This window comes from Nicotiana tabacum, chromosome 6 (assembly GCF_000715075.1).
Source record: "Nicotiana tabacum cultivar K326 chromosome 6, ASM71507v2, whole genome shotgun sequence".
NCBI classification, from domain to species: domain Eukaryota; kingdom Viridiplantae; phylum Streptophyta; class Magnoliopsida; order Solanales; family Solanaceae; genus Nicotiana; species Nicotiana tabacum.
This window is the reverse complement of record NC_134085.1, coordinates 209,336,495-209,408,583: the sequence shown is the minus strand read 5'-3', so window position 1 is coordinate 209,408,583 and position 72,089 is coordinate 209,336,495. Positions and strand designations below refer to the sequence as shown.

At 36.4% G+C, this 72,089-nt stretch overlaps 3 protein-coding genes and 2 long non-coding RNA genes across 5 annotated transcripts; 2 read left to right on the top strand and 3 right to left on the bottom strand.

Moving 5' to 3' along the window:
* Window positions 1-1,679: 1,679 nt before the first annotated feature.
* LOC107808807 (uncharacterized) lies at window positions 1,680-2,549 on the bottom strand. The gene has a single exon (XM_016633678.2). It carries the CDS (start codon window positions 2,494-2,496, stop codon window positions 1,927-1,929), a length of 570 nt encoding a protein of 189 aa, XP_016489164.1. The 5' UTR covers window positions 2,497-2,549; the 3' UTR covers window positions 1,680-1,926.
* Window positions 2,550-26,736: 24,187 nt separating this feature from the next.
* Window positions 26,737-28,340, top strand: LOC142181543 (uncharacterized). Its single transcript, XR_012710194.1, has 3 exons — window positions 26,737-26,787; window positions 27,118-27,185; window positions 28,138-28,340. It is a non-coding gene; the product is annotated as an uncharacterized LOC142181543 (long non-coding RNA).
* A 1,476-nt stretch (window positions 28,341-29,816) lies between these two features.
* LOC142182305 (uncharacterized) lies at window positions 29,817-30,356 on the top strand. The gene has a single exon (XM_075256531.1). The coding sequence runs from the start codon at window positions 29,817-29,819 to the stop codon at window positions 30,354-30,356; it is 540 nt and encodes a 179-aa protein (XP_075112632.1).
* A 3,056-nt stretch (window positions 30,357-33,412) lies between these two features.
* LOC107769332 (amino acid transporter AVT6E-like) lies at window positions 33,413-35,578 on the bottom strand. The gene has a single exon (XM_016588538.2). It carries the CDS (start codon window positions 35,233-35,235, stop codon window positions 33,817-33,819), a length of 1,419 nt encoding a protein of 472 aa, XP_016444024.2. The 5' UTR covers window positions 35,236-35,578; the 3' UTR covers window positions 33,413-33,816.
* Window positions 35,579-63,255: 27,677 nt separating this feature from the next.
* Window positions 63,256-65,128, bottom strand: LOC107763221 (uncharacterized). Its single transcript, XR_001642963.2, has 2 exons — window positions 64,824-65,128; window positions 63,256-63,524 (listed from the first exon to the last, which is right to left on the bottom strand). It is a non-coding gene; the product is annotated as an uncharacterized LOC107763221 (long non-coding RNA).
* Window positions 65,129-72,089: the final 6,961 nt, after the last annotated feature.

The following is a 72,089-nucleotide window of genomic DNA, read 5'->3' as shown; positions in this document are numbered from 1 at the left end:
TGACAGTACTCCATTTGATTAGGTGAATTTTCTTTTTATTGGAAGTGGTGCCCCAGAGGAAGTTGCGCTGGCAGCGCTCTAATTGGGACAGAATAGTGCGAGGAATTTTAATATATTGCATGACGTGATTCGGGAGACTATTTAGTGTAGAGTTAATAAGGGTTGTGCACCCCGTCATAGTAAGCAAATTTGTTTTCCAACCCGCAAGCCGTTGTTTAAAGTTATCAAGGATGAACTGGAAGTGTCGCTTGGTGGGTCGCTCAGTAAAGATCGGGAACCCCAAATATTTACCAAAAGATGTTCCTTCGGTCATATTAAAAGAAGATAGGACAAAAGTTTTATCCTGGGAGGTAACATTTTTTGAGATTTTTTTTTTTGATTTTTGGAAGTTTATTTTTTGATCCGAGACACGATTGAAGTCATTGAGGGTGTCGATGATAGTATGACAACTACGGGTTGACTGGTAGAAGTGAGTATAATGTCGTCCGCAAAAAAACACGTGAGAGATGGTGGGGCCGCGTGCAGAAAGACGAACGGGTTTCCAAAGTTGATAGTCAACAACCATTTCGATTTTACGAGTAAGTAATACTATGAAAAGGTAAGGGGACAAGGGGTTTTCCTGTCGAATGCCACGTGAAGGTGAAAAGAAAGGGGTGCGAGTACCATTGATAAGGATGGAAAGGGAGGAAGTAGTGACACATGACATAATTAATTGAATGATGGGAGAGGGAAAGTTGAAGTATTGGAGAGCTTGTCGAACAAAAGACCATTCTAGTCGGTCGAAAGCTTTTTCTAGATCCAACTTAAGAAGCATGAGACTAGTTTTATCTAATTTCTTCTGAAAGTGATGGAGAATTTTCTGTACAATGATAGCATTATCAACCGCTCGTCTGTGTTGTTGGAAGCTAGATTGGGTAGGGCTGATAAGTGTAGGCAATAGAGGTTTAATACTAAAAGCTTAGTAATAATTTTATAGATTGTGGAGCACAGGCCAATAGGGCTATATTGAGTAATCATGGACGCATTGCGAACTTTTGGAATGAGACACACATAAGTCTGGTTAATGGATTCAGGAATTTGAAAAGTTGAGAATATTTGTTGACAGAAAGCATTGACTTTCGATCCCACATCCGTCCAGTAATGTTGATAGAAGAAAAGGTGTAGTCCATCGGGCCTGGGTTCTTTGAAGGGTTTAAAAGAATTAACGGCTGAAAGGATTTCGCTTGTTGATAATGGGTGGAGTAGTTCCGCACCGACAACTGGAGTGATGGGTGAGGAACTGTGGGGGGTGGATTGTAGTTGAGTGTGTGGAGTCAGTGGTGTAAAGTGATGTGCTACAAGCTAAACTCTCTTAGATATATTATATATATCATATATAGGCCAGAAACATCTATTGTATCATAAATTTAATACGATTTTTCATTTAGACACCTAATCTTACCCAGTGAACACCTAAGATTATCCAAACTATGCCCCATTTATATATCTTCCTCGTGACAATTATAGAATAACACAATTTCACGATTATAGCTATTATGAATTTCATTAAATTATCCACAAACAAAAAAATTATAGTGTGCTATAATGGGTTCTGCATATGGAAATATAACAGTTAATATAACTAGGAATGTCCCATCGTCATAACTACCTTCGGATCTTTGCATAAAATAAAACAATAATGGTAATAAAACATGTAAAATCATGGAAATAATCTCATTGATACACACACACACTAATCATCCATGGGTGGCTTTCTCCTTCTGCACACCACAAAGATAAAATTACTAAGCAAACTTCCTAACTAAAATCACCCAAACTCCATATTACAGAAATCCCAATAAAGTAAAGGAAATTGGTGTAAGAAGTAAGAACCCAAAAAAATCCATCTTTCACCATTATAATTTTCATAAAAAAAATTAGAGAAATTTAAGTTGGTTTCATATTCTGAAACATTTCATCCCACCTGATCTCTTCAACTGCAGAGGATGTCCAATAATCTGCCCCCATCTTTTCATCAGCAGGGAAATCATCATACAACATCGGACTTAAAAAACCGTTCATTCTTGAATCAGACATGAAAACAGGACTCCCATTTGTTAGCAACAACGTTGTCTGCTTAGCTGCAGCCACTCTCTTGTTCCTCTTCAACATACCATTTTTCCATCTCGAACTGCAATTTCTTTTTGGGACTAAAGCAAGAGCTAATTCCTCTCTATAACCCAAATTCCTTATATACTTGGACAAACGCCTCTTTGTACGGTTAATCAGTTGGAGAAATCTTGACATGGAATTTGGTATGGCTCCTCTTTCTTTCTTGGCAAGTTTGAGAATTTCTAGCCTGTGTTTACCTATAGAAATTCCTATGCTTTGGAGAAATTCATGGTTGAAGTAAGTGATGTCTTCGTATTGGAGCTCATTATGAGCAAAAGCTAGGCCATATTCATAAACTAGAGAGGGCTCTAACCCTGTTTTGCATAGCCAAGAATACCAGTCCATGGCCTTTTTTGGCTCTGATTTTAGGTGTGTGCTTGAATTGAAAATGAAGGTTCTTGCAGTTATTTATAATATGGTTGGAGAGAGATTGATCCAACGGTAAGTGAAGTGAGCAGCCTCTTAGAGATTTAAAAAAATTATGTAATTTTTCTATTTGCCTAAATATGATGAATAGAATTATCCAATATATTCGTTCCGTTTTAATTTACGCGAACCTATTTAATTGGGCACATAATTTAAAAAAGAAAAAAAAGAAGGCTTTTAAATTTATGGTGTTATATTTTGTGTGACTATAAATTCTTGCGCAAAGGTAAATTTATTTCAAATATGAAAAGAGGCCTTTCTTTTTTTGCACGAATTAAAAAGAAAATAAGTTCACGTAACTTGAAATAGAGAGTATTTCTTAATTAAAAATAGTCAAGGTGCCACAAATTGATCCAAATACCTCCAAAATAAATAATAAAATAAAAAATGAAGTTGGATTTTAAGAAATTATATATAGGAAAGAAAAGTTTAAAGGAGTAAAGAATGGTGAATTTTGGTTGCTGAAATATTGGACTTAATTTTTATTCAATGTGTAGCTTTGCTTTACTAGGTGGTAGTTGAAACTTTAGAGTGACTAAAAGAAAAAGATAAGGGGGGTATGCATTTGTTTTCTGTGGGGACATTCACTCTTCTAGCCCATGTTCCATCCAAGAATTGGCCAAAAATGTTAATTAGGACTCTTCCAAAAGAGTGTGAAATAAGAAATCTTGGAATTTTATTGCCCATCAATCACGCCTTGGAAAATACTTTAGTCTATGGGGTCACTCTCACCCCCCCCCCAAACCACTAGGCATACCCTACTTTTGCTCAGAGTTATTGCAATTTGAAACATAAACATCTAAGTAACATTCTGTATAGTCAAACCTCTCTATAACAACCTCGTTTGTTCTGATATTATTTGGCTGTTATAGTGAAGTGTTGTTAGAGAAAGACATATATTATAACACAACATAATAATCGGCCTGAAATTTTTGTTGATTTTTATAATAAATGATTGTCATATGAAGATGCCGTTATAGAGAAGTCTGACTGCTGTTAGTTTTCATGCTTTAAACTACTTCTTTTTAAACATCTTAATTAGTCAATCTTTATTATAATTCGGGCAATTGCAAAAATTAAAAAGCTTTTAACCTTAAGATAGTACAATAGGATAGGCATTGGAAAATATTTTTAATAAGGTTTGACTTGATTTTAATTTGCAAATTACTAGTGTTTTCCGGCTTTTTTAAATATCCAATGTATATGACTAATAAACTCAGATAATACTCAACGATTAAGTTGATCTGTCACTATCTATGGTGTAGACCAGTTCTATATGTCTTTTTCATTTTTAATTTGGTTTACTTTTCAAAATCTGAAACGAAGAAAAACTTTTAGAAAGGAATTTGGATCTAATTACATTTTAAACTAAATTTCAACGAAGTGGAATGAGAAGATAGTCCTTGAGTTCTTGATACATTATTATCTAAGGTTGTAATAGGTATAAAGTTATTCCTTTATCATTAATCAAAGGTTTCAGATTCAAATCTTTAAAATAGAGCCGCTTTAACTCCAAATTGAAAATTTTTAACACTAATTCAGGTTCAGAGCCTCTAAAGCGAGTACGGGGCACTAAATTGGAAATAAAGAAAAAATATACACATAATATCCCTTTGAACTTAATCAAAGATTAACGACTTTACCTATGATGTGAATTCTTGAAAGATTCCAACAAACAAGTATGCTTTTCAAAATGTAAAAATGTTAATGATTTTGCAATGTGTTTGTGTGCATGCATGAATATCATTATCTTAGCTTGGAATTTTGAGAATAAAACTCACGGACCCGGCAAGAACTAGAATCAACTAGTGTTATCCATGTGAAAAAGCAATGGTGGGATTGTCCTTCAATTTGGAGTTTTTGTTACAAACAAAAGCTTGTGTCTCCTAATCTATTACATCTTGCCTTAATATCCTCAATGCCCCATGTCGGAATATTTTTCTATTTTATCTTTTTATACTTTAAAGTTGTTGTCATGTGATCAGAAGGTTACGGGTTCAAGCCATGAAAACTGCCTCTTGCAAAAATGCAGGGTAAAGCTGCGTACAATAGACCCTTGTGATCTGACCCTTCCCCCAATCCCGCACATAATGAGAGCTTAGTACATTGGACTTCCCTTTTATACTTCATAAATTTTGCGTGGATGTCGAATTTGAACCCGAAACGTAAAGTAATTTTCGAATTTTAGGACATGAAAATTAATGTATGGTTTACTTTTAAATCTTTCCTTAATTAATTGTGTAAAAAATCCTAATTTATATTTACATTATAGAATTTGTTTTCTTTTAGAGTATGTAACAAAATTATAAATATATGCAACAAGTTTCACGAATAAACGATCAAATGGTCTCAATTTAAAATACTTGAACATATGAATGTTAATCTGTCGAAGAATGCTTTCAATTTTAAGCCTAATACATTTCCATGTTATAGTTAAACTACTTTTCTACTAAAATAATATTTTTCCATTTGTCAACCTTTTAGTATAATATTTAAAAATTACACTCAATAAATACAATAATTAAATAAGAAAACATTTAAGAATATAAGAGAGAAAAGTAGTTGCTAAGAGTCAAAAACACTAATAATTCTGCAAACACAAATATCTAAAAGTAAATTATAATTTTTATCTTTTAAAAATATATAAAAAGCACGAAGTCCCTTAGCGAAATATCGTTCATCCGTTTTATCTTAAAAAATTACTGAAAAATAGTTATTTAGTTATTTTCATAATATATAGGAATTTGAAATCAACTAAAGTTTTCGTTATTAACTCTTTCCTTATTTAAACCAAGAAATATTAATATTTAAAATTTTAAAATCAATTAAAATTTACTTTAGATTGAATGGGTAAATAACTAAACACAAGAATTTGTCTTATTGTTGAACTAGTGAATTGATCCGCACTTCGCGCGGTAATTATAAAATACCTTATCGATTTATGAAGTAATTTTTTTAATGCTTTAATATTAAAGATATTTAGTTATTTTATAATCCAAATAGATTAGATTTTATTATGTATTTACTTTTATCTTTCTAACTTTTCATCACTTTGTGTACTTTTTGTTTGTCAGGGAATGATTTTATATAATTGCCATAAAGGTGAAACGATATTTGTATTTTTTAAGAAATATGAAAGAGAGAGATGAACTTCAAAAAAAATTATCTCTTTAAATATGCACATAAATTTTAATTATACCTTTTTCTTTGTTCATTTAATATATCAAAAAACTATGTAACTTTTCTTCACCAGCTTTCAAAAATTATATTTTAATGCTTTCACTCTAAATCTATATCTTTCCTTTCTCAAAATCATCAAGGCTATGCTAAAATTTCATAAAATCTAAAAAGAATTGTTCATTTCCTAAAAAGCTTATCCAATAAATTTAACACACAACATCATCAAAAAGGAGAAAGAATTCACAAGAGGACGAAATTTTGCAAGCTTCAGTTTCATTGACATACTACTTTGGACAATTGAAAGTTTATCATATACTAATTCCTTTTATTGAAATAGAAAATAATTGATATCAGAAACTCTAATACCGGGACAAACTTGTTTTCTCAATTCCGATTAGAGACAAAATAGGAATCAAAAATAAAAACTATCACAATCTGCTAAAAACATATCAATACATCACCTGAAAAACAAAATAGGTAAAATTACACTTCAATGTTGTGCATTCTAATTCATATGAAAATACAAAAATATGCATGTTTTAAGTTTTGAAGTGGGGAGCCCGCCCCTATAACAAGGGAATACATTTCAGTTTTTAAATTTTAAGTTTTGAAGTGGGGAGCCCGCCCCTATAACAAGGGAATACATTTCAGTTTTTAAATTTTAAGTTTCGAAGTGGGGAACACGCCCCTATAACAGAGGAATACATTTCAGTCTTTAAATTTTAAAGTTACACTTCATTCTTATCGCAATTCAAGTTTTAGTTTTCAATTCTTATTAGTATATGGTAACATGTACCCAGTTTTCCAAACTGGGGCAGAAAGTTTTCTTTGTTTGGTTCATTTTGTGAAATCAGGAGCCCGCCTGGATAACAGAGGAATACATACGGTTCAAGTTTCAGTAATCGGGAGCCCACCCGTACAATAAGGGAATACATTCAAGTTCAGCAATTTGAAGAAAGGAGCAACACCTCAGTTTGTAGTTTGCAATGGCAACAAGGGATTTTACCAAGAAAACACAAGACAACAAGGCAGCGAGGAAGTACAACAACAAGTTTGAAGAATTTAGATTGGATTTTGTAATTCATAGGTGATAGTTTAGTTTAGCTCCTTTTATTTTGCCATGGTGTAATAAGGAAGGTCAGCAAGCAGTAGCAACAGGAATCGCAGTAAAACCACAGTTCCTGGTAGTCCCAACTACCAGACACTCCTGAACTACACTGACCTGATTCCTGTTTAGCCCAAGATATGTAGGCAGCTTCCAAAGCAGGGTGCAGTCAACTCTTTCAAAAAATTCTTCACACGGAATATTCAAACGGGCAAAAATCGCCCATATTTGCTCACTTATCTTTGCCCGAAAACTTTTCATGTTTCCGAGCAAAGAGGGGCAGCTGTGAGCATGTGATTTTTGCCCAAAAGCAAATTATTCCCAGAAATTCAAACAAAACAATTTCTTTATTATTTTATAATTTTAGGGAATTTTGGTGACATTTTCTACTAATTGTCGCATTTATATGTGCATTCTAATTCATATGAAAATACAAAAATATGTATTTGCATTTAGGATTTAATTTCATATTTTTAGTATTTATTAGGGGTTAATTTGTTTTAGGACAAAATATGAAGAAAATAACAAAAATAGTTCACTTTTGCATTTTTAATCGTTTAATTGTGAATTCGTCCCGAAATAGTTTTTAAAATAATTTTAGAAATCAATTAGTGAGATATTAGGACTTTATTTTTAATTGTTGCAATTTTATAAAATCAGAAAAAAATACAAAAATATACAAAAAATATAGATAAAAGAAACAAATGAAAAGGAAAAGAAAACAAAAAGAAATAGAGAAAGGGCTGCCCACATTTGGGCCATGCCAATTCATTTCACTCAGGCCCAAATACCCAATATAGTTCGACCCAGTCCAAGTCCTTCCCACCGGTCCAATTCATTAATCCTCCAAACGACGTCGTTTGGAGGACAGTAAATCCTGGCTATTAAAGCTTCTGATCTGACGGGAACCCCCTTCCCCATTTTGATATAATTATCCGAAAATTTCCCAAACCCTAAAAAACATTGTTCATCTTCCTCGTACCCTCTGCTACTTCGCCGGAATCCCACCGCCGGCGAACACCACTTACGCCATCGACCACCAAAATAACACCACGAAACCTCCTTTTCTCCCTCGTCATGAATCCACCACCCGTTTCCTTCAAATTCAGCCCTAGCTCGTCGAATCTTCGATTAAAGGTTTCCGGCCAAAACACAAAGTAACCCAATCACCACCAAATTAACACCATGTGACCGCCTGGGCCTCCTCTACCCAACCCCATGGCCTTGTCTCTCGAATCTGTCTGGAAAAGCTCGAATATCAAATCGAAGGTTTCCGACCAAAACCCTAAGGCAAGATCTCCATGATTTCGGACCCTAACAACCCTAACCAGGTGTTTTCTTATGGAAACACATGGTTAGGGATGTTACAGGTCAGAAATTTCGGGGAATTTAGAGAAGCAACCACTGGCCGGATTTTAGTGAGTCCTTTTTTTGTGTTTTGTTATTTAGTTTTGCATGTCATTAAATAAGGTTTAGAAGTTAATTTCCGTTTCTTTCTTGGTTTTAATTGTTTCCGAATCCTTTCTGCTTTTTAGTTATCGACGGTGTTTAGTTAAAATCAGTTGATTCCTGTTCGATATTTGTTATTTGGGTTCATATATTCAGTGTTGGGATTGCTAGTTGTTAATTGCAAATGCTTGATTAGTTTTTATTAATTGCTTTCATTAGTTTATAACTTTGGTTCAGTTTAAGAATATCAGGCAGAGTTTAATGTTCAGGTCAAGTTTAGTTAAGTTGTAAAAATCAGTATAGTATATGGTTAGTTTAGGGATTTCAATAATATAGAATCCCCTAGGAACTTCTAGATGGGGGCTTCTAGGTAATTCGTAAAGAATAGTAGTGTTTACTTGCATGACAAGTTAATAAATGAGGGGGTAAAACTTAATTTGAGGGAGGGACTAAGAGGAAAGGAAATTTGATTAAGTGCCTATAAAAGGCAAGCATTTTGCCTTGTTGAGGGGTCTCTTTTTTGGAACTAAAATTTCCCCTCAATAGTTTTATTTCCGGATCTGATATAGGATTCGAATCTCAAAAAAAAAAATCAACAATGCTACTGTTCCATTGATTCTCACTCTGTTGTGGTTTGTTTGCTGAAGCTTCTGGAGTGTCACTGGATTGATTTCGAGCCTTTTTTGGGTCAGCCATAGGGTGCTAGGTTCTGGGTTGTGTTCTATGTTGAATCTCTTGGTTTTGAAGTGATTTTGGTCCAAAATTGTTCCTGATTGTTGCTACCCGTGACTGTTGGTTACCACTGGCTGTTACAATTGCTATTGCTGACCTTTTCTTCTTCTTACTTCACTTCAAAATACAGGTACATGTTCTGAACCTCAGCATCATGTAGAATTTCAGCTGAAATGAGAATGAAATTGAAGCTTTCTATAGATCTGCTGTTGAATAGCCTTATTGCGTTAAGTAGATGTGCTTTCTATGATTTGGTTGGTTATTCAGTGTAGTCAGAATTTGGACTGTAATTAGGACTGTTTCTTCGGAGTTGATTATTTGTTAGGTGTTGTAATATTTAAACCGTTGAGTTGAACCCTCAAATGTTGAAAGGTAGTTAGTTCAACAGGCTCGTGGAATTAGAGGGTTGAAGTGATTTGAAGGTTCATTGCCTTACATGAATTCAGTAGTGATCTTATAGTGAAATTTCAATTCATGAACTGGTTGGATCATTTTTCCTAATTACTAGTAACTTTGTCATTAGTCATACTAGTGTAATGAAAATCTGCGTTTGAATAAAGGCATTGAGTTCAATTAGTGTAAACTTGGCTTATTGTTAGAAAATTAACGTTGAAATCGGTTTAAAGGTTAAGAAACCAAGGTTCATCTACATTGAATCAACTCATTAAGATCGTTAGTTCATGTTAGCTGATTAACATAATAAACTGATTTAGAAAGTCTGGAGCTCAAGTCCATCGGTTAAAATAAGGGTGAGTTTTGTCATTTGTGTCCTGTTGTGGCTACTGCGTGATTTGTTGTAGTTAGAATCGTAGCAGCCCCTGGGATTCGATCCCTCATTTTTCTTGTGCGGTCGGCTGGCTTTGGACTTGGGCCAGTTTCAGGCCCAGTTTTGAGATTTTTCGGAAGTTTCTGCCTGCGACGTGTGATTGGGCTCCTTGGGACCATTTTTTTTTAAAAAAATAACCATTGGTCCATTAGTTTTTTTAATGACACGTTTTGGCTTCGAGTTAGATAGCGGGCTCAAACTAAAGGGTTCCAACCTTAGAATTTTCTTTATTTTAGAGACAAATAATATAGAAAATCATAGTTTACTTCAGGGTGGACTTTTAAATAAAAATATTGAGACGAGCCTTGCTGAATAAAATGCATAAAACTGCGGGACCCTCAGTAAAAGTTAAAAATACTTAGAATTCGGGATGAGCCGTTTAGTGAATTTCATGGCCCTCTCTAAAGATAATAACACGTTAGACTCTTTAGACGCGATTTAATTAAACTATTCTCTTAAACTCAGGTGTGCATTGATGCGACCCAAATCCAAATCTCAATGGAGTCAAAATGTGTTGACAATCATGGGTGCATTGATTGCGACGTGATTCGAGATGCACTTTCACGACGTTGCAATTCTTTTAAAATAATAATAAAAGTGGTTTACGAATAAAAGGTACATAAGCTATCATGTATTAAAAGTAGATAAAATCAAATACAATAGTTGACCGACCGTGCTAGAACCACAGAACCCGGGAATGCCTAACACCTTCTCCCGGGTTAACAGAATTCATTACTCGAATTTCTGGTTCGCGGACTGTTAATAGAGTCATAAATTTCCTCGGTTCGGGAGTCAACCGGTGACTTGGGACACCATTAATATCCCAAGTGGCGACTCTGAATAATTAATAATTAAATCCCGTTCCGATTGTCCTTTAATTGGAAAAACTCCTTTATGCCCTTACGGGGTGTAGGTGAAAAAGGAGGTGTGACACATATAACCTATTACACACCCATTTTTAATTTGCTAAAAGAATCACAACCATGTATCAAAAGTAACAATGTTCGAAAAGAAGTTGAACACGGAAGGAAATAGTTCAAAGATGATATGCAAGCCAATTTTTTTGAGTTTATAATTCAACTAATTTATGAGTGTATGTCTAACGGTCATAGCTAATGAATTTAAATAGGCGTACATGGGGAAAACAAAGGGTGTCGAAAAGTTACACATTAAACAATATTTGAAAGCTATAGACATAAATAACAGAGGATTTATAGGGGGAGAGGAAAAGTTTGAAAGAAGATAAATAGAGATCAAAATATCCAATAAAGAGACTGTTATAGAGACTTTTTTAACTAATAAAAATAAGATAATGTATAAATAAGGTGAAAAAAGCCCCCACAAAAGAAGAAAAAAGATAAGTGACTTTCTTAGCCAAAGTTTCTATTAATAAGCATATCGATTTTTTTATTTGTCCAAATCTAAATAGTAGCGAAAATCAACCATACCAAAAAATATGTAAGAACCGACTGCAGCTTAACATAATGAAGATATGTGCCTATCTACGACTATATTTTTATAGTCTAGTTGAGAAAAAAATAAAAATATTTTACAGTTCATCATAAGGATCTCCATCATCTTCTTCTGAATTTGCTCAACTGATTCTCTACGTTCTTCCTCTGCTTCGTTCTTCATCCCGATTCATAAGATGACTCTTAAATACCTGTAATTTTTATGTGACCCTAAAAAAAAGGGAGAAAAGGAGAAAATATTCTTATGGTTTAAGTAATCACTATGTACCACTTTTATGTGATCTAAAATTAAATAAGAAAAAAAAGAGAATAGTCTTAGAGTTTAATTAATCATACCTTGATAGAAAATGTGAATTATTGGTCTTCATTTGCTGTAAAATTGCGATGGAGTATGAGTGTTTCTTAGAATTAGTCTGCAAAAATAGACATTAAAGAAATATTTTTATGTAGAGTATGTCTGATCAAACACATCTAAAATTGAAAAAAATAAAGAAAAACATTCCTACCATGGGTTCTTAGCAGCTTGTCCACACGATGCAGTGATATTGCTCCATTTTTTGTCCCACTATTACCTACTCTGCAAAGGTAAAAACTTCACCGAATAAGGATTGTTATAAATGAGATTATTTAGGCATTAAGCAAAACACGTATATGTAATAATAACAGTGGAGCTGAAAATAGAAAATCATGAAATCCACTAACAGATACAAAATTAAGCTAAAGATGAGTCTCTATATATAGTGATGTACTATTGTTTTATGTTAAATGAGGAAGAACCCTTTCAATTCCCCTATTAAGTGATGATGGAGGGCTTTAGTTTTCAAATTGATTGTAGAATTTGTTTAGTCATTCGTTTTAGATATGAAACGTTGTGGTGATAAATATGAATTGAATCAGTTGAAGAATGTGTGCTTTTGTTTTGTGAAACGTTGGAGTAATTATTAGACTTTAACTACTTCTTACAATAAAATAATTAGGAAATAGAAAAAGTGTTGAAAAATTCAAAAAAGGAGAAAAAAGATAAATATTTTTCTTGGCTTGAGAGAGGTGCCACCTCACTTTCTTAATGTCCTCTTATATATATGTATATATATAAACCCGAATGTTGGGTTAAAAAGGAGTGTATGCCTCCTTTTAAGAGCTCTAATATCTATTTCTTTTATTTTTAACAGTACCTTAAATTAAAATTATTTTATAAATTCATTGATCCACAAATACAAGACAAAAAAGTCTAAAAGATTTCAAAGCAAAATATCTTTATTTGAGAAGTAAAAAATGAATATTAACACTAATTTTTATAATATATTAAATTACTAAAGAAAAATTAGTTATTAAATTATTTTTCTAATATTTAGGACATAAAGATTAATTAAAATTTTAGTTATTAAAGTTTTCTTTATTTGGAATAGATATGAAATCGTTGTATTTAAAACTTTAGAGCAATTAAAAATTTACCATGTATAAAATATTTTTGTTTACTTGAACTATTTAAATATAGGTTTTGAGTTAAATAAGGAATTCTTTTAGGGCATAATTTTGTTTTTCCATTGAAGGGTCCTTTAAAAGCTCCTTTTCTTCTCACTAAGTAGATATTTTTTGGGTGTTCATGACCCAAACTTCAAGCATATGTTAGGTAAGTTTTTACATTTTATGTCACTTTACCGTTTATTTACATTAAAAGTTATTCCCTATGTAGTTTACTAGCATAGCTGTATGTAAATGTTCTAATATTTACATACGTTTATAATCCAAACAGGTCAATATAGTTTTTAAGTCATAAAGTATTATTTTACTACTGTTTAAAAAGGGCATGAATCTGATTTCTATTATGATGTTAGTCAAGAATTCACTCGCGATGTTCAGGTATAAACTATATAACATAATTATAATTTCTTACCAAAAAATTATTAGAAATTTAAGAGTACAATATTCTTCTAATGACCTTACTATTGAAAATAATCAGCCTTCACCAGAGGCGAATCCAGGATTTGATTACTATAGGTACCATTATTTTTAATGCAAACCTACTAATATTGAAGTACATTGAATTAGGGCATACATTTTGTCGGTTAAACCCATATTGATTTAGTTCGGTTCGGTTCGATCCATTTTGAAATAATTCAATTTAATTTACCAGATTTTTGGTGCATATAAATACGTGATCACCAAACAGAATAAATTTTGTCCAGCTCGATCTAATTCTCTCAATTCAAATTCTATTGAATATGAATAAAAACATAAAATAAAAATAAAATTTAAGTTAGCAAATACACTTACTTAATCTACATAGAGCTAGATTAATATTATGTTTATCTATGTCATCACTTAAGAAAAAATTGTATAGTAAGGAAAATATAATATTGGATGAATAAAATAACAACAACAATAAATTTAGTATAACCCCACAAGGGAAGGATTAGCGTGTACGCAACCTTACTCTTACCTTGTGAGGTTCTTTTCAATAGACATTCGATTCAATAACCTTCATTCAATACTTCAAAATAATTTTTTGTTCTAAAAAATAAATGAATACATACGCAAAACTACTTTTAAACATAATAGTAGATTTTAGAAGAGAACAAATATAAAAAAATAGTAGATAAAATACAAAAATGAAGAAAAAAAGTAAGAAGTTCAGAAGAGAATAAGATGACAAGGAGGAAACACACCAGCTATGGAATGCATTTAGCCTCGATCCCAAGTCGCGCGTCTAGACATTTGTCAGCTCAACCGGGGCACCCACTATCAATTTGTGACTTTGGGGTGCCACTCTTTTCATATTTACATGTTTTTGAGTAAAATATCAGTACATAAATAAAATTTTACCCGAGCGACCGGGTGCCGTACCACCCCTAATCTCATATGTAGATCCGCCTCTGGCCTTCACACCTACTTTTAATTAGGTTTAACTGAAATTTAAGTAAGGATCTTAGAGTATGATGATTGGATCTGTGTTTGTGCGTGCACCTTAAATTATTTTATTGGGTAAAATATGTTTATATTAAATGATCGCATGAGGAAATGACACGTGGAGCTGAAGACAGAAGATAGTTGAATTCGAAGGCAATGATCCTGTATGTTACCAGAGAGAATGATACTCATAAAGATGAAATAAATGTCTGTCACCCGGTAGCATTTAATGAGAAATATTCTACAGCATTAAGTACACGGTCCGTTACAAGGAATATGACATCCACCGTGTGTCGTTACACATTCTTCAATGGCCCTTATAATTGACATTAAAGAGGGGCTTGATCCAAGGACCTTGTTCCTTAGGTGCATCTATAAATAGTGAGCTCTATTATCGTTGTAAAGGAGAGGAATTTTCTAAAAAAAACCTACACTACACTCTATTCAAAGCTCAATATAATTTTATCTTCTTGTTTACTAATATCATTGCTATTGTCCCCGGAAGCTCTGCTCCCGAAATTACTATTTTCGCTATTTTATCTCCACCTCAAGGCTAAGTATTATATTTTTGTCTAATTCATCTATATTTTAGGATCAAGTTAATTCACTTGTTTATAAAGCACATATAAACTTAACTGTACTATTTTACAGGTAAACAGTTTGGCAGCCACCGTTGGGCTAGACAGTTGTGTAATTAAGTTGGTCCTTGCCTCTTTTACTAACACATTTGATTATTTGTTCGTAGCAAAAAAACATAGAAAATGGCATATAATGGTGTCAACAACACATATAACCTCGAGGCCCAAGGAAATCAGCCTCGGCACGAGGATTCAATCAGTAAGGATCCTGATAATGCCGATAATGCCGAGAGGCGACTCCTGATAATCAGCCTCGGCACGAGGAAATCAGCCTCGGCAATAGGCGGTACCCGTGACATGTTCGAGAGGCGACTCCTGATAATGCCGAAGAAGAGCACGTCGTCGAAACAGTAAGGATCTTGCAGGAGAAACAAGAGGCCATTTTAGGCCATCTCACATAGCATGATAAGGTTATGACAGAGCTGAAGCAGGTGTTATCGGGTGATAAATCAAGTCTATGGGATCTTTGAATCGAAAGAGGAGCGCATGTAGCAATACGTAGTGAAGGTTCAGGATCTGCTTGCTCGGTTTCAGGAGTGGTCAATTACGCATATCCCAAGGGAAGAAAATGCAGAAGCGGACGCATTAGCTAACCTTGGCTCGTCTATGAAAATAAAGGGATCGGAATCCGGTATGGTCGTACAACTTATGCACCCGGTTAGATGTAGATAGCTACTACGAGGTAAATGCGAGTAATTTGTTATGGTAATGGAGGAATGAGATCATTAATTACCTCGAGCACGGAAAGTTTCCTGAAGATCCCAAGGCATCCCGGGCGTTGCGCGCTAAAGCAGCGAGGTATAGTTTCGAACGAGGTCAATTGCACAAGAAATTTTTCTAGGACCCGCTAGCCCGATGTTTGGGAGCCTACGAAGATAATTATGTTATGCGAGAATTCCACAAAGAGATCTGTGGAAACCATTCGGGCGCAGATTCCTTAGTACTAAATTTGGTAAGGGCATAATACTATTGGCCCCGAATGGAACAAGACGCCAAAACTTTTGTTCAAAAATGCAATAAGGATCAGCGCTATGCACCGTTGGTACATCAACCAGTAGAACCATTGCATGCAGTTTTGTCTCCATGGCCATTGAAAAGTGAGAAATGGATATCGCCGGACCACTGCCGCCGACCCTTGGTAAGGTAAGATTTCTTTTGATTTTAACTGACTATTTTTCTAAGTGGGTTGAAGTATGTACTTATTAGAATATCGGTGAACGTGAAATGGTGGATTTCTTGTAGGAGAATATAATTTGCAATTTGGGATACTAAAAGAGATAGCCTGCGACAATGGGCCACAACTTATAAGCGCAAAGGCCACAAAGTTCCTTGAAGACTTGAAATCAAAATGATCACATCTTCTCCCTATCATCTGAGCGTAAATGGTCAAGCGGAATCAATGAACAAAGTGATTATACAAAATCTCAAAAAGAGATTGGAAACAACTAAAGGCAAATGTCCTGAGGAACTGCCAGATGTGTTATGAACGTACCGAACAACGACCAAATTAAGCATGGGAGAGACTCCTTTCTCCCTTACGTACGGAGCAGAAGCCCTGATCCCGGTGGAAGTAGGGGAGCCTACCTTGAGATACTTCCGAGCAAATGAAGAAACAAACAATGAAGCAATGTTGGTCAATTTGGAACTGCTTGATGAATGCAGGGACTTGGCGCATATAAGGATATCAACTCAAAAGCAAAGAATAGAAAGATATTACAATCAAAGAGTCAACCTGCACTATTTCAAAGTTGGAGACTTGGTTTTAAGGAAAGTGATTCAAAACACCCGGGAACTTAACGCAGGGAAGCTAGGTCCAACATGGGAAGGCCCCTACTGAGTTTCAGCTATCATCGGTAAAGGATCATACGAGTTGGAGAATCAAGATGGAGAAAAGTTTCCAAGTAACTGGAACGTGGCACACCTCAAGAGATACTATTGCTGATGAACATCACTTGTACTGAAAGTATGTGTTGCACTCTTTTTCCCTTTGTCCAAATTTTGTCCCAATTGAGTTTTTCTAGCAAGGTTTTTAATGAGGCAACAACGAAAAGAATACTATAAAGGAAGCTTCAACAACATCAGTAAGACCTTAAAATGACAAGGCACATACGCAAAGAACTACTACGGAGCGGTTAGATAGTCTTTTGCTCGATAGCAAAGTTCCTGCCGAAAAGTTAAGTTTGCTATCGAACAAAGATTATTCGACCGTTCACATGTGCAAGTCAGTGGGAATTGTTAGATAGTCTTTGTCTCGATAGCATAAATTCCTACGAGGAAGCAAAGTTTGTTACTAAACTAAAGGTTATCTAGCAATTCAATAGTGGAATCCTCGAAGGTGTAAAACTTCCAGTGTTCAATTCGCATTCTTCGCATTCGAACACTGGGGCGGGGAATGATACGAGGATACGGAAACAACGACTATCGTTTTGACCGGAATACGAAAATCGGAAGCATAGTTATATTATTGGGACTGGGGACTGCGCGGCCAACCCCGTAAAAACAAGTTGTACAAGTTAGCCACAAAAAATGGCAATTTCTTTTTAGCACAACGAATGCTTATGTACTTTTGAAAATGGAAGAAATAAGTATAAGTCCTTTTATTTCTATCTTATTTCTTGTCTGAATGATGAATTGATTCTATCATTTGAAAGTTAAACAAGTACGTCAAATGCTAGTATCATAATGAACATGAGACGTCCTCTTCTAGAGCACCGTAAACATAAGAGGTCCCTCTCTTATGAAAACCCTCACGGTAAAGGGTTGATTTCAAAAGAACCTACACCCGAAATCTAAATGCTTGCGGGGGAAAATACACCCAAAGCCTTGCATGATCAGAAGCAAACAGTAAAACTTGCGCAAAACACTTAAATGAAAAAGGATGCAAAGATCAAACTTGCATAAATATTTAAACGAAAGTACGCAAAAAGGAAAACTCATACAATACTTGAGGCAAAAAGTGTTTTTATTTCAGTGAATGTGCCAAACGGAACAAGTACAAAAGTTGGAAAAAATAAATCAAAAACTAAGTTGCTGCATCTCTGGAACCCGTAGGAAGAGAAACATCCGCGCCCCTAGGAGAAGTGGGTAGATCCGCCGCCGGTTCGATGTCTTGGACTTCATCATTTTGGCCTTCAACATCATTGCCTTCATGTTCCTCTTCAGTTCCTAAGAATTCGGAATCAGAATCAAAACCAAAAAATCGGTAGCATCAGGCCTGACCGGGAGACCCTTTTTAGTAGTTGACTCCAGCTCACGGGCTTTAGTGATTTCGGCATCAAAGTCAATGACACCCGTTTAGCCTCGTCCAATATTTTTCTCCTCATGCTGTACCTAGCATATAATTTTTCAACAACGAGCGAAGCCGTTTGACGCTTGAGTTCTTATTTAAGTTGGTCAACCTCGGCATACAGATTTTCCTGCGCGGATCTAACATACCGGAGGCTGACATAGAGATCACGGACAGTAGAACTGAAAAGTCTATTATGCTCAATGATCATCTTATACTTCTCCGCCAAATGAACATACTTCACTCTAGCAGCAGCAAGTTCTTCAGTTTTGGAATTAAAGGCCGCCTCCAAATTATTTATTCTTTCAGTGGAGGCGACCTTGCAATCAGATGCAGTAAGAACGGCACTATGGACTTCATCCCACTTGGCCCTAGCCCTTTCAAATTGATCCCTCAACAGGACGATCTCTCGACTAAGGGTCTTTACTTCTTGCTCGCGTTGCGGCAATCTATCCTCCAACACAACAGCCTTAGCAACTTTAGCTTCCAGTTTTGAGAGATAGTCTTTTGCTCGATAGCAAAGTTCCTGCCAGAAAGTTAAGTTTGCTATCGAACAAAGATTATCCGACCGTTCACATGTGCAAGTCACTAGGGATTGTTAGATAGTCTTTGGCTTGATAGCATAAATTCCTACAGGGAAGTGAAGTTTGTTACTAAACTAAAGGTTATCTAGCAATTCAATAGTGGAATCCTCGAAGGTGTAAAACTTCCAGTGTTCAAATTCGCATTCTTCGCATTCGAACAACAGTGCGGGGAATGATACGAGGATATGGAATCAACGACTACCGCTTTGACTGGAATACGAAAACCGAAAGCATAATTATATTATTGGGATTGGGGACTACGCGGCCAACCTCGTAAAAACAAGTTGTACAAGTTAGCCACAAGAAATGAAAATTTCTTTTTAGCATAACGAATGCTTATGTACTTTTGAAAATGGAAGAAATAAGTAAAGTCCTTTTATTTCTATCTTGTTTCTTGTCTGAACGATGAATTGATTCTATCATTTGAAAGTTAAACAAGTACTTCAAATGCTAGTGCCGTAATGAACAAGAGACATCCTCTTCAAGAGCACTGTAAACATAAAAGGTCCCTCTCTTATGAAAACCCTCACGATAAAGGGTTGATTTCAGAAGAACCTACACACGAAATCTAAACACTTGCGGGGGAAAATACACCCAAAGCCTTGCATGATCAGATGCAAACAGTAAAACTTGCGCAAAACACTTAAACGAAAAAGGATGCAAAGATCAAACTTGCATAAATATTTAAACGAAAGTACGCAAAAAGGAAAACTCATACAATACTTGAGGCAAAAAGTGTTTTATTTACAATGAATGTGCCAAACGGCACAAGTACAAAAGTTGGAAAAAATAAATAAAAAACTAAGCTGCTGCATCTCTAGAACCCGGAAGAAGAGAAGCATCCACGCCCCTAGGAGAAGTGGGTAGATCCACCGCCGGTTCAATGTCTTGGCCTTCATCAATGTCTTGGCCTTCATCATTTTGACCTTCAACATCATTGCCTTCATGTTCATCTTCAGTTCCTAAGAATTCGGAATCGGAACTGAAACCAAAAGAATCGGTAGCATCAGTCCTGACCTGAAGACCCTTTTTAGCAGTTGACTCCAGCTCATGGGCTTTAATGATTTTGGCATCAAAGTCAATGACACCCGTTTAGCCTCTTCCAAGATTTTTCTCCTCATGCTGTACATAGTATATATTTTTCAACAACAAGCGAAGCCCTTCGGCGCTTGAGTTATTCTTTAAGTTGGTCAACCTCGGCAGACAAATTTTCCCGTGTGGATCTAACACACCGGAGGCTGACATAGAAATCACAGACAGTAGAACTGAAAAGTCTATTATGCTCAACGATCTTCTTATACTTCTCCTCCAATTGGACATACTTCACCCTAGCAGCAGCAAGCTCTTCAATTTTGGAACTAAAGGCCGCCTCCAAATTATTTATTCTTTTAGTGGTGGCGACCTCGCAATTGGATGCAGTAAGAATGACTCTATGGACTTCAGCCCACTTGGCCCTAGCCTCTTCAAATTGAACCCTCAATAGGGCGATATCTCGGCTAAGGGTCTGTACTTCTTGCTCGCTTTGCTACAATCGATCCTCCAACACAACAGCCTCGGCAACTTTAGCTTCCAATTCTGAGGGGTGAGCAGTAGTTTGGTCCCGCTCGGCCAAAAGTTAATCCCGATCGGAGGTAAGTTCTTCCTTATCTCGAATCAACCTTTAGAGGCCCTCGAAAGCAAGAAATTGGCATGCTAAACGAAAAGTACAAACTCAAAATACTACTATATCAAAGATAGAAGAGATAACGAAGGAAACGAAAAATATACCGTTGCTGCGTTGTGCATAACATTGTTCAACAAACACTTTCGCAAGAGAGCTTGTATCTTTTCCCTATCTTTTTGAAGCCAAAGGCTTCAGATAGTTAGCAAGTTCCATCGACTGGGACATCAGATTGCATCCGGTAGAGACCGAGAGAGTAATGATCCTCCTCCTTTGCGGATCTTCTGAGAGGGTGGCATAATTTTTCCCCAAGATCCCATGAACTGGGACTGGGGGAGAGGAACATCCTCTTCTCGGATAATTGCGGCTAGTGGAGGTGATGTAGCAATTGCTAGTGGTAAAGGAAGAGTTGGTGAAGAAGGAGATGAAGTTGATGGTGTTGAAGGATGTGAAGTGATTACGGCAAGCGCAGTGCTGGCTGTTGGTTGCTCGTCAATCAAAGACGGTACAGACCCGGTACTCATCCTCATGCTACCGGGCGTAGCAACTAAGATCCGAAAGCGTGAGTTGGAATTTTCCACCATCTCAAACTCCCCAGAGCGCCGAGGCATCATCCTCGGTTGGTGTAACTAACTCAATAGATTGAGCAATCTGTTGAGCCAAGGAAAGTCATCATTTTCTATTTAGAGAAGGCTCCTCCTCGCTGGCTTACCCATCATCGTCAATCATCACAGTGTATATGGCCAGCCCGGGTTGGGGGCTCATTACCATAACTTCCGGAGACGAATCGGGAGCGACATTCATTGCCCTCTTATTCTTTTGCCCCGCCGCGGATAAACATCTTCTCTTTGGTTGTTTGTTCTCTAGCGGGGGACTACGACCCGAAGACACTTGTCTGTGTAAAAGCCTCATGCAGCAGCCTCGCCATATCAACATGATTAGCCAAAATGTCCTCATTGGGGACGACAATTGAGTCTTAGGGTTGACCTGAATTTAACATGAGAGAATGGTCAAACAACTTCCTTATATAAATAGGTAAAAAAACAAAATGAGTTCGACTTACCATTATTTTTGGGCTTCTACCCGTATTTAAGGAACAATGCTTTCCACGTGCGGATTTCGAGAGTAGTAACGTCCAAAATATTTTGGACCCATTGGTCCAAGCCTTCAACCCTATGTGGAACCTACCGAGTCGCTAAAATAAGTAAAATAAGAAAGTCAATAATGATATGGAAAGATCTTTAATAGAAGAAGAAACAAATGGTAGAGACTTACGAGTGCAGTTCCATAATTCTAGAAAGGCTGGAGCCATGGCTGGGATGATGTCACTGGTGTCGATTGAAATAAACCGTTCCATCCACCCACAGTTGTTATCATCATCCATGCTGGATAGCAGAGCATGGTGGCCATACTTGCTGAAATTTATCATTCCCCCGCGGAAGATCTTGGGGGAATAGAGGTTCATCACTCGAACTAGGGTTAGTTCTTCTCTCGTCTCCTAGCACAGGCGCCGAAGACAAGTGATTATCCTCCATAAAGAAGGAATTACTTGTGCCACGCACACTTGGTAGTGGAGGCAGAGCTCTCCACTCAAAGAGAACATTCCCAAAGTGAAGGGATACGTGTAAAAATACGTAAAATCCTTCTTGGGCAAAGTTATCTGCTTTGCCATGTCGGGATATCCAAATCTTGACAGTGACACTCTTCCTTCACAGCGAGATACTGGAAGGATAGATGGAAGAAGGGTTGCGTGGATGAGCACAAGGATATTTCTCTACAAAAGTTTTGGTAGTGACTAGACTCTTTGCGTTGATGGTGATCACCGTAGGAGGAGCAAAATCATCAGCTTTATCTTTGTTCCTTGAAGAACTAGGTTTCTGGAAAAAGAGGCCATTTTTTACCAAAAGGAAGGTTTTCAAAATTTACTATATTTTGAAAGTTATATGTCTTTGTAGGGAATGCTCTCGACGCACGATAAGCCAAGGGAGGCTAACGTGCACTATCGATGGCAAGGAGATGCAAACAAGCAACGCCGGTGACTGCTGCTATAACTCCGGTGACCTTAACAATGCAAAATTTCACTCCGTTAACATTTGGAAGTTTTCTACCACCTAATTTCTAACCAATTCAAGAGGAAAAAGAGCTAAGTGAGGATGAAGAGGGGAACGGTACTCAATGGAACAGTAAAATTGCTATTACTGCGAAGGAAGCTCAGAAATCCAAAGATCAATTGTCAACCAGTCCAAAACAATTGCAATTTTCTGAAGGTGGATCTTCAAAACCATCTCCAGATCCAGATCTCACAGCCAAAACAGAGATATGGAAGGTCATGCATGCAAAGGAGCTAAGACAACATAACCGAAACTCACAGATAGGGATGAGGCTAGAGTATATTCCACCAAGTCATAGAGACGGTAAGATTGTCATTCAAATAGAGGAAGAAGATGTAAGCGAGCTAAAGGAACATTGGGCGACTGCTCTAATTGGGTATGTACTTGGGGATACTCCGTATGAGAAATCTATAGAGAGCTATGTTGAATCAGTCTGGGATTTTGTCAATAGACCTCAGATCCTGTATCACCAAGAAGGATATTATGTGTTTCGATTCACAACAGTGGAGGAAAGAGACGCAATCATGCAAGTTGGGCCTTACTCATATCATAACAAGCCATTTATTTTGCAGAACTGGGAGAAAGATTTTCACTCTGATCCTAAGTGTATCACTACTATCCCCTTGTGGATTCACTTACCTAGCCTATCAGCTAGGTATTGGACTGCTGATGCATTAAGCAAGATAGCTAGTGCTGTAGGTTTACCATTGTACACTGATAAATTTACAGCAGATTTGAACAAAATTTCCTATGCCAGAGTACTTGTGAAAGTTGATATCACAAAGCCACTAGTGGCGACTATTGAGATTGAAACTCCCACAAGTACTAGACAACAGGAAATAGTGTATGAATGGAGGCCAAAATTCTGTAATGAATGTTTACATTTTGGTCATGATAGCTTTGAATGCTGGAATTCAACTAAACAGAATGAAGATGCTGAATTCAAGGCCCCCAAAAGAAGGAATAGAGGCAGAGGGAGAAAAGTTATTCAAGAATGGAAGCCAAAAGAACAGAAGGAACAAGAGGAGGGGATTGGAGAGGAGAATGAAGTACAACCCCCACTTGACAAAGACAATCAGACCTCAGTAGATAAACCAGACCATAGGCGCTTGATAATACAAAGAAGGAAAACAGTGAAAGACAAAATACTGCAGGTGTTCAGCAGGTGATAAATGATGAGGCTAGCACTTCCAATAGATTTTCAATATTGGAAGAATGTGGTGTACAAGGAGGGGTGAATAACTCTGATCCTATACAAAAACCACCATGATTATCGGCACTTGGAACATAAGAGGGCTGAACAAGCCCCATAAGCAGAAGGAACTGAGAATCTTTCTACAAAAGAATAAGATAGATATCCTAGAATGTCTAGAAACCAGAGTAAAAGAAAAAAAGACAAAAAATATCTTGTATAAGGTAGCTAAGGATTGGGGTTACTATTATAACTATACTAAGGCTGAGAATGGGAGAATATGGCTGTTATGGAGTACACATTTGACAGTAAACATAATTCAAGTCCATGAGCAATTCATTCATTGTCTAGTGATGGAACCAGTAACTAGATACAAAATTATGTTGATTGTAGTGTATGCTAGAAACAAATTGCAAGAAAGGGCTAGTCTATGGAATGGTCTGCAACAGCTAGGGGGCAGACTCAAATCCCCTGGCTCATAAGTGGTGATTTCAACAATGTCCTAACCACAGATGATAGATTAGGACAACCAGTCACTATGAATGAGGTTCAGGAGTTCAAAGATTGTATAGATAATATGCAACTGACCCCATTGAGGACTAAGGGATGTTTCTTTACTTGGTGTAATAAGCAGAGTGCAAATGATAGAGTATATAGTAAGATTGGTTGGGCTTTTGGCAATTTTGAATGGACTAAAGATTATGGGCATGTGGAAGCTGATTGCTTAGAACCTGGAGTGTCAGATCACTCACCAATCTTGGTTCAAATATGGAGAAGGAATACTATATATCCCAAGCCATTCAAGCTGTACATGGTAACAATGGAGCACAAGGAGTTTAAGCCTACTGTAGAAAGAATTTGGAAGCAGGAGATGGGAAATGATCCTATGTTTGGTATCTGGTTGAAGTTACAAAAGCTGAAAGGTGAGACTAGAGGGTTGAACAAGGAGATGGCAAGTTATGAACAAAGATTGATCCAGATTAGACAGAAACTGGAGTGTACACAGGCCAATTTGATACTTGATCCTTTCAACCAAGTATGTATAGATCAGGAAAAGCAAACACTACAGGATCTAGGGAAATAGAGCATCATAGAGGAGAAAATACTAAGACAGAAGGCTAGAGTTAATTAGATTGATCATGGGGATTCAAACTCCAAGTACTTCTATGCACAGCTGAAGATCAGAGCAAGCAAGAACACAATTACCTCTGTATATAATGAATTGGGAGTTAAGATCACTGACCCTAAAGTTGTATAAAAAGAATTCACTTGCTTTTTATGGGAAAAGCCACAGGTCTAAAGCCATGTCCTAATATCAAATTCATCAAAGAAGGAGAGTGCCTCTCAATGCATGTAACGACCCGATCGGTCGTTTTGAGCTCCAGTGCGTCATTTAGCAGTTTGAGGCCATGAGCAGCTTCATCTCAGGTATATTGACCTGAGTGTATGGCCAGAATTAAAATTCAGGAAGTTTGGAGTCAAATCTAAATGGAAATTCTCATTTTGAAAGCTTAAAATTGAAGAAATGAACTAGGATTGGAATTTTGAGTAAAAGACCTCGGAATTGGGATTCGAAGGTTCCAGCAGGTTCGTATGATGATTTCGTACTTGGGCGTATGCCCGGATCGGGTTTTGGATAACCCGAGAGTGTTTTGGCGCCTATTGTGGAAGATAGCATTTTAGAAGAAATTGCATCAGTTTGGCTTAAAATGCATTTCAGTGTTATTGATGTTCGTTTGGAATTCCGAGACTGGGAGTAACTCCGTATGGTGATTCTGGATTTGAGAGCGCAATCGGAAGTGAATTCGGAGGTCCGTAGGTCATTTTGGAGTCATTTGGCTAAATATAGAAATTTGAAGGTTTTTGAGAAAATTCGGCCGGAAGTGGAAATTTTGATATCGGGGTCGGAATGCGATTCCGAAAGTTGGGAAAAGTCCGTAATGTCGAATGTGACTTGTGTGCAAAATTTGAAGTCATTCCTGAATGATTTTGGTAAGGTTTGAGACACTTAGTCTCTTTTAAGGAAGCTTAAGTTGGAAAAGTCAACCAGATATTGACTTATGTGTTAGAGCACTCGAAATGCGAATTTTATAGTTCGGATAGCTTTGTTAGGTGATTTGGGACTTAGGAGTGTGTCCGGAATATTTTTGTGGTGACCGGTGTAGAATTAAACTTGAATCGACAAAGTTAGTATTTTGGCGAATTTCGGTTGATAGGTAAGATTTTGATCCGAGGCTCGGAATGGAATTCCGAGAGTTGTTGTAGCCGTTATGTCAGTTTGGACTTGTCTGCAAAATTTGAGATCATTCGGACTAGTTTTGACGTGTTTCGACATCGGATGTGAAAATTTGAAGTTTCAAAGTTTATAGGCTTGAATCCGTGGTGAATTTAGTATTTTTGCGTTGTTTTTGGTGATTCGAAGGAACAACTAAGTTTGTGTCATATTATGGGACTTGTTAGTATACTTTGTTGGGATCCCATGAGGCTTGGACAAATTTTGAAAGAGTTTTTGGAAGATTTTTGTCGTTTTGAGCATAAATGTAATGATCTAAAGGTTCATTTTTAGTTCTAGAGATCCAAATTTGATTCCGAGACTTCCGAAATTTCGATAATGAATTATAGGACTGATCTGAAAATTTTGGTCTAATTTCATCAAGTCGCGATCAGGTTTTTGACGCGAAACATGAGTAATTGTTTAACGAGAAAAATGGATATCGCACTGGGAAAATGAGCTCCGAATTGAGTTTCGATTAAAGGGTTGTGTTCGTATTATTATTTGTGACTCATAGGAACAAAAATTGTCTAATTCCGAGTTCGTATGATGGAGTTAGAGCCATTTTAGTGAAAAATGGCTGTGCTGTAATTTAAATTGGCTGCTGGTGCATTTTTTTAGCAGCAGTGAACAGTAACCAGCGCGTGAACAGTACCGCACGGGTGAACAGTAATTGCGAAAAATTTGGGCAGTGAGTTTATATCCGATTTTGGGTCATTTTTCCACCATTTTCAGTCATTTTGAGAGCTTTTGGACGGGGATTGAAGAGAGTTTCAACTGAGATCGATTGGAGGTAAGTTTTATGAGTTAAATACATGATTTTATTGAAGAATCATCCTTGAAATCCATGAAAATATAGCCAAATTATAATAAATTAGGGTTTGAGATTGAAATTCTAAAATGAAGATTTGAGGGGTCATTTGAACTCCGATTTTGGTAAATTTTATATGTACGGACTCGTGGCGAGACGAGGAATCCGGTGATGTAATTTTTGTAATTTTTCGAGAAGTGGGCCCGGGGCTCAGGTTTTGCAAATTTCGTGATTTTCGATATTTTTCGAGTCTTTTCGATTGAGTTATATTCTCTTAGACTATTGTAATATATTCCTTGTGGTTTTGGCAAGATTCGACGCGTGAGGAGGTCGATTCGAAAGGAAAGGGCATCGCAGAGTAGACTTTTGGCCGTCTTGAGGTGAGTAATAGATGTAAATGCTATTCTGAGGGTTTGAAACCCCGGACTTTCATATCGTAACGCTATATTGAGGCGTGAGACGCACTCCATGGCGAGTGCGGGGTCGGATACTATTGGGGATTGTGACTTGGTCCATCCCGTGTGATGTTTATACTATACTGGTGATTGATACACATACTTCATTGATATTACGGCGACTGATGCCATGTTTGGGGCCTTGTGCCGATTTGTAAAATCCTTCGAGGATTGATATTACTGCTTAGCATGATTTGCATATCATTTAATTTCAGTCCAAGGTTTTAAATGCTGTTTTGCAAACTCAGCCATAATTCTAAGTGTTGAAAACTTAAATGATATTTTTAAATGTATTCCGGGCTGGGAACTTCTGTTTTGTAAATGCCCAAGGGGCTTATTATATTATTTTCTGGACTGATTATAAAGTGACTTGAAACAGTGGTAACAATGACACTGTGTAATATACTTGAAACAATGGTAACAATGACACTGTGTGATATACTTGAAATAGTGGTAACAATGACACTGGATGATATACTTGAACAGTGGTAACAATGGCACTGTATGATATAAATTGGTCAGGTAACAATGGCTGACCGGTCAGGTAACAATGACTGACCAAGATATTGCGCTTGGGCTGTAGGAGCCCCTCCGGAGTCTGTACACACCCCCAGTGAGCGTCGTCGACGATAAATAAATATGGATGGCTCGGGCTGCACGCCGCAGTGGGTACTGGAATGTACCATCATATGCATTGCATTGCATTCATGTATTTCTATTTATACTGTTGTTTAGCTGCTCAGTTCCATATGTTGCTGTATATTTGGATTTTAGCTTACTTTGTGTATTTACTGGATTTTCTTATCTTCGGACTGTAGTTACTTTTATTACTTACTGGGTCGGAGTACTCACTTTACTCCCTGCACCTTGTGTGCAGATCCAAGGCAGTCTCAGGCTTAGTAGATCCCTTTGATCAGCAGATCCAGCTTCTGGGAGTATCGAGGTAGCTGCCCAGCGTTCGCAACCATTGATCTTCTCCCTCCTATCCTATCTCTTTATTTCCGCATTATCAGACTTTGGATATACCATGTATTAGGATGATATTCTGTATTCTAGAGGCTCAGATTCGTGACACCGGGTCCTAGTGAGATTATATTGTGTATTTTGTTAAATTCTTCAGTACTTTAATCTTGCTTAATTGATATTTCTTTCCGCTATTTTTGATAAATTGGGTTAAGTGTTGAATAATGGTCGGGCTTGCCTAGTAGTGTGCTGGGCGCCATCACGACCGGGATTTGGGTCGTGACAATGCAACAACAACAGGACCTAATTCAGGATATCACATATGCAGAAATAGATGAAGCAGTGAAGGACATGCCAAATGATAAAGCCCCTAGAGTGGATGGATTCCCAATAGAATTCTTCACAAAACATTGGTAGGAAGTGAGACAAGATATATATGACGTTGTGCTATTCTTTTTCCAAACAGGCAAGATGAAGCAGACATAGAACTGTACAACCATAACTTTGATCCCTAAAGTTCCAGCTCCTACAACAGTGAAAGACTATAGGCCTATTGCTTGCTACACCACTGTATACAAAATCATTGCTAAGATACTGACTAAAAGAATAAAAAAGGTGATTGAGCTTATAATTGGGAAAGCACAGTCTGCTTTTATAGAAGGGAGGAGTATTGTTGATAATATTCTATTCAGTCATGAACTTTTCAATGGCTATAATAGGAAAGGCTTGTCACCAAGATGTGCTCTCAAGGTAGACTTAAGGAAAGCTTATGATTCACTGGATTGGCAATTTATTAGGTACATGCTTACTGATCTTGGCTTCCCTCAGAAATTTATCCTATGGATAATGGAATATGTGACAACATTATCCTACTCTTTGGTTCTAAAAGGGGGACTGACCAAACCTTTCCCAGCTAAGAGAGGAATAAGGCAAGGAGATCCAATGTCTCCTTATCTCTTTGTGATTTCTATGGAATATTTACAAAGGGAGATGAACCAACTGGCCATACAAAAGGAGTTCAAATACCATCCCAAATGCAAGAAGCTGGGAGCAACACATATATGTTTTGATGACGATTTGTTAATGTTTTGCAGGGGTGATATAAATTCTGTTACTAAATTACAGGAAGCTTTTAATAGATTCTCAGCTGCATCAGGGCCGCAAGCAAATGCGGAAAAGAGTTCTATATATATTACTGGTATAGCACAACACATAAAGGAGCAATTGATGGAGCTTACTAGATATACAGAGGGCTCTTTACCATTAAGGTACCTGGGGGTTCCATTGTCGACAAGAAAGCTGAATATTCACCAGTATCTACCACTAGTAGAAAAGATAATTGAAAGAGTAAGATGTTGGTCAGCCAGGTTGCTTTCATATTCTGGGAGAATTCAACTCATCAAATCTGTGCTGTTTGGAATACAAACATATTGGGCTCAAATTTTTTTGTTGCCAAAAAAGACCATGAAGATGATAGAAACCATATGTAGGACCTTCATGTGGACTGGCTCAACAGAATGCTCAAGAAAAGTTTTGATTGCATGGGATAAGTTATGTCAGCCTAAAGCTATATGAGGTTTGAATGTTATAAACATGAAGATATGGAATAAAGCAGTACTACTGAAATATCTTTGGGCATTGGCTATGAAGAAAGATACATTGTGGATCAAATGGGCTCACAATTATTATATAAAGAACAGAGACATTGCAGAAATGGACACACCCAAAGCAGCAACATGGGTGATCAGGAAGATCATTGAGGCAAGAGAAGATGTGAAACAGATGAGGCTGGGACAGAATAGCCTTATATCTACACTGGAGACCTTAGTAAAGCAAGGCAAGTTCCAAATCCATAGAGCTTATGTTCAAATGCAACCTCAATTTCCAAAAGTTATGTGGAAAAGCATTCATTTACATACACATATTTATCCTAGACTCAAATTTCACCTATGGCTAGCTATTCATCAAAGGCTAGCAACAGTGGATAGACTCATGAAATTTGGAATTCAAGCTCCATTAGAATGTGTGTTCTGTGCAACCAACATGAAAGCTTTTGAGCATCTATACTTTGGTTGTCCAAACACTCACAAACTATGGGACAGAGTATTGAAATGGCTTGGCATCACAAGATAGATAGGAAGCTGGCAAGATGAGCTGAATTGGATGAGCAGATTGGCAAGTAGGAAGAACTGTAAAGCAGAAATGACTACAGAAACTTTCACGATGGTAGTTTATTGCATTTGGCGCGAAAGGAACTCGATTAGATTCAATAAAGGCAGATATAACATGGATGAAGTATGCAAGGAAATTGCTATGCATATACACATACAAGGGAGAAAGAGGACCAAATGGCAAAAGGAATTGGAGAGCTTAAACAATTTTCCTTAGGCGAGATATAGTCAGTATGAAGTAGTGTAGATCAGTGTTATGTATGTAAATAGTTAATAGGAGATTAATGGTCAGCATTAATCTGGATATGTAATGACAGCTTTTTGATGAAATAAAATGTTAGTTTTATCAACAAAAAAAAAGGTTTTCTCTCAAAGAAGAAGGTTAAAAACGAAGTAAGAGTTGAGTAAAGAAAGTTTGAGAAAATTTAGAGTATTATGAAGTGTAAATGAAGGAGGTTGATGCGTATAAGTAAAGATATAGGCGGCTAAAATCGTGGACATAATTTTCTCGATAACCAGCAAAAGTGATGCTAAATCGTGGGACGACGCGTGTTCGGAGCATTAAATATGGAGAGACATACATCTAATCAACTGTCAGAAACTTTTCAGAGGGGATCAGTAAAATTTCCGCCAAAAAAGGTGATTCTACCAACTTTCCGGTAACACAAAGTTACGCCACCAGAAAGGAGTGGGACTATATGTATAAGGTAAAATATGTTTATATTAAATGATCGCACGAGGAAGTGACACGTGGAGCGAAAGACAGAAGATAGTTGAATTCGAAGGCAACGATCCTGTCTATTACCAGAGAGAATGATACTCATAAAGATGAAATAAATGTCTGTCACCCGATGGCCTTTAAATGAGGAATATTCTACAACATTAATAACACTGCCCGTTACACATTCTTCAATGACCCTCATAATTGATATTAAAGAGGGGCTTGATCCTAGGGCCTTATTCCCTAGGTGCATATATAAATAGTGAGTTCTATTATCATTGTAAATGAGAGGAATTTTCTGGAAAACCTACGTACACTCTATTCAAAGCTCATTGCTATTGTCTCCGGAAGCCCTGCTCCCGAAATTGTTATTTCTGCTATTTTATCTCCATCTCAAGGCTAAGTATTACAATTTTGTCTAATGCATCTATTATTTTAGGATCAAGTTAATTCACTTGTTTATAAACCACGTATAAATTCAGCTGTACCGTTTTACGCGTAAACAATTATCAAAATGCAGTCCAACTAACAAAGTACAAACCCAGAAGAAGACGTATATCCATTTCATTTATCTATTTCAGAGTAGGAAATGGAGAATGGAGAAGCATTCGGTAGGGAGCTTTACTTCTTTATTGAGCTTGTCCGTTGTGAATTCGGATTAATTGAGCCAGTAAATTTCGGATAGTAAATGATTAAACCAGAAAAAGGAACTCTATTTCAGAGCATACAAACTATGAGCTAACCTCAGAGCTTGATTAGTATCTCTTGTGGTTTAAAGAAGTAACTACATGGACTGCTTGGTCAGATTATTCAGACTCAACAAATTTATCCCTCATACTATAACATACATTATTTGTTGACATTCAAGTCTACTCCGTCGCTATTCATTACAAAATTCTTGGTCAATTTCCGAAAGGAACATTATTGTTTAGCAGCTTATTCTGCCTCCAGAGGCACAGAGGTTATAAGTTGAATAAGCTCCCAAATTTCTGGTGAAAATACAATTTCACTAGCTTAAAAAGATCTTACCAATTCCCAGTAGTAAACAATGCAAATGTCTAGCTACTTCGCCTATTCAACATCCAATCTAACCTCTAATTAAACCTGTTAAACAACGGTAGGCCAATTAATCTATGTACCCAAACCCACCACTTAAAAAATGTCTACAATATGCAAAGATATTTTTATGGCACAAAATTACAGCATTTTATAGGATACAACTACATGGATGATGTTGGAGGGGCACCTAACATTGTTTATATTTCTTCTTCAGAAACAACTTATGGGGCAAGCCTTAAGATGTGCAGGAAGTTTAGGAACAATACTGATGTAGTGCATTCATATACATGATGTTACGTGAAAGAAAGCTATGGAAAATTTTGAAGGGTACTTTTAAAGAAGTTCAAGCAACAAATTAGAACTGACCTCTTTCGTTAATCTGTAAACTAGAGAAATTACTCTCCCGCGAATTCTGAGTTTACAACATGAGCCATCTATTTCACAAATGCCAACAAGTTGAAACCCAATTGGATGGAAGCAAATAAACAACATCATTCATGAAACAACCATTTCAACCTCCCTGAGCCTCCATATCTTTAATTTATAGTAGTACTAGATATTACATGAGATCTCAGAGAATGTGAATAAGGAAGACACACTTAAAGTTTAACATAGCCCAATCTATCCTTTGACAGTAAGGTATAGAGATTGCAGCATTCTAATTCTCCAAAAACAAGTTTAGTAGAACACTGAATCCTGAGTTTATATATTGCTCAACAAATTAAAACTTTCACAAATGACATGCAGGGAACCAGTAGAAAACCAACTCAGATTTGAAGAGAAAAAACAGCAACATTATTCATGGGACAACTGTTTCAACTTCTAAGAGTCTCCATATCTCCAGTTTATACTAGATATTAAATAAGATCAGAAGCAACATGATTAAGAAGACATAGCTAAGGCTTCTTTTCTTTTTTTGAGAAATAAAAGACATAACCTTTTTCTTTTCTTTTTTTGAAAAAGGTAACAGAATAAATAGAAGATGTAGCTAAGGATTACCATTCAAGCAAATGCCCACTTTACAAACTTAAGCCAATCTGCTTTTACAATTCAGAGTCATAGATGCAGCATTCTTTATCCCTAAAACAGGTTTAGTAGAATTTATAAAACATAAGAAGTAATATGTTTTCTCCAAGCAAACTTGAGAACAATTTTGACCATCAAATAGAATAATAATCATGGAAACGATATTACCACAAATTGCATAAAATGAAGCAAATTTCAGATAGGTCAGGCAGTTATAAGAATGACATTCAATTATTGTATTCATAAGATCATTTTATTGTACATGGTATAGTAAACCCTGTATGGCACGGAGAGAAGTCTATGAATATGTAGCGGGCCACCTTAACAATTACAAACGAATAAAAAGAATTTAGCCTTTACCAGCTGTCATAGTCCTCGTAACTCTCAATAACTAACACTTCTCCATGAATCCGTGATCACTATTATATGCAATCTTCAACAGCTATGGCAATCTCTTGCTATTCTACATGGGCTGGTAAAGCTCAAAAGATTTTTTAAGTGGAAGTATATCTCAAGACTTTCCTTCTACAAAATGACAGTTTTGACTAGTAGTAGCTTATCCTCACTTGGACCGATAATGCAAGAGGTCTTTCCACTGTATGAAAAATAAGAAACCTCAATCACCCTGGCTACTGATACTATAAATATTGCCACACACTCCAACAATGCTAACTATAATGGCCAATATCAACATGAACCAAGACACAATTTTTTCCCTCACACTCAAACCGCTCCCTTCTTTGCTCAGCCTTAGAGCAATGAGAGATGGAAACGTAAAGCCTAACGAGACTGCAGTTGTGGCCCCTGTAAATTTGAAAGCAGTCCAGATGTTAGGAATCATAGTCGATCCAAAATATAAGAGTGCCAAGAGAACGGTAGTCAAAGCCAGACACCTCTTCCTACTTTCCGTGAGTGGTGCTAATCCTCCAAACAACAAAGTGTCCACTGTCTGCCTCAGCGAGAAATGAATAACAGGGAAAACAAGAATCAGATGGAAAACATAGCCAACACGCACAATGTAGTTCAATGCTGTGCTGAAACGAATTCCAAGGTCCTTGTCGAAATTGGTGAGTATATCAGATTCAGTATCTTTTCCAAAAAGTAAATAGCCAGCAATTGCCGTAGAAGCATACACCAACACGCAAATAACAGCAGTAATTCGGCTCACACGGTTCATCTTCTGAGGTGAGCGGCCTTCAAGCTCATTATAAATGGGCTGAACATTGAAGTGACAAACATATGCATTTGACATTATAGGGATCACCACAAGCAGGTCTAGGATTGCCTTCTTAGACCCGAAATCAGGGGTCATCCTTGGAGCTTCAATTTTTCCCTCGACAAGCTTAATAAACGCTATAGTGAAAGCAACCACAACAAAGACAACCGCTAGAGCTACAGAAGCAGCTGAAGACGTACTCAATGAATCGATCTTGTCCATCACGCAAAGGGGTGCAAGAAAAACCACCAATATGATCAAAATCACTAACTTCCTATGATCCCACACTCCATGTCCTAACCATTGATCAAAAACCCCAATATGCCGAATTGAACCGGACAAAACATCCCCAATTATAATCAAGTAAACAACCAAAACACCAGCATTATTCACAATGATGCAAATCTCGGACAAGATCTTAGCTGTTTTACCCAATGCAGCTTGAACAACCTCCCCATAAGAAGAAGCCTTACATTGAACCGAGAACCGGACAAGCAATTCAACACTAATCTCAGACAAAATACCCATCAAGAATATTAAAACTACCCCAAGAACTAAACCCAATACTTTCATAGTAGCTGGCAAAGCCATAATCCCGGCACCAATAATAGTAGTTGTGAGATTAAAGACAGCGCCATATACACCAGACCCAGATTTATTTTCACCAAATATAAGTGGTAAATTATCAAAATCAATGTCATCAACTTCAAAATCATCCGGGGAGTTTGGTTTTAAATGTCCATTTTCGGTAAAGTTGTCATCTTTAACTTGTAATTCAACAAAAGAATCCTTGGTAATAGCCGAATAATTACTATCCATCACTATAATATGCTATTTACTATCAAAAATTAAATGCATCTACACGACATGTATATATGTATATGTAAGTAGCAAAGGCAAGAAGAACTTACGTTAGAATCAGTGAAAATGAGGAAGTGGGATTTGGATTTAATAACTGAGAGATTCAAACTGTGTTTGCAATGAGATCTAAGGAAAAAGAAAACCCTAGATCGTCCAAGTCAAAGTTAAAGAGGTTTATTTTGTAACTCGAAAATGGTCAATGGAAAAGTTCAGATTTAAGAACTTCAGATGGAAGAAAGAAAGAAGAATTTTCCTACAAGGGTAAAAGTTTTCTATTGGTTGCTTCAACATGAAATTCTGCAGTATATCGTAGTATTATTTGAAACTAGGAGAAGAGATCCTGTGTTGTGGCGAGCAGGAAGTTTCTCTGTAGCCTCATCCGATGTTTACAACAAAATGAATTCATAATTAGTGATAAAATCTAAATTAATTGATTTTGATTAACTGACAATGATTTATATGAAAGAAAGAGTCGGTGTATATGTTGAATGGTGGGTGAAGCATTTTACTTTTAATATACGTTTAACTTTTTCTTTTAATAGGCTGAGGGAGGATCAAAATTCAAATACAAGTTAATTAACAACAGCTAATGTATTCAATTTTAAGATTTGTTAATCGCTTTCTTGAGTTTTCAAGGTTCAATCAATTGGATCATACTTGTTTAAGAAACAAAAATTAAATAAAAGCATTGAATGGTAAATTACAAACATTACAGAAATATTTGGATCTAATTTTTATATAAGTGAACCTGCAATGCTTGCTTTTAAACATAGCTAGCGTTTGGACATAGATTTAGTTGAAACTTGAAAAAATAATTTTTGAAGTAGTTTTGAAAAATAATTTTTGGAAGTTGAAATTGTGTTTGGACATGCATTTTATTTGAAAAAAAGTTGAAGTTTTGTGAGTGGGAGAACAAGTTTCACCCAAAATCTACCCTAAACTAGATTTTGGGAACTTGAAAAATAATTTCAAAAATAAATCATTAATCTATGAACAAACAATGTTTTCAAAAAAGATTTAAAAAATGTTGTCAAAATGTATGGCCAAACGGGCCATAATTTCATCAACCAAATGAAATGTAGGCACTAAAAACACACGGGCAGCTTTATTGTCATCGCACAATAATAAATTCGTACGTACAATTACGAAATACGAACTTAAGACTTGGAAAGACAAAATTCAAAATTGATTAAATATATTGTTTAATTACACTTCTTTTGTTGATGGATGCTTGACAAAGTACCAAACTAAGACCATATAACAAAGTCTTGATTTCTAGAAGGGAAATTGTTGAAATTTTTAAAAATGATGTAAGACGTCAAACTCTTTTATTATGACAACCTAAGAGAGACGATAGTAGTGGAATCTCGAGAGAGTTGTATTGAGAAGTAGGGCTAGACATATATCGGGTATTGTCACACCTCCTTTTTGCGCGCCTACCCCAAAGGATAAATGCGTGAGGGAGTTTTTCCAATTTAAGTGACAATATTCGAAATGAGATTATTTATTTAATTCAGAGTCGCCACTTGGGAAAGGTTTGACTTTTGGTGTCCCAAGTCACCGGTTTATCTTGAATCCCAAATCGAGGAAATTTTCAACTTTCCAAATGAAGTCCGCGAACCAGAAATTCTAAGTAAGGAATTCTGTTGACCCGAGGGAAGGTGTTAGGCACCCCCTAATCCCGTGGTTCTAGCACGGTCGCTTAAATTATTATAATGGCTAAATATCTGATTTTAATACATGTTATAACTTGTGTGTTTTTATTAGGTGTAAACCGCTTTTATTATTATTTATTTTTATGGAATTGCAACATCGTGAAAATGCATTTCGAACCACGCCACAATCAATGCGCCTGTGGTTGTTAATACATTCCGACTCCGTTAAGATTTGGATTTGGGTCACATAAATGCGCACCCGAATTTAAGAATGTAATTTAATTAAATCGCGCCTAAAGAGTCTAACGCGTTATTATCTTTGAGGAAGGCAGTGAAACTCACTAAACAGTCCATCCCGAAGTCTAAGTATTCAATTAAACATTTATCGAGGGCCCCGCAATTTGTGCGTTTTATTGGGCGAGACTCATCTCATTTATTTTAAAAGGACAATCCTAAAGTGCCTACATTTCGTCTATTAAATTTGTCTCTACAAAATGAAAGAGAAAAGGTCTTAATTTATTTACATGCTTGAGTTGTTATAGTTGGGTTTCGAATATGATTCATAAAATCTGAAAATGATGCAAGCAGGGCAGTCCGTTGCCAATGAGGGCCCAGACCCAATGTGCATGGTACAAACTGGGCCCGGGCCATCTTATTCACATGTTACTACCTAGTTACATTATACTAGGCATGCTCACAGTTTGTCAAATTAAAAAAAAAAACTTGGCAATCTAATTTTAATCCTAAACCATTTACATGATGAAATTAACCAATAGTATTTAGCTAAACAATATTCTTACAAGTTCCGAAATGATCTATTCGTTTAATGAACTAATTGTTGAATGTTTAAGAATAGTCTAAATCAGCTAACACGCTTTTCGAGACATGATAATCATCCAACAATAACGAATTAACTAGACAGAATTACTACACCATTTATTTATTTTAGGGCAATACATAGACAGTTGTCCGCTAAGCTACCGTTAGATGTTCCATTATATATATTGAACAGCTATATGATTCTAATTAGGGTAAGCTAAATAATATATATATACAAATAAAATTCAGAATATAATTAAGATAAATTCAGAACTTCAACTCTTCATTTCATATTCATGCTTCACGTTTCAGTTTACATTAACCAGCGTGTCAGTTGTGTACCTGGTATTGGAAGCAGAAGAAAAGGAAGATCAGCAGAAATGCAGTAGCATATAACAACAGCAACACCCAGCAACCAGTAACAAACAACAACGAGAAACCAGTGACAGATTTTAAAATCAAGATAAAAATCCAGAAACACCAACAACAATCAACGGACAGAAGCAAAAGGAATCTTTTCAGATTTGAAAGACTAATTAATGTTTAACCCTTAATTTCTGAATTCGTATATCAGAATATTTAGATTGTATATCAGGTGTATACTACTCTCTCCTTAAATTTCCAGTTTTTTTTTAAGTCTTTATATTTCCGGAATTTTTCTCTCTCTTCAATATCCAGCTCCTCCTCAATTCTGTCCAAGTTCCCCCCATTTTATTACCAACTTTCAGCATTTTAAAATTAAATCTCACTATCTTCCACTCATCCCCCTTTTAATCCCACTACCTAATGTTTTTGTCCCCTACTACATTAAACAAATACATTATCCCCTCCATTATATCTTGTCCCCCATGCCTACATTAAACAATTATATTATTCCCCCATTACATTATGTCTTGTCCCCCACCATGTACTATTTTAATATTATTTAAATATTATTTAATCTTAATGGACAAAGCACTCAAAAATAAAAATCGTTCAGATTTTCAATTCCAAAAATACCCCTCTGAAATTACTGAAATTACTATTTCAACCCTGAAAATACTGCAATTGACCATTCTACCCCCATCAGCTATAACCAATTCATCTAATCAATTCCAACCAAAATATAGCAGTTATAACCAATTCCTAATCAATTCCAACCAAAATATAGCAGCTATAACCAATTCCTAATCAAATTTTATGAACAAACTCAAACTAAATGATGAACAACAAAGAAACAACTGGAATTATTTTGACTGAACAATATTTTTAAACAACAACTTTCAGATTCAACAACAATAACAAACAAGTATATTCAAATCATTGAGCTTAAATTCAAATTAAACTTAAACAGAACAACTAAACAGATTCAAATCGTTAAACTCAATAATTAATTGATCTTCAAATTAAATCCAACAACATTATAATTAAACTAACAATTTCTAAAAAAAAATAAAAAAAATGAAACAAACTGAAAAAAAAACGATAAACACGAAATTAATATCAAACATATATTGATTTTAGATCCGAAAATATTAAACAAAATACGGACAGAAACAAAACTTAAACCAACTAACCGGAAATGACCAACGACGAACTCGAACGGAAACGGAAAACTCGAATCAAGACTCCCAACGACCTAACGGATCTCGAATTCAAAGAAAACCCACCTTCTCTTTTAACCTTGACGAACTTCAACTGGACCTCACCCAACGATGAACAACAACGGACTCAAACAAAACCAAACGAAACCTTGACAGAGCTTCGCCGGACTTTAACCAGACTGCCTTGCTTTTCCTCCGTGTGTGTGCGTGTGGTCATGGAAGCAGCAACAGCTATGTGTTTGGACGTGAGCTGGTATTATGGTCGTCGAGCAGCAGCAGCCATGGTGAGCTGCCTGAAGCTGCGACTGGAGAGGAAGAAGCAGTAGCGATGGTGAACGCAATAGTTGTTGTTGCTGCGTCGCCAAGCTGGAGGTCGTTTGGGACGTGAACTCTTGGGTTTGCTGGAGGTCGACGAGGCAGCTGGGGAGGTGAAGGAGGCATCCATGGATGCTGGACGAAGAAGAAGAAATAACGAAGGTGTTCGACGGAAGGGGTCGTCGCTGGTTCGAAGAAGACGGAGGCGGCGGGCAGTCCATGGACGAGCTTGAGCTCGCCATGGAGAAGACAAAGCAGCAAGAGGCAGCCATGGGAGCTGGATCTCGACTGACTGCGGTCGCTGCTGGTCGTGAAGGTAGCCATGGTCGAGCTTGAGCTCGACAATGGAGAAAACAAAGCTGGGGCGATGGACTATCGTGGTGGTGGGGTGTGTGTGTGGAGATGGTGAAGGGGAAGGAGACGGAAGGGCAGGGGGGTTGTCCGTGGCTGTGCGATGGAGAGGAGGGTAGCCATTGATGGGGAGCTTGGTGCTTGGAGAGGATGAAGAGAGGGGGCGGATCTTTTTCTTTTTAGGGTTTGAGGTTTTTTTTTTTTGGAAAAATGAAAAATGAAAATGAAGAAGGGGGAGTTGGATCTTTGGGGTTATGGGGAGGACCCGGTCGGGTTGACCCGGTACGGGTTTGTTTTTTTTGGGCTTGTGGTTTAAATTTGAAGAAAGGGCCCAATCCGATTTTCTTCTATTTTTCTTTCTTTTCTTTTTATTCAATTTCCTAATTAATAAAGCTAAAAATGCTAAGATTAAATTATAAAAAATCGAAATTATCTCAAAATACTAATTAACTCTTAATAACAATTATCGCACATTTAAGTAGCAATTAACGATAAAATCACACAATTTGGACGTTAAATGCTAAAATGCAACGTACATTATTTTTTTATGATTTTTTTTCGTTTTGTAAAACAAACTTAAATAAATATCAAATGCAAATGCGACATATTTTATATTTTTTTATTAATTTAACACATTAACATGCAATAGACAAAAATATAAATAATTATCCAGAAGTGCCACGAAATTCAAAAATTGCACACAAAGGAAAATTATTTTATATTGAAATTTTGGGAGTGATTATCATATAGGGCAAAAATCACGTGCTCACAGCTGCCCCTCTTTGTCCGAAAACACGAAGGGTTTTCGTGCAAAGAAAAAGTGAGCGGATACGAGCGATTTTTGCCCGTTCGAGTACTCCGTGTGAAGCATTTTTTTTTTTGAAAAGATTTGACTGAACCTTTGCTTCAGAGGTTTCCTACATATCCTGGGCTAAACAGGAATCAGGTCAATGTAGTTCGGGAAGTTTTGGTAGCTGAGACTACCATGGGCCCGTAAGCTCTTCGTGTTTTCGAGCAAAGAGGGGCAGCTGTGAACACCTAATTTTTGACAACATTTAATTTTTTATCACTTCTTTTATGTAAATATTTTAGGGGGTTTTAACCTACTATTATTTTAGCTTTATTACACTTTTTATTATAGGATAAAAATACCAAAAAAAATTAAAAGGTGAAGTATCACTATTAATATTTTTTATATTATTTTTTGTTTTTTTTTGTATAAAAAAATCCGAAAATATTTATTTTAATTTTTTTTAAAAAAATAATAATAATTTCGGGAATGATTTAAAAAATAAGAAAAAGGGAAGTATTGAATAAAAAAAATATAAAAGTAAAAATAGGTGGAATTCTCTTTTAAAAAAAGTAAAAGAATGTAGAAAATTATATATAAAAAAAATTTGTGGAAATTTTAAAAAAATTTAAAAAGTAAAAGAATGTTGGAATTAAAAAATAAATATAAATGTATCTGAAAATTTAAAAAATTTAAAGTAATTGAAAGTAGCATTTTAAAAAGAAAAAGAAAAGATAGTGGTTTGTTTTTTTAAAGAAAAGTTAAATAAAGTGAGATTCTCTTTAAAAAAAAATAAAAAGTGGGATTTTAAATAAGATAAAAGTAATCAAAGTTGGAATTTTATAAATAAAAGTAAATAAAGGTGAGATTTCTTTTTCTAAAAAAATAAAAGCAATTTGTAAGTGGGATTTCTTTTAATTAAATAATAATAAAATAATAAAAAAACAAATCTGAAAATTTCGAAAATTTTGCTATAAATAGAAGAGAAAATTTATGAAGAGGGGGGGTTCAAAAATAAGAGGAAAAACTAGATAGAGAGAAGAAAAAAAGAGAGGGCGGAGAGAGCGGTATATACTCAATATACACTCTGGATACACTAGATATACAGGGACAGAATTCATTTTGGAGAGAGTAAAAAAGATAGAACCAAATTCTCTGAAATATTGAGAGCGGAAAAACACCATAGAGAGTTCAAAGCTAGAAAGAAAAAAAATAAAGAGAGATTTCCGGACTATTTTTCTTCTCCATTTTACTAGTTTTCTCCGTGTTGCTGGGATTTCTGGATTGAGGTGTTGAAGCTACTGTGTTGGGCTTTCTGCTGCTGTATGTTGCTGTGTTACATACTACTTTGCTGACCTTCTTCTTCTTGTATTGACAATACCAGGTACACAACTGTAACTTTGGCATATTGTAAGTTGAAATGTGAAAGCATGAATACATATGAAGAATGGAACTTTGAAGTTTTAATTTAGCTTTTTCTTTGTTTCTTTTACTAATTGTATTTAGGCTATTTCATGTATTATTATTCTGCAAATTTCTGTCGCCTTGCATAACTAGGCATCTTGTAGTGATGTATTAAATAATACTTTGTTTTAACTTGATTATTAGGTAGTATATATTTAAGCATGCTCATTACTGTCAAACTGTTTAATAATTGGAATAAGAGGAAAATAACATAAGTTATTTTTTTAGTGAATCGGCTTGGAAAAACTGATTAAGTTCACTAGCTATGAAGGTTTTAATATGGTCAACAGTAGGTTAATCATGAATGGGTAGCTAAATTTAGTTAAGGCCAAACAAGACTAGATAATGTTTAAGTTTAATAAACTTTCTAATAAGCTTTAGTAATTATGGTTAAATCTAGTTTCAAATGGTTGTGAATAATTAATTTCAATAGTTTTTTTATATAACAATGCGAGCTTCAATCTAGCTATATTTGATTTCTTTTGAATATTAGTTGTCGAATTTCTTATTTTATTTATAATTTCGAATTCTTTTTTTTAGTAAAATTCCGTTTCATTAATATTTGTCTTAATCTAGCAATTAGTATGTTACGTTTTCTTAATTTTTTTGAAAGCTCCTAATTAATTAGGATTTTATTTATTTATTTTAGAGACTAATTTTAATAGAAAAATGTATACATTTTAGGATTGTCCATTAAAAAAATAAATGAGATGAGTCTCGCCTAGTAAAACATGTAGATTGCGGGGCCCTCACAAATGTATGTATTAAATGCTTAGAACTCGGGATCGGCCGCTTAGCGAAATTCATGGCTTTTTCCAAAAATAACCACGCGCTAGTCGTTTTAGGCACGCATTCTAATAATCTTACTTTCTTAAACTCGGGTGTGCATTTCATGCGACCCAAATCCAAATCCCAAAACATTGAATAAATGTGTTCCGGATTGCGGGTGCATTTCATGTGACGCAATCCAAAGACATGTTTTAAACGACGTTCACATTCTTAAAAAAAATTAATAATAATAATAATAAAAGCGGCTAAAAGTTAAAATTTGCACATAAGTTCATAATCGTATAAAAACCAGATATTTAAGCCAAATATGACAGTGGAGCGACCGTGCTAGAACCACGGAACTTGGGAATGCCTAACACCTTCTCCCAGGTTAACAGAATTCCTTATCCGGATTTCTGGTTCGCGGACTGTTAACAGAGTCATTCTTTTCCTCGATTCAGGATTAAATCGGTGACTTGGGGCACCATAAATCTCCCTAGTGGAGACTCTGAACTAAATAAACAAATCCTATTTCTATTGTCCTTTAATTGGAAAAACTCTCTCTGCACCCTTGCGGCGCGGGTAAAAAGAAGGTGTGACAGCTCTGGCGACTCTGCTGGGGATGCAATACCCAGAACCACCGGTTCAGGGTTAGAAATTCGAGTTTAATAAATTGTTGTATTTTGACTTTATTATCTGATATTCTCATATGATATGTGCTTAATATGCAAAATAATGCTTTTACCGCTTTGATATTTTGTGAATTGTATATAAACTGTGCCGAAACCCATCTCCTCTCTGAGTCTTCTAAATCATGAAGAAGGGTGCACTTCGTGTGACTTCTTTTCTGTTTAGAGTCAATCCCATTTTTAGAACGAGGTTTGGATAAGTTGCAAAGCCGGGTTGAGCTTCTGTATCCCCGGTACGCTGCCCCCCTCGGCTCGAGCTGTCCGCTTGGGTAAGCCAGGTCTAAAACAAACACCCCGGTTCTGAACCTAGAATAACTCAACTTCATGTCGGATCCCTAATAGGAACGCTTATCTGCATCATGTGCATTTTTTGACTTAGGAGACTCAACACAGGGGTTGGGTCCATCTAGGAATAGCAACCTGAAACAGAAAAGACCATCCTGATGCATCCTACTTACGCTCTGTGCTTTTATTTGTTTCGAACCCGCATGTTGACCGACTTCTGAATCTAAGGGAATGTTAGAAAATTTTTGAAAAAAAAAATTGAGAAAAAGAGAAAATAGCAAGGGGAGAGTTAGATGATTAATTTAGAAGAAAAAAAAACAGTGTCCAAGTACTGTCGGAACTCTGCTGAAATTTTGAAAAAAAATATATTTTATTTTTAAAAGTTGTTTGTTTACCCAAAAAAACAAAAGGTGTGTAGGAAAGAGTCCTTTATTTTAGTTTGCTTTGTTTTTTTTTTTTAAAAAAACGAAAAGGAAAAATAGTTTCTTTTGCTATAAAAGAAATATGTTTGTTTTCTAAAATTAGTTAGTTTATTTGGCGAACTACGCTGGTTTGATTCTTATCGGATGTGAGATACGTAGGCAGCCCTAATCGGGTCCAACCTCCCCTTTTGCTAAAATAGCCAAAAAAAACATGTCAAAATTTTAATTTTTGTCGCAAATAAGTCGGGTGATGTCCAACCTCTCCTTTGCAAAAATAACCAAAAAAATGTCGATTTTTTTTTCATAAATAAGTCGGATAATGCCGCTCATGTCAAATATAGCCAAGTGTCCCCAAAAGGGACGTCGGAAGGTTGGCTTTGCATAAACGGCCACATTTGGTCATTCTTTTAGAATTTTGACCGGTTATCCACACAGCCTTAAATTCTTCGTCCCCGAGGCGCTAAAAAGGTTGTGTTTACCGGATCTTTCATTTTGATTTGAAAAACAGAAAAAAAAAGAGTCATAAATACGCCGGGTGACGCCGTTTTTGTCAAAATTAGCCAAATGTTCCCAAACTGGACGCCGGAAGGCTGATTTTGCATAAACAGCCACCTTTGGTTATGTTTTGATTTTTGACTCTCACAGCCTTAAAATCTTCGTCCCTGAGGCGTTGAAAGGCCGTGTTTGCAATACTGGGTCTTTTATTCTAATTTGAAAAAAAAACAAGAAGAGAGTCATAAATAAGTTAGGTCACGCCGTTTTTGTCAAAATAAGCCAAATGTTCTCAAACGGGACGTCGGAAGGCTGATTTTGCATAAACAGCCACCTTTGGTTATGTTTGATTTTTGACCCTCACAACCTTAAAATCTTCGTCCCTGAGGCGCTGAAAGGCCGTGTTTGCAATACCAGGTCTTTTATTCTAATTTAAAAAAAAACAAGAAAAGAGTCATAAAAAGTTGGGTCACGCCGTTTTGTCAAAAATAGCCGAATATTCTCGAAAGGGACGCCGGAAGGCTGACTTTGCATAAACGACCATCTTTGGTCATTCTTTTGGGTTGTGACCAGTTATCCCGCACAACCTTAAATCTTCGTCTCCGAAGTGCTGAAAGGTTGTGTTTGCAAAACCAGGTCTTTTATTATTTGAAAAACAAGAAAATAGTCAGTGGTCAAGTGAATACCGTTTGGTTTTTAGTTAAAATAAGCCGGCCCGGCTTCGGTGATGTCTTAAAATCGTTCTTGCCGAGATAGCCTTTAGTATCTTTCAGTTGTCAAAGGGCTATTTTCGTAAAAGAACGAACAAGTTTGTGAAAGGTCGTAAAATAATCCTTCCCGGCCTTAAAATTCATGTGAAATTGAGAAGGGGCCACGTCTGAAAAACAACCATTTGGTTAAAATTGGCATATAGGGGACGGAATCTGGTTGTTTGTTTTTTAGTTTGTAATTTTTTTATTAGAGTATGCGGGTTATTTGATTTTCGAGACCGCTTGTTGTCTTTTGTCAAAGTCTGTTAGTATGGTCAGTTTTTAAACTTTTGTAATCAAGTTTGTTTTATTATGAAAATTGAAAATTCCAAAAAATGTCTTATTATTATTTATCTTTTATTGGTCCGAACTATGCAAAGTCTGATTCATACGGGGACATGTAGGCAATCTACATAAGGTTCGACCACCGCTAAAATAGAAAAAAAGAAAGTGAATAAAAGAAAAGAAAAAAAGAGAAAGAGAGAAAAAGAAAAAGAAAAAAAGAGGGAATGGAGGGTTTCCGAAACACTTGAAAAGGCATAAATAAAACAAGCCGGGAGGATGCATGCGGTAGGAGCAAAAACATGTTAGAAATGGTTAACTGCCTAAGAACATTGCATCCCCCAACGTGCAATTGCAATATCTGTTAAAACTCTAACGCTAACAAGTTTGTTGTTTGTCCAATTCCAAACAGTCAGTTGTTAAAGCGTACTGGCACCATACTATTATCAAACAAGATCAAAAGGGCCTATACCAGAAAGCATGATTGGCTCAGAAAATAGTGTTGAGTCGGAAAGGACGACACATCAGATGCTGAAGGAGGCGATGGCCAATATGGAAAAAATGAGATTGGAAATGAATGAAATGCAGCTAGCCACGGCTAAGGTGCAAAAGGGGCCCGAACCAGTTGTCACTCCTACTCCCCCATCGGGACACACGCCAGAATACCCTTCCCCTGGCCCTTCAATAAGCTTCCCAAACCACCACTACTATCAGGGGAGAGATGCCTATGATCCCCAAGCTCCGCCACCCAATCAGAACCCTCCACTACCAAATGTTCATGTCTTTGTGGCACCTCCCCCAGCCACATTACAAAGATCGTCTAGTGAACCACTGTTCCAAATTCACAACACCCAATATTTTCCTCCTGAACCCACTTTTAAAGCTCCTTAGCCATACACATATACACCCCAATTTGGGATCCCATAGGAAGCTGAGAAACCGGTTAAGAACACAGAACATGAGGAGGTGATTCGAAAGGTCAAAAGCCTGGAGCAATCCTTCAGGAACATGCACGGGTTAGGCCACCAGGTCAGTGTGGCCTACAAGGATATATGTCTTTTCCCTGACGTCCAATTGCCGACAGGGTTCAAGATGCCCGAGTTCGATTTATACGAAGGGCATGGCGATCCTGTGGCACATCTACGGGGTTTTTGTAGCAAGATGAGGGGAGCTGGTGGCAAAGACGAGCTGCTGATAGCTTAATTTGGCCAAAGCCTAAGTGGGTCAGCACTGGAATGGTATACAAGACAAGATCCGAGTAGGTGGTAAACCTGGGACGATCTAGCACAGGCTTTCGCAGGTCACTTCCAGTACAACCTTGAGATAGTCCCTGACCGTCTCACATTGCTAAAGTTTGAGAAGAAGCCCGGGGAGAGCTTCCGGGAATTTGGGTTCCGGTGGAGAGAACAGGCAGCCAGAGTTGATCCTCCAATGAGGGAAAACGAAATGGTGGACTATTTTCTGCAAACTCCAGAACCAACGTACTTTGGTCACTTGGTGACGTCAGTTGGCAAATTCTTTAATGAAGTAGTGAAAATGGGAGTTATGATAGAAGAGGGACTTAAGTCCAATAAGATCCTGAGTTACTCGGCAATCAAGGCAACGACTCAGGCCATTCAGAGCGGCACGAGAGGTGCGCTTGGAAAGAAAAAGAGAGAAGAGGTCGCGACAATAGAGGCAGATAACTGGTCCAGATCAAGAGGTCCTTCCCCTCGATACCAACCCAGACCCCATCACCCAAACTACCCTCACACTCCAAATTACCCTCCACAACCTTACTACCCGCCACAAGAACCACACTTCTCCCTACACCATGCCCAGACATACGCTCAGCCTCTGGCTCCCCCGCAATGGCGCGCACCGGCTCCCCAAAACACATACCTACCTCCATAAAACACCTATCCGCCGCCAAGGGCCTACAGGAACCCTCCAGGGGCAGGTTTTTGGGGAAAACAGGCTTTCAGAAATGAAAGAATACAGAGAACATTCACTGAGTTGGGAGAAACCTATACTGCCTTGTTCCACAAATTAAGGCAGTTAGGCTTGTTGAGTCCTGTTGAGCCCAGATTGCCAAATCCCCTTCCCAAAAATATGGACCACTCGGTAAGCTGTGAGTATTGTTCGGGGGCTCCCGGACATGATACCGAGAAGTGTTGGAAGTTGAAACATGCAGTGCAAAATCTTATTGACACTAACAAGATTGAGGTTCAGACACTAGAGGCACCCAACATCAATCAGAACCCGTTGCCGGCACACCATGAAACCCACATGATCGAGCTAGTGTACGAAGGAGGGGAGCTAAAGAAACCCTCACAAATAGTGATGATGATCCGTGCCGGTTCAAAAGAAAAGTCGACCAGTGGAAAAGCGGTGGTATAGTTGGAAAAGGTAGATGACAAGCCAATTATGGTGTTGGGAAAAGGGTCCAGTGGGGCAAATGTACAGTTTGTGGGGCTGAAAGCAAAAATCAACAATCGAATGACTACTCCTCTTCCTATACGAAAGGAGTCTTGGTAGTGGGCTCTGATTTTCTTTCTTGTTGTCTGGATTATTTCAGGGTTGTAATTCAGATTTCTTTTTGTGCTCGCCAAAGTGTGAAACCTTGCTATCCCGTATTTTAATAAAGTGAAAGTTTTTTTCTTCATTCCTTATTTTGTTTTAATTTTTCTTCTTCTTTTTCTCTTCTGAACAGTTCTCTTTATATTGGTTCTAATGACATGGCATGCACGACGTATCTTCAACCTAGTCTAAAAAAATCAATCTGATTTCGAACTTATAGTACAAGATTGTGATGATAAGTCGGAATACTATGAGGATGACGCCTTCGAAGAAATTAACAGAGAGTTGAGCCAATTTGAAAAACAAAAAACAAGCCCTACTCAATTGACACGGAAGTCGCCAATCTAAGGGATGCAGATGATATCAGGGAAGCTAAGATAAGCGTCCACATTGAACCAATCATCAGGGAAGAACTAATCAAAGCACTTATTGAATTCAAAGACGCTTTGCATGGTCATACGACGATATGCCGGGTTTAAGCACCAATCTAGTGGTTCACAAATTGCCCACTGACCCGGCATTTCCTCCCGTCAAACAAAATTGAGGAACTTCAAAACCGACATGAGTGTGAAGATTAAGGAAGAAGTAACCAAATAGCTGAATGCTAAGGTTATTCGGGTCGCTCCATATCCTGATTGGTTGGCTAATGTGGTGCCAGTGCCAAAAAAGATGGAAAAATCAATGTGTGTGTTGATTATCTCAATCTGAACAAAGCAAACCCAATGGCGCTTTATGTTTAACAGATATCGAAGGGAAATGCATCGACATGGCTATCAATTCTGACGCAGTTAAGAGATATTATGTATGATTTCTTGTAATTGTAATTGTTGTTTGTTTGTACTTGGTATTTATCGGAGAATGAAATGACGGAGACAATTCTTTCTTCTATCCAAACACTTTAACATTTGCTTCCCCTTTTGAGCCTTATTTATTCTTTCATACCCCTCTTTTGGAATCGGTAATGAAAATGAAAGAAAAAGAGAAGAAAAAAAATAATGATAATAAAGACAATAGAAAAGTCAAAAACAACAACAAAGGAATTGGGAACTACGTTTGACCTGATTCCTCAAAGAAGGATACGTAGGCGCCTCACGGATCGGTCATAGTGTAACATAGTGTGCATAAGGTAACATAGTGTGACAAAATAAAAATCCCCAAGCAAGAAAAACTGGGGAAGAAGTTGGCGCTTGTAATTTTGGCAAGAAAGTTTGATTCCAAAAGTTGTACTATTTTACCCCTAAAAATTATTTTTGAACTTTTGATACCCCCTTCTCCTTTCAGCCATACACAAAAACCCCTATTGATGTCCAAAAAAGACCTCCCGATCAGTATCTGAGAAGTGCTAAGTCAATGCAAATGGAAGTCGGGAATAACACTCTGATCCCCAGCAAAGAAGAAGATCATAAGCTGGAAATGAATTGATAGCCGAAAGAATCCCCAACAGAGAGAGTCATATCGGCAGCACTCCAATCCCCAGCTGAAAAATAAAATAAAATGAGAGAGTATTATCGGTGAAAACCTTCACAGGCACCATAAGGCGACGTGAGTTGAGGGAAATGAGAGAGTCTTATTAGTTAAAACCCCTTGAAGGGCACTATGAGGCGACAAGACAAGATTGGCGGGAAGGATCCGCATTTGGCAAGGAGTTGAGTGCCTGTTTATCCCCAGCAACACGAGGCCGTCCTAAGGGTTGATTGATACAAATAGACTGGGTTGATTAATCCGGAATGCGCGACATGATCGCTGGGATCGGTTATATCATTCAGATAAGTTCTTTTCTTTCCTTTTCCCCAGCATTTGTTCAGAAAGACTTCTTCTTTTTCTATTTTTGAGATCATCACTTTTTCATTTCTTAGTTTAAAGATTTTACCTCCCCGGAAGTTTGTTTTTGAAAAGGATTTTCAGAGCTTACTACCAGTTGCCAAAATAATGCAAAGCAAAATGCGAATAGGATAGGCAAAAAATAAGGCGATAAAGTGAAAAGAAGATGGTCGCAAGACCAAATGATGAATGGGTCTAGATCCCAAGAGGACCAAATTTCCAAGGGACGTTGGAGAAAATCAGGAAAACAACAGTTGAGAAAATTGTGGACCTAATTCCAAGAGGGCCCCCAGCAGATCATCGAGATGTAGGAGCATCCCCGACAGATTTTCGACCAAGTTCCAAGAGGGTCGGACAACACAGAGTGGGGAAGGAAGAAAAGGAAAATTCATCCCCAGCAAAATAATCCCCAACAAGTTTTGATAGCATAATGAAACACAGAGCGGGAAAGGGAGAAAGGGAAAAACCATCCCCAGCAGGAGTGGCACGACCACTCACCATGTTTTAAAACTAACAAATTTTCTTTGATTTGAAGCAGGAAAAGGAAATCTTATTAATGGCGAAAAAACATGCCACAAGGAAAAGCACCAAAACTGGGGCAGAAAATTTTCTGCCATTGTCGAAATTTTCTCGGAGGAACGAGGAAATCAATTCAAGTTTTAAGAGATAGCAAGACAGCACGATTTTAAGAAAAACAATCGGAGGTAAGACAATTTCAAGTTTTGAAGTCGGGAGCCCGCCCGTATAATAAAGGTATACAGTTTACTCTTTAAATTTCAAGTTTTGAAGATGGGTCTATCCGCCCTCGAATAGGATATTTTTGGGTCTATCTGCCCTCGAATAGGATATTTTTGGGTTCATCCGCCCTCGAATAGGATATTTTGGGTTCATCCGCCCTCGAATAGGATATTTTGGGTTCATCCGCCCTCGAATAGGATATTTTGGGTTCTTCCGCCCTCAAATAGGATATTTTGGGTTCATCCGCCCTCGAATAGGATATTTTGGGTTCATCCGCACTCGAATAGGATATGATGGGTCTATCCGCCCTCGAATAGGTTGAAGATGGGTCTATCCGCCCTCGAATAGGATATTTTTGGGTCTATCCGCCCTCGAATAGGATATTTTTGGGTTCATCCGCCCTCGAATAGGATATTTTGGGTTCATCCGCCCTCGAATAGGATATTTTGGGTTCATCCGCCCTTGAATAGGATATTTTGGGTTCATCCGCCCTCGAATAGGATATTTTGGGTTCATCCGCCCTCGAATAGGATATTTTGGGTTCATCCGCCCTCGAATAGGATATTTTGGGTTCATCCGCCCTCGAATAGGATATGATGGGTCTATCCGCCCTCGAATAGGATATTTTGGGTTCATCCGCCCTCGAATAGGATATTTTGGGTCTATCCACCCTCGAATAGGATATTTTGGGTTCATCCGCCCTCGAATAGGATATTTTGGGTTCATCCGCCCTCGAATAGGATACGATGGGTCTATCCGCCCTCGAATAGGATATTTTGGGTTCATCCGCCCTCGAATAGGATATTTTGGGTTCATCCGCCCTCGAATAGGATGTTTTGGGTTCATCCGCCCTCGAATAGGATATTTTGGGTTCATCCGCCCTCGAAAAGGATATGATGGGTCTATCCGCCCTCAAATAGGATATGATGGGTCTGTCCGCCCTCGAATAGGATATGATGGATCTGTCCGCCCTCGAACAGGATATGATGGGTCTGTCCGCCCTCGAACAGGATATGATGGGTCTATCCGCCCTCGAATAGGATATTGAATTTAATTCTTCCTCAAAAGGACATTTAATTTATTTCGACCCGAGTGGTCCTGCTTGTATAAACATTGCCAAAATATATATTTTCATAAATCATTGCCAAATGCATTTTATTTTCAAAGTTGCTGATGAAAGTCAGGAGCCCGCCTGGAGAATGGAGGGCGTTAAATTCCAAGATTGTTGAAGAAGTCAGGAGCCCGCCTGGAGAATGGAGGTTGTGTCATCTTTCAAAAGTCAAGGTGGAGTCAGGAGCCCACTTGCAGAACATGAGAATACATTGAAGTTTGAAGTCAGTAAAGCAGAAGGTTACAACAAAAATCCTCAGCAGAAATCAGAAGGAAGACCACAAGTCGAGCTAGAAGTAAAGAAATACCAGAGGAAACACAAAGCAACAAGGCAACAACAATCACATGACCAAGCTCGAGAATAAATCTTTGTAATTCATAGATCATAGCTTAGTATAACTTCTTGTTTTCTTTCTAGCAATGGTGTAATAAGGAGATCGAAAAGCAGTGGTAACAGCATGCAACAACAGTAACAGTAACATCGCAATCCCATGGTAGTCCCAATTACCAAAATTTTCTAAACTACACGCGACCTGATTCCCTTATAACCAGGGATATGTAGGCTGTCCAAAACCAGGACTCGGTTGCGCCTTTCTTTTTTTATTTTCTTCCTCTTTTGAATAACGATATGATCAAAAATTAGTCGCATTGTTCACTTTATCTTTGCCCGAAAGCTCTTCGTGTTTTCGAGCAAAGATTGGCAGTTGTGAACACCTAATTTTTGACAACATTTAAATTTTTATCACTTCTTTTATGTAAATATTTTAGGGGGTTTTAACCTACTATTATTCTAGCTTTATTACACTTTTTATTATAGGATAAAAATACCAAAAAAAAATTAAAAGGTGAATTATCACTATTAATATTTTTTATATTATTTTTTGTTTCTTTTATATACAAAAATCCGAAAATATTTATTTTATTTTTTTTAAAAAAATAATAATAATAATTTAGGGAATGATTTAAAAAATAAGAAAAAGGGAAGTATTGAATAAAAAAAATATAAAAGTAAAAATAGGTGGAATTCCCTTTTAAAAAAAGTAAAAGAATGTAGAAAATTTAAAAAAATAAAAAATTTGTGGAAATTTTAAAAAATTTAAAAAGTAAAAGAAGGTTGGATTTAAAAAATAAATATAAAGGTATCTGAAAATTTAAAAAATTTAAAGTAATTGAAAGTAGCATTTTTAAAAGAAAAAGAAAAAATAGTGGTTTGTTTTTTTAAAGAAAAGTTAAAGAAAGTGAGATTCTCTTTTAAAAAAATAAAAAGTGGGATTTTAAATAAGATAAAAGTAATTAAAGTTGGAATTTTAAAAATAAAAGTAAATAAAGGTGAGAATTCTTTTTCTAAAAAAATAAAAGCAATTTGTAAGTGGGATTTCTTTTAATTAAAAATAATAAAATAATAAAAAAAACAAATCTGAAAATTTCGAAAATTTTGCTATAAATAGAAGAGAAAATTTATGAAGGGGAGGTTCAAAAATAAGAGGAAAAACTAGATATAGAGAAGAAAAAAAGAGAGGGCGGAGAGAGCGGTATACACTCAATATACACTCTGGATACACTGGATATACAGGGACAAAATTCATTTTGGAGAGAGTAAAAAATATAGAACCAAATTCTCTGAAATATTGAGAGCGGAAGAACACCATAGAGAGTTCAAAGCTAGAAAGAAAAAAAACAAAGAGAGATTTCCGGACTATTTTTCTTCTCCATTTTTACTAGTTTTCTCCGTGTTGCTGGGATTTCTGGATTGAGGTGTTGAAGCTACTGTGTTGGGCTTTCTGCTGCTGTATGTTGCTATGTTACATACTACTTTGTCGACCTTCTTCTTCTTGTATTGACAATACCAGGTACACAACTGTAATTTTGGCCTATTGTAAGTTGAAATGTGAAAGCATGAATACATATGAAGAATGGAACTTTGAAGTTTTAATTTAGCTTTTTCTTTGTTTCTTTTACTAATTGTATTTAGGCTATTTCATGTATTATTATTCTGCAAATTTCTGTCGCCTTGCATAACTAGGCATCTTGTAGTGATGTATTAAATAATACTTTGCTTTAACTTGATTATTAGGTAGTATATATTTAAGCATGCTCATTACTGTCAAACTGTTTAATAATTGGAATAAGAGGAAAATAACATAAGTTGGTTTTTTAGTGAATCGGCTTGGCAAAACTGATTAAGTTCACTAGCTATGAAGGTTTTAATATGGTCAACAGTAGGTTAATCATGAATGGGTAGCTAAATTTAGTTAAGGCCAAACAAGACTAGATAATGTTTAAGTTTAATAAACTTTCTAATAAGCTTTAGTAATTATGGTTAAATCTAGTTTCAAATGGTTGTGAATAATTAATTTCAATAGTTTTTTTATATAACAATGCGAGCTTCAATCTAGCTATATTTGATTTCTTTTGAATATTAGTTGTCGAATTTCTTATTTTATTTATAATTTCGAATTCTTTTTTTTAGTAAAATTCCTTTTCATTAATATTTGTCTTAATCTAGCAATTAGTATGTTACGTTTTCTTAATTTTTTTGAAAGCTCCTAATTAATTAGGATTTTCTTTATTTATTTTAGAGACTAATTTTAATAGAAAAATGTATACATTTTAGGATTGTCCATTAAAAAAATAAATGAGATGAGTCTCGCCTAGTAAAACGTGTAGATTGCGGGGCCCTCACAAATGTATGTATTAATTGCTTAGAACTCGGGATCGGCCGCTTAGTGAAATTCACGCCTTTTTCCAAAAATAACCACGCGCTAGTCGTTTTAGGCACGCATTCTAATAATCTTACCTTCTTAAACTCGGGTGTGCATTTCATGCGACCCATATCCAAATCCCAAAATATTGAATAAATGTGTTCCGGATTGCGGGTGCATTTCATGTGACGCAATCCAAAGACATGTTTTAAACGACGTTCACATTCTTAAAATAATAATAATAATTAAAATTTGCACATAAGTTCATAATCGTATAAAAACCAGATATTTAAGCCAAATATGACAGTGGAGCGACCGTGCTAGAACCACGAAACTTGGGAATGCCTAACACCTTCTCCCAGGTTAACAGAATTCCTTATCCGGATTTCTGGTTCGCGGACTGTTAACAGAATCATTCTTTTCCTCGATTCGGGATTAAATCGGTGACTTGAGGCACTATAAATCTCCCAAGTGGCGACTCTGAACTAAATAAACAAATCCCATTTCGATTGTCCTTTAATTGGAAAAACTCCCTCTGCGCCCTTGCGGCGCGGGTAAAAAGGAGGTGTGACAACTACTGATTTACCGACCTCCTTATTTCATCCAAGGAAAATTAAAACTAAGCTAGCTATTCCTATCAACTACTAGTTATAAGATTCTTATCTATAATTCTTTTGCAACTTGATCTTGAGTCTTAGCTGATTCTGCTTGTAGAGTTTAATCTGAATTTTGATGCTTGCAAGTTGTAGGTGCTTGTTTATTTTTTGCAGCATTGAGTGAAGCGGGATTGGCGGAGCTCGTGACTTCAATAAGATTTTGAGCGATCTGCACTTTGTTTGCTCCAGTATTTGGGCTCATCTTCTTTTGTTCTTTTCTTCCTTTATTTTATTCTGGATTGAGAGTCACTCCATAGGTCATCTCGATCCCTGTGCCTCGAGGTCAAACCTGCCCAGACAACGAAACAAACAAACGAACGAAATTTTTCTGCCCCAGTTCACTAGGAAAATTTCGTGAGTTAATTGCCATAAAAATCTACAAAATTGATGAGAGGATTGGAAACCTCAAGTCTAAAAGACGCAACTCAGGGATTGGAGCCCTAATGTCGGCTAAAGAAAAATCGCTCAACTTAGGGATTGGAGCCCTAATGTCGGCTAAAGGAAAATTGCTCAACTCAAGATTGGAGCCCTAATGTCGGCTAAAGGAAACTTGCTCAACTCAGGGATTGAGGCCCTAATGTCGGCTAAAGGAGAATTGCTCAACTCAGGGATTGGAGACCTAATGTCGGCTAAACGAAAAATCGCTCAACTCAGGGATTGGAGCCCTAATGTCGTCTAAAGGAAAATTGCTCAACTCAGGGATTGGAGCCCCAATGTCGGCTAAAAGAAAATTGCTCAACTCAGGGATTGGAGCTCTAATGTCGGCTAAAAGAAAATCGCTCAACTCAGGGATTGGAGCCCTAATGTCGGCTAAAAGAATATAGCTCAACTCAGGGATTGGAGCCCTATTATCGGCTAAAGGAAAATTGCTCAACTCAGGGATTGGAGCCCTAATGTCGGCTAAAGGAAAATTGCTCAACTCAGGTATTGGAGCCCTAATGTCGGCTAAAGGAAAATTGCTCAACTCAGGGATTGGAGCCCTAATGTTTGCTAAACAAAAATCGCTCAATTCAGGGATTGGAGCCCTAATGTCAGCGAAAAAAAATTGCTCCACTCAGGGATTGGAGCCCTAATGTCGGCTAAAAGAAAATTGCTCAACTCAGGGATTGGAGCCCTAATGTCGGCTAAAAGAAAATCGCTCAACTCAGGGATTGAAGCCCTAATGCTGGCAAAGGTGACTAGGGAATGTATGCCCTATGTCTAAAATCTCAACTTAGGGATTGGAGCCCTAATGTTGGCAAAGGTGACTAGGGAATGGAGGCCCTATGTCTAAAATCTCAACTTAGAGATTGGAGTCCTAATGTTGGCAAAGGTGACTAGGGAATGGAGGCCCTATGTCTAAAATCTCAACTTAGGGATTGCTAGTCAACCTCTCTCATTTCTCTTATCACTGTCTCCTGATAGCACTCTTTGCGAGTTTTTACTAAACAAGCTCTCTCATTTTCGATTTCTCTGCTCGTCATTGCCTTACGGTGCCCGTGTGGGTTTTCACCAATAAGACTCTCTCGTTTTATTTCTCTCATTTTCTTGCCTCGGATCCAAGTAGTTGTAACCTTTTCTTGTCTCACAACTTTGGAACCATTCAAAATGGGATTACCGCGGTCCCATTATAAAATCTGCCCCGGTTTTATTTTAAGGGTATTTGGATTTTTATTTTGGTGTGACTGAACCCCAGAGAGAGGCTGCCTACGTATCCTTTCGGAATCAAGTCAGACATAGTTCAGGCAAATCATTTGTTTTTTTTCCTTTTTTTTTCCGGAGCATCAGGGAATTTTTGATGATCAAACCTAACTACAGTGGCTAATCGTGTGGGACTTAACTTTTCCAACTTTATTTTGCCTTTGTAGGCCTTTATTTTCTGTCTTCTTTCTTCCAACTTCAATTTTAGAGCATTTGGGGGTACCTTGGTTTCTTCAACTTCGCTGAGGCGATTAGCCATGTGAAACTCAACCCTTTCAACTTACAATTGCCTTTATAGGCACTTTAATTTGATTTTCTCCTTCCAAGAGTTTTGATTCCTGAGCACCGGTCGCCATGGCCAGTCGAGGTCGACTTGATGCACCTGCTGAGGCTGGGTGCCTTTTGCACATTAGCGTGTATCAAATGAAAGCCCTGTAAATCAGTCTTGCCATCCTTTCTTTGTCTTGGTTTTGGAACAGTGTTAGACCAAAAGGGATTCAAAGAGAAACAAATAATTGAATGGAGAATGAGTTTAAAACTAGAAGTGTCCCTTTCGGGGAAAGGAGAGAAGGACTTATCTGGAGTACATGCGGACTTTAATGAACATGACATGCCTTTTGGACTAGATGCCTGATCTGTGTAAACTGTCCAACTCTCACAAATTCATCACAACTTTGCCTTGAATACCGAGGAACCTTGCCAGGACTCTGTTGATGCCGATGGCTGTGAGGATCTTATTTTCGATCATGGGCGCCCTTTGTGGGTTTTCACGAGCTGGCATTTTTCATTTCATTTCTTACCATCTCCTTATAGTGCCGGTGTGGGTTTTACTAACAAGACTCTCATTTTTATTTTCTCTGCTTACCGTCGCCTTACGGTGCCCGTGTGGGTTTTCACCAATAAGACTCTCTCATTTTATTCCTCTCATTTTGTTGTATCAGATCCAAATAACTCCATCCTCCCATTTTGAACCACTTTGCTGATTGATCAGAAGGACTTGAACAAGGCTTGGGGTGAAAAGAATTTGGATTGAACTACAACTTTGGAACCTTTTGGGCGGGATCATTGCCGAACCATTATAACTTCTGCCCCAGTTTCACTTGGATTTTATTTTGGTGTGACTGAACCCCAGAGAGAGGCTGCCTACGTATCCTTTCAGAATCAAGTCAGACGTAGTTCAGGCAAACTTTGTTTTTGGTTTTCTTTTGTTTTTTCTATTTTTCCTTTTGTTTTTCACTTTCTTTCTCCCTTCCTTTTCCTTTTTTTTTCATTTTCATTGTCTTTCTTGCTTTTTTTTTTGTATATATATTTTCTTATTTTTTCAATTCTTTCTTCTTCTTTTTTTTCATTTTTCTTTTTCATTTCAATTTCTTTTTTTTCATTTTATTTTTCAATAATACTTTCAGGTTCCAAAGAGGGTAATCAAAGAAGAGTAACCAGCTCAAATGGGTTTGCAAAGGGTTGATAGTGTTTGGGTAGCGAGAATGAAAGCCTTCGTCATCTCAACCGAAAAATATTAGAACTGTATGTAGGATCCAACATAGTACCTTTTGACTGCATTTGCATTGACAGATATTTCAAGGGCATTTCCTTCGATGTGTCCCAAGTACAACGCACTCTTTTGGCAGTACTCTTATTGCAATGTATGTACCTTTCCAATCTGGACCCAATTTTCTTTCAGCTTTTCCAACTCTTTGTTTTATTTTCTTAAACATGTCTTCATTGCGATCTAATCCTTGATTCATTATTTCGAGGTCTGACGGCTTTCAGGATCCGGGCATGAAGTCCGCAAGCATGTCGTGTTATTGAAATCTGCATTTAAGAGAATTGAAAAGAGAATAAGAAAGAAAAATGACAAGATTAAGAGAAGAGACATTCCTAGACAGTGAAATATTAATTTCATTTTTTTCTTGATTTTGATTGAATTTTTTTTGAATTTTTTGAAGATAGAAGGGTTTATACAAGAAAGTAAGACAATAAAGTAAAACATCTGGATCACACCCTGAGATAATCTGGATGCAGAAAGGATAGCAAGACTGGCTACTGAGATTCCCGTCTGATGGGGAATTTTCATGTTTGGCAACCATTTTATGGCTTTTCTTCTATCTCGGCAATGGTTGTAATGACCTTCAGTGCCGGATCAAATTCCTCATCTTCACAAATCATTCCGACTATTGGCATGTTGTTGTGGGCGGGCAACAAATTGTTCATCACATCAGGAGCTTCTTCACCCCGAAAAACAATTCTTTCAGCTTCAATCGAATCTTCAACTGCCCTTTTGAGGGTCCAACAGTCCTTTGTACTGTGCCTCACTGCTCCAGAGTGGTATTCACATATAGTGTCAGCTCAGTGCGGTGGGGACTCGGGGTTCAGCCGAATTTGGTCCACTAGCTGCAATAGATCTAGCCTAATCAGCTTTTGGAACAAGCTTGAATACGATTCACCAATAGGGGTGAACTGATTCTTTCTGAAAGGCTCTCTTGGGCGAGGATTGTACCGGGGAACATCTGATTGAGGATTGTATGGAGCTTGGTAAAGATGGACATTTCTGGGAAGTAGAGCTCAGTTTTGTGGATAATATTGTGGTCGCGTGTAAGGTTGCGCATTCATCAACGCATACCAACAAAACCAATCACCTGAACAGAACCTGGCTAATTTACTCACACACACAACCTTGTTAGTTTTGAGGCATTTAACATATAGGAAATCACACGTTGGGATGCAATGCACCTAAACAGTTAAACGCTTCTACCATGTGTTTGAATGGGTTGCATGTTTCATCCCGGCCTTAAACTAGCCCTCTTCACTATATACCTCTTTTCTTTTATTCCTGCCTCTTTTTACCACTCTTGATCTTGTTTTTGCCGCTCTTTTTTTGTTTTTGGCATTTTTTTAATTTTTTTTCTTTTTTTTTCATTTTTTACTCAATTATTTTATAGCTATGATCGAATCCGATGGGGATTGCCTACGTATCATGACCCCGCATGAATCAGATCTTACATAGTTCGGGAGATCGTGAATAGAGTAAGTAAACTAACTCTTTTTTTTTGAATAATTTTTTTTTAAAAAAATGCCTTAAAAGAAGAAAAGGATTTTTTTTTGTGTTTTGTTTCTTTTGGATTTTTCTAAAAAGATGCTTTAAAAGAAGAAAAGGATATTTTTTGGATTTTTGAATTTGACTCTATTTTTATTTCTGAAAGAAAGACTTCTAAAAATTCCTTTTCTTTTGATTGGAACTTTGAGAATTTTAGAAGTAAAAAAAATATTTTTGTTTGAATTTTCATTTGTTCTCTCTTTTTCTAAATAAGAAAGAAAATATTTTCTTTGGATTTTGGCTGTCGCCTCTTAATTTTCGAAAGAGGCACTTTTAAGAAAATATTTTAAATTTTTGAGTTTTTTTTATTAATTTACAAAAGCACTTCTAAAGAAAAGCGAAAATATTTTGGACTCATATTTTCAAAGTTTTTATGGATATTTACAAAATAAAGACAACTAAAGAGCAATTTTTTCGGGATTTTTATTTCTGATATTTTTTGGATTTTTTGGAAAAATACTTCAGAATGAAGGAAACCCGTATTTTAGATTTTGATTTTTATTGATTTTTTTTTTATGAAAGATATTAGAAAGAAGGAAACCATTTTTTTGAGTTTAAAAACTACCTTTTTTTAAAAAAAAAATTCAGAAAATATTTTCAAAGAAAGGACTGGAAGAAAATATTTTTGGATTATTTTTTTAAAAATTGGGGTCGGAACCAATGAGGTTTGCCTACGTATCTCACATCCGGTGAGAATCAGACCCGCGTAGTTCGGCCGATCAGGAATAGAGGAAATAAACTAAACCTTTTTTTTGAATAAAATACTTACAAAGAAAAGGAGAAAATATTTTTGGATTTCGATTTTTTTTCTATTTTTTTCTATTTTTGAAAAGAAACGACGACTAAAGAAATATTTTTCTTTGAATTTTAACTTCTTTTCACTCTGTTTTTTTTGAAATTTCGAAAAACCTTCTAAGGAAGTATTTGGACTATTAGTTTGAATTTATGAAAGAGATAATACAAAAGAAAAAATATTTTTTTGAATTTTGAATTTTTCCTTTTTTTTAAATTTTTAAACAAATATTTTTTTTTGGATTTTGAGAGCGATTAAAAGGAAATAACTTTTTTTGTATTATATATATTTGTTTTTTTTAATAAATCAAACTAAAAGACAAATTTTGTTTTTATTTTTAAAAAAAACTCGGCGGGGTTTTGACACTACTTGGACATTGATTTTATTTTTTTAAAAATAAGTAGTTATCTCTCTACACTGCTATTTTTCTTTTCCTCTTTTCAAAAATTTCTCGATTTCAGAAACCGGTCAGCATGCAGATCTGAAGCATATAAATGCGCAAAACAAACGGGATGCAGCAGGATGGTCTTTTCATTCCGGGTTGCTTGTCCTAGACGGACCCAACCCCTGTGTTGAGTCCCCTATGTCAAATGCAACATAATGCAAATAAGCGTTCCTACTAGGGATCCAGCATGAGGTTTTGTTATACTAGGTTCATCCTGGGTATATGTTCTAGACTGTGTACCCGAGCGGACAACTCGGGTCGAGGAGGGGGCTACGTACCGGGGACCCGCGAGATCGTCCGGCTTTGTAACTTGTCCGACCTCTTTCTTATTTCAGGGTATGACACTAACAGAATAGGGAGTCTTGACCAGCAAGCTCCTCCCCGGAGGTAAGAAGAGAAGGGTTTCGACACAGTTTATATACAGTTCAGATAATATCAAAGCGGTAAAAGACAACATTTAGCACGTTATGCCCAAACATGTAATAAAGATCAGATAATAAAGCCAAATATAACAATTATTCTAAGCTCAATTCTAAACCCTAAACCAGAGATTCTGGGTTCGATCCCCAGCAGAGTCGCCAGAGCTGTCACACATCCTTTTTGCGCGCCTACCCCGAAGGATAAATGCGTGAGGGAGTTTTTCTAATTTAAGTGACAATATTCGAAATGAGATTATTTATTTAATTCAGAGTCGCCACTTGGGAAAGGTTTGACATTTGGTGTCCCAAGTCACCGGTTTATCTTGAATCCCAAATCGAGGAAAATTTTGACTTTCCAAATGAAGTCTGCGAACCAGAAATTCTAAGTAAGGAATTCTGTTGACCCGAGGGAAGGTGTTAGTCACCCCCGAATCCCGTGGTTCTAGCACGGTCGCCTAAATTATTACAATGGCTAAATATCTGATTTTAATACATGTTATAACTTGTGTGCTTTTATTAGGTGTAAACCGCTTTTATTATTATTTATTTTTATGGAATTCCAACGTCGTGAAAATACATTTCGAACCACGTCACAATCAATGCGCCCGTGGTTGTTAATACATTCCGACTCCGTTGAGATTTGGATTTGGGTCACATAAATGCGCACCCGAATTTAAGAATGTAATTTAATTAAATCGCGCCTATAGAGTCTAACGCGTTATTATCTTTGGGGAAGGCAGTGAAATTCACTAAACAGTCCATCCCGAAGTCTAAGTATTCAATTAAACATTTATCGAGGGCCCCGCAATTTGTGCGTTATATTGGGCGAGGCTCATCTCATTTATTTTAAAAGGACAATCCTAAAGTGCCTACATTTCGTCTATTAAATTGTCTCTACAAAATGAAAGAGAAAAGGTCTTAATTTATTTACATGCTTGAGTTGTTATAGTTGGGTATCGAATATGATTCATAAAATCTGAAAATGATGCAAGTAGGGCAGTCCGTTGCCAATGCGGGCCCAGACCCAATGTGTATGGTACAAACTGGGCCCTCGCCATCTCATTCACATGTTACTACCTAGTTATATTATACTAGGCATGCTCACAGTTTGTCAAATTAAAAAAAAACTTGGTAATCTAATTTTAATCCTAAACCATTTACATGCTGAAATTAACCAATAGTATTTAGCTAAACAATATTCTTACAAGTTCCGAAATGATCTATTCGTTTAATGAACTAATTGTTGAATGTTTAAGAATAGTCTAAATCAGCTAACACGCTTTTCGAGACATGATAATCATCCAACAATAACGAATTAACTAGACAGAATTACTACACCATTTATTTATTTTAGGGCAATACATAGACAGTTGTCCGCTAAGCTACCGTCAGATGTTCCATTATATATATTGAACAACTATATGATTCTAATTAGGGTAAGCTAAATAATGTATATATACAAATAAAATTCAGAATATAATTAAGATAAATTCAGAACTTCAACTCTTCATTTCATATTCATGCTTCACGTTTCAGTTTACATTAACCGGTGTGTCAGTTGTGTACCTGATATTGGAAGCAGAAGAAAAGGAAGATCAGCAGAAATGCAGTAGCATATAACAACAACAACAACAACACCCAGCAACCAGTAACAAACAACAACGAGAAACCAGTGACAAATTTTAAAATCAAGATAAAAATTCAGAAACACCAACAACAATCAACGGACAGAAGCAAAGGGAATCTTTTCAGATTTGAAAGACTAGTTAATGTTTAACCCTTAATTTCTGAATTCGTATAACAGAATATTTAGATTGTATATCAGGTGTATACTACTCTCTCCTTAAATTTCCAGAATGTTTTTTTTTTTGAAGTCTTAATATTTCCGAAATTTTTCTCTCTCTTCAATATCCAGCTCCTCCTCAATTCTGTCCAAGTTCCCCCATTTTATTACCAACTTTCAACATTTTAAAATTAAATCCCACTATCTTCCACTCATCCCCCTTTTAATCCCACTACCTAATGTTTTGTCCCCCACTACATTAAACAAATACATTATCTCTTCCATTATATCTTGTCCCTCATGCCTACATTAAACAATTATATTATTCCCCCAGTACATTATGTCTTGTCCCCCACCATGTACTATTTTAATATTATTTAAATATTATTTAATCTTAATGGACAGAACACTCAAAAATAAAAATCGTTCAGATTTTCAATTCCAAAAATACCCCTCTGAAATTACTGAAATTACTATTTCAACCCTGAAAATACTGCAATTGACCATTCTACCCCCATCAGCTATAACCAATTCACCTAATCAATTCCAACCAAAATATAGCAGCTATAACCAATTCCTAATCAAATTTTATGAACAAACTCAAACTAAATGATGAACAACAAAGAAACAACTGGAATTATTTTGACTGAACAATATTTTTAAACAACAACTTTCAGATTTCAACAACAATAACAAACAAGTATATTCAAATCATTGAGCTTAAATTCAAATTAAACTTAAACAGAACAACTAAACAGATTCAAATCACTAAACTCAATAATTAATTGATCTTCAAATTAAATCCAACAACATTATAATTAAACTAACAATTTCTATAAAAAAAATATATACAAGAAAAAAATGAAACAAACTGAAATAATAAAATAAAAAAAAACGATAAACACGAAATTAATATCAAACATATATTGATTTTAGATCCGAAAATATTAAACAAAATACGGACAGAAACAAAACTTAAACCAACTAACCGGAAATGACCAACGACGAACTCGAACGGAAACGGAAAACTCGAATCAAGACCCCCAACGACCTAACGGATCTCTAATTCAAAGAAAACTCACCTTCTCTTTTAACCTTGACGAACTTCAACTGGACCTCACCCAACGACGAACAACAACGGACTCAAACAAAACCAAACGAAACCTTGACAGAACTTCGCCGGACTTTAACCGGACTGCCTTGCTTTTCCTCCGTGTGTGTGCGTGTGGTCATGGAAGCAACATCAGCTATGTGTTTGGACGTGAGCTGATATTATGGTCGTCGAGCAGCAGCAGCCATGGTGAGCTGCCTGAAGCTGCGACTGGAGAGGAAGAAGCAGCAGCGATGGTGGACGCAGTAGTTGTTCTTGTTGCGTCGCCAAGCTGGAGGTCGTTTGGGACGTGAACGTTTGGGTTTTCTGGAGGTCGACGAGGCAGCTGGGTAGGTGAAGGAGGCATCCATGGATGCTGGACGAAGAAGAAGAAACAATGAAGGTGTTCGACGAAAGGGGTCGTCGCTGGTTCGAAGAAGACAGAGGCGGCGGGCAGTCCATGGACGAGCTTGAGCTCGCCATGGAGAAGACAAAGCAGCAAGGGGCAGCCATGGGAGCTGGATCTCGACTGACTGCGGTCACTGCTGGTCGTGAAGGTAGCCATGGTCGAGCTTGAGCTCGACAATGGAGAAAACAAAGCTGGGGCGATGGACTATCGTGGCGGTGGTGTGTGTGTGTGGAGATGGTGAAGGGGAAGGAGACGGAAGGGCAGGGGGGGTTGTCCGTGGTTGTGCGATGGAGAGGAAGGTAGCCATTGATGGGGAGCTTGGTGCTTGGAGAGGATGAAGAGATGGGGCAAATCTTTTTCTTTTTAGGGTTTGAGGGGGGGGGGGTTGTTTTTTTTTTTGGAAAAATAAAAAATGAAAATGAAGAAGGGGGAGTTGGATCTTTGGGGTTATGGGGCGGACCCGGTAGGGTTGACCCGGTATGGGTTTGTTTCTTTTGGGCTTGTGGTTTAAATTTGAAGAAAAGGCCCAATCCGATTTTCTTCTATTTTTCGTTCTTTTCTTTTTATTCAATTTCCTAATTAATAAAGCTAAAAATGCTAAGATTAAATTATAAAAATCCGAAATTATCTCAAAATACTAATTAACTCTTAATATCAATTATCACAGATTTAAGTAGCAATTAACGATAAAATCACACAATTTGGACGTTAAATGCTAAAATGCAACGTACATTATTTTTTTATGATTTTTTTCGTTTTGTAAAACAAACTTAAATAAATATCAAATGCAAATGCGACATATTTTATATTTTTTATTAATTTAACACATTAACATACAACAGACAAAAATATAAATAATTATCCAAAAATGCCACGAAAATTCAAAAATTGCACACAAAGGAAAATTGTTTTATTTTGAATTTTTGGGAGTAATTCTCATATAGGGCAAAAATCACGTGCTCACAGGTATAACTGATAGTCCGAACAGAAAAAAGTTTATTGGGGTATCAATATCAGGTTATTGGATTAACGGTTCGGTAACGATTTAATATTTTTTCACTATTGGGTTATCGGTTCGGGCCTTGGTTTTACCCAATTTCTTAACGGGTAAACCGATAACCCAATAATAATTAGTACTATTTCAGTTGTGTTTGGACAACTGTTGAATTACTAGTACTCTTGTTGCTCTTGCTACAATTAGACTCTGAAAAAAGACATTGATCTCTTGATTATGGTTTGGCAGGAAACCAAAAAAATTGTTATTTATGTTCCTGTTAACTTCTATTTCTAGCTAATTGGAGATGAAATGCTTGTGGAGTTGTAATATCAGTTTTTGAGATTTCACAGGTCTTGAATTTGTCAAAATGAAGCATGCTTCAAATATTAGTTGTGGTCAGAACGCAGAAATGAATAGTATACTATATGCGAATTCTTCTATTTTTTGCTTAATTCTAATGAATTGTCTTCTTCTTTTTTATTTAACTCTAGATTGAGTTATCTTATCGGGTAAACCGATAACCGAACCAATAATAGTCAATAACCGATTAACCGATAAACGATATCCGATATCTTATCGGTTCAGTTATCGATTTATCATATTTATAAACTGATAACCGATATGCAAAATCGATATTATTCACAATCGAACCGACCCGACCGATGCTCACCCCTATTGAGAAGCAAAAAGCCCACTACAACCAAGTAGAGTAAAAATTGCATTGGATGTACCTTTTCTAAATCACAGTTTATATTTTGACTTTATTAAAAAAAATGAAAAAATAACCACACGCTAGAATAGTAAAACACGCTCATTAGAATTTTGAAGCGCCAAATTCTAACTACCATCAGAATTTGCAGTGCTAGAATTTTAAAGCACCAGATATTATGATGGTCACCAGAACTTTTAGCCATAATGCTGAAAAATTATGGTGATTCATCAGAATTTGTGGCAAAATTCTGATAATTTAATACGTGCTTTAAAATTTTGGTGATCAAGAAAAATCTTGGCAAGCGAACTTTAAAATTTTCTGATGAAATTTTTTTCTCAAACTTCTGTTATCGGGGTCAAAAAAAATCAAGGAATTTTTTCATTCCTATACACTATTTGAAACTTTATTACCCTTAATGTCCATATTTAGCTAATTATCTGGCATGAATAAGTTTTGTTTGCAAAGTATATACAATCTACCTTAAAAGGCTTCTAAATCCATTTTTTGTGCCTTCAATCAAAAGATTTAGTTACACCATTTTTCTTTTTTTCTTTCTCTTCTTCTCTTTCCTTATTTTTCTCCAATAATCGGCATTGCTCGTCAATTGGTACGCCCTTTGCTTTTAAATTTCTCCACTCTCGTAACCTTCGTTCTACCAGCATCATTACATATTTGATGGCAAAATTGGAAAGTGAAGCTGCTTTAGTTGCGAATAAGTTTCTATATTCATCCATGTTGATTTGAAACAAATTAAGAAGTAGCAGTTGTCAACAAACACTAACAAAGTCAACCCAGAAAAGATACAAAAAAGAAATAAAAAGTAGCCGTTAAAATCAAAAGACAAATGGTAAATTTTATGTTAAAATTTTTGACAAAACAGAATTATTTATGACGTGAAGTAGCACGAACAACAACGGAAAAGATTTAGTGATGTGACCTACCTAACGAGCAAACTGGAATAAAAAAAGGGATCCTTTTCTCTGGTGGGAGTGTCTTGTATACAATAAGTCTTTTGTATCTGATTTATACATAGTAAAAATAAATTTTATACAACTAATAATATATTATACAATTTATCTACAACTTTTACACATTATTTCTGTCCAGTTAAATACAACTACAATAACATACAACTTAAATACAAATTTTATATAATATGTCTTTGGTATATTTTGTATCTGATTTATACATAGTAAAAATAAATTTTATACAACTAATAATATATTATACAATTTATCTACAACTTTTACACATTATTTCTGTCCAGTTAAATACAACTACAATAACATACAACTTAAATACAAATTTTATATAATATGTCTTTGGTATATTTTGTATCTGATTTATACATAGTAAAAATAAATTTCATACAACTAATTATATATTATACAACTTATCTACAATTTTTATACATTATTTCTACTCAGTTATATACAACTACAATATCATACAACTTAAATATAAGTTTTATACAATATTGTTCAACTTTCATACAATAATTAAATAAAAAATATAAATAAACAACAGAATAATTTTATTTTTATAATTTTACTACAATTTCGTTAGTATAATTTCATTAAATATAATGTATATCATATCGTCTTCTTCTTCTTCTTCTTCTTCTTCGAGTTTCAATCTGAAATTTAGCCAAAATCAAGTCTAATCTTCACCAAAACACCCTCAAAATTGAGATATAAATTCCAAACTATATTCTCAGTTATTTGCAATAACACCCAATCCAAACAAATAATGATTTTTCAAAATCTAAATTCGAATTCAAAGCTTCAAAGCTTTTTAATGACTGTCAATGATGGAATTGCTGCTCTCTTTTCCTTTGTTTTACATTACTGAAATTAGGGATTGAGAGATAGAGAGAGACGTAGAGGGAATTTCCAATTCTTTGCAATAACACCCAATTCAAACAAATAATATTTTTTGGATGAATTCTCTAAGAAAACACCCAAATCAAATGTAGGAATGTCGGCTCCTTTGCCTTTTTTAGGGCTGTTCTTTGAAGCTATTTTCTTCTTCATTGAAAATCAAGCTAAGCACAAACGTTAATGGAGGTGATTTTTTGAAGAAGAGGGTAAAAATTTAGAATGCTTATGGAAGAAGAGAGGAAATAGGCGTTAATGGAGGGATTCTGAATTTTGTGAAGAGAAAATTGTGGATGAGTGCAAGATACGTAGGGGGAGGGGGGATGTGGAGAGAGAAACGTGGGAGGAGTGGAAAATACGTTAGAGTGATTTTAGGACACTAATTATTATCATTAAGGGATAAATGGTAATTGGGTATATAATATGTGATTATAGTAAAACTTGATTAGAGAGGGTAATATAGTTTCATATAGTGTATAAGAATGTAAAAATCTCAAAAATCAATAGTTACATTGAAGTGTCCTATTCTTGTCATTCTTCCCTAAGTAAATGTGGCCCATTCAACGCTAGTTGTGTAATATGGACTATGAGCATGTGATTTTTTCCCTATACGAAATACTCCTATAAAATCCCAAGAAAATAAGCTTTCTGTTAATTATTTGTCATTTTAGGAATTTTTTTGAAGAATTTTTATTTAATTTTCTGCATTTTTGAGCATGTTTAATTTTATTTAATCATGAAACAATACCAAAAATACCATGCATTGCATTCAGGCTTTATTTTTACATTTTTTGTGGATTAATCAATGATTATTTGTTTCATAGAAATTTGAAAATCATAAAAATAGCTCATTTTTACATTTTTGTCTTTCAATTTTTAGTTTATTGATTTTTTCTCTTTTAATTTAGAATTAAGAGATGTTTATAATTTTTATATTTAGTTAATTAATTTAATTTTACATTTTTAGATAGTTTAGGATTTTTAACTTCAGGATTTTCAATTAAAAAAAGAAAAAGAAAGGGAATAAAAGAGGCTAATTGAAGAAGGGGGATTTTAATTTAAGTTTGGGCTATGTTAATGCCCAGAACCCGTCCAAAACTCCCCTTGACCCAAGCCCAATACCTGCAAACTCGGTCGGACCCCTCATCATCAAAACGACGTAGTTGCATCCCAAAACTACGTCGTTTCAATTTACTTACCTCATTAAACGATCAAACTCACCCCTGGGCTTCTTAATTCATTTTGATTAAACCTAAAAACATAATCCCCTTTTTCTCTCTGAAATCGCCGCCCGCCTCCACCGTATCTCCGCTGCCCGGAAATCGTCTCACGGTGGCGGAGCACCTCCAAATCCCTCCAAATTTTAACCAGCCAATCCCCATCATCCCCTCATTCATATCCTACCATTGATTTCCCCAAAAGATCACTCAATTTCTCCAAATTGTAGATCCAAAAATAAAAATCCAAACTTTCCTCTTTTTGCCCAAATTTTCCGGATTAAATCCTCAATTCGTGTAAAACTTGCATGAATTCCTCAGTTTGTCGACAAAGGGAGTTCGTTTGAATGTCCCTATCTCATAGGTTGGGCCAAATTTCGGAAAATAGCTTTGAACGTTTCAATTTTTTCGAGCCTTTGCCTCGTTTCTTTCTTGGCACACAGTGAGGATTGCATTGGCCATGAACGAAAGTTCAGCTAATATTCGTGTTGCAATTTTCACCATTTGGCCGAGATTTTTGCTCGCCGTAGTTCGAGTTCGAGTTGTCACTGTTCTCGAAGTTTCCAAGGCTTGATTACATTCAATTGGTATACCCTTTTCTCCTTTTCTGTAAGTTCAATTATTGGTCATGTGTCATAAGCTCGAACCTCTTCTCCCTTTCTGTAGTTCTGTAAGTTCAATTGGAGTTTTTGGCGTTTTTATTAATTAATCAGCAATTTAGTTTTAAATTTGCATTTTTTCTTTTAATGTGTTCCATTTCAAAGAAAAAAATAACACACACACACACACACACATATATATATACTGTCTCATCCCCCATATTTGATTGCCATTTCTCTTTGATTTTGTTGGTTTGTTTGTTTGGCTCAGACCTGGGTACACAACGGGCAGGCCCATTAGATAAAGGATTTGGTCAAAAGGGGTCAAAAACTTTTTGAGGCATGTCCGGTGGCCCAAGTCCACTTTTAAAAGAGCTGGGAGGTTAAATTGGGGGTTTAACTTAGAGATTTTTGGATAACTACCTAGGAAGGTTCTAGGAAAAAAGGGAGTGGGGTAATTGATTGAATGGTTTAAATATTGGGGGTCCAAGTTAACAAAAATGGAATTGAAGAGAGGTGAGATTGAATTAATAAAATCTGATGTTATTGCCCAAAATCCCTTCTATAAAAGACCCTCTTTCCAATCATTAGGGCACAAAAAAGGAGTGAAAAAAGGGTAAACGGCTGGAAAACAAAACCTTGAAAAAGTTTTCTTAAGAAATTTTGATTTCTCTTTTCTTTTCTGGAGTCATTTGCTGGGGTTTTCAGAAGTTGGAACAAGAAATTTTGGGTTTATTCACGGCTCTTATTGCTGAGTTTGAGCTAGGAGTTGTTGATTTCCTTGCATTTCTTTTGGCTGTTGTTTTCTTTTGCTAGGTATTTTGCTGATCCTTTTGTATGCTTCTGCTGAGTTTTCCTTTTATGAAATCTTGTCTTCCCTAAACACTTGAGCCTAACCTAATAAATCTGATATCCCAGCTATGCAAACTACTTGGATTTCCTTCTCTGAAGTCTATTTCATGTGTGTATGATAACTGAGTTAAGGGTTCTCTTTGTTGTCATTCATATAGCTGGTTCATTGTTGTAAGTTTTATTTTATTTGGATGCTGATTCTGTATCAGAAATGATGCTAAAAAATGATAACTTTGTTTCCCTGTTGTCTCTGAATATGTATTATAAGCTTAGTTGTTAGAAGTTTATTAGTTTCATATCTTTGTTGAATACAAACTAAGGTTGTAGTAACATGAGTTTTCTTATGGTGGTTTGTACATGAAATATGTAGCTTTATTTTAATTTGAAGAGTTGAAATGTGTTTGCTACTGCTTACCTGGCTGTAGTTTTAGATCTGACCACAACTGGCCATGTCTGTAAATATGGAGGCCCAAAAGTAGCATCCGGAAGCATCCTTGGAGATTCAAAAGCTAAATGGCCTCATATAGGATATGTGTTTACTAGGCTCTAATTAGGAATCATTTATTTTACTTAATAATACATTGCAATATTGTTG

Coding starts and splice junctions, on each gene's coding strand:
- LOC107808807 (XM_016633678.2), bottom strand. CDS start 2,496: ATGGACTGGTATTCTTGGCTATGCAAAACAGGGTTAGAGCCCTCTCTA.
- LOC107769332 (XM_016588538.2), bottom strand. CDS start 35,235: ATGGATAGTAATTATTCGGCTATTACCAAGGATTCTTTTGTTGAATTA.
- LOC142182305 (XM_075256531.1), top strand. CDS start 29,817: ATGAAGATATGGAATAAAGCAGTACTACTGAAATATCTTTGGGCATTG.